At 41.9% G+C, this 60948-nt stretch overlaps 2 protein-coding genes across 6 annotated transcripts; both read left to right on the top strand.

The window, feature by feature from the left end:
- The first annotated feature begins 3189 nt into the window (after nucleotides 1-3189).
- LOC125901639 (alpha-amylase) lies at nucleotides 3190-33473 on the top strand. Of its 5 annotated transcripts, none has more exons than XM_049597393.1 (10): nucleotides 3190-3382; nucleotides 28409-28583; nucleotides 30013-30159; nucleotides 30614-30811; nucleotides 30938-31168; nucleotides 31661-31794; nucleotides 31961-32183; nucleotides 32279-32400; nucleotides 32536-32661; nucleotides 33225-33473. In XM_049597393.1, the coding sequence occupies exons 2-10, from the start codon at nucleotides 28416-28418 to the stop codon at nucleotides 33412-33414; spliced, it is 1539 nt and encodes a 512-aa protein (XP_049453350.1). In that variant the 5' UTR covers nucleotides 3190-3382; nucleotides 28409-28415; the 3' UTR covers nucleotides 33415-33473. The 5 variants fall into 5 exon arrangements, with proteins under 5 accessions (XP_049453350.1, XP_049453347.1, XP_049453348.1 ...); XM_049597390.1 differs by having other exon boundaries at nucleotides 3190-3463; XM_049597391.1 differs by lacking the exon at nucleotides 3190-3382 and adding an exon at nucleotides 27824-27889 and having other exon boundaries at nucleotides 28098-28583.
- Nucleotides 23979-42366, top strand: LOC125901641 (alpha-amylase-like). The gene is made up of 10 exons (XM_049597394.1): nucleotides 23979-27889; nucleotides 34983-35157; nucleotides 35614-35760; nucleotides 36208-36405; nucleotides 36593-36832; nucleotides 40496-40629; nucleotides 40855-41077; nucleotides 41173-41294; nucleotides 41430-41555; nucleotides 42123-42366. The coding sequence occupies exons 1-10, from the start codon at nucleotides 27645-27647 to the stop codon at nucleotides 42310-42312; spliced, it is 1800 nt and encodes a 599-aa protein (XP_049453351.1). The 5' UTR covers nucleotides 23979-27644; the 3' UTR covers nucleotides 42313-42366.
- The last annotated feature ends 18582 nt before the right edge of the window (nucleotides 42367-60948 follow it).

Below are 60948 nucleotides of genomic sequence, written 5' to 3'. Positions count from 1 at the left end.
GCAATTTGGAGATTATTAATAAGGAGTGCTGTGAAGTAATCATTTATTTGCTGTTCCTGCTGGCACTGAAAACCTGACCTGGCAATGTCACTCTGTTCGTGGGTCGGCCCACCACTTTGGTCTAGACTGAAATAACTCAACAGCTACTGGGTGGATTGCCATGAAGTTTTACAGACATTCATGTTTCCCGAAGGACTTATGCAATAACTTTGGTGATCTTTCAAATTTTCATCTCGCGCCACCATCAGGTCAACATTGTTATTTGTCCAATACTTTGGCATATACTTGCAAAAATAAAGACATTCTTTATGTTGAGTTTTGTTTAGTAATAATTGTAAATTCTAGCGTGCTAATATGCTAAACTACGATGGCAGCTCATAAGCAACAGCATGTTAGCATCATGGCATTAGCATTCGGTTCACAGTAATACTGTGCAGCCTTACAGAGCTGCTAGCGTGGCTGTAGACACTGACTGTAGTCCTCTTCATTTACCTAATATACTAGATAATCATCATTGTGACCACCTTTGCACATTAAACATGATTTGACCACTTTTATGTTTGTAAGTGAGTTGACATTTTTTGCCAAGTCACTCTACTACAGTGGTTCCCAACTGGTCTAGCCACTGGGTCCAGATGTCACCTTTGTCATTAGTTCAAGGTCCACACAAGCCCCTTTTACACTGCCACATTTTCTGCGAATGTTGGGCCATTTTGCTGGCAAGCTGCGAACATTTAGATACAGAGCCGGATTGGCGAGTTGATCCGAGGTGCCCAATTTTCCGCCTTGTAGGGTAGCCATATTGGCGGAACCCTTTAAGTTTAAAAAGACTGAGGCAGCCTTCCGCAGTGGGAGGGGCTGTTGATGACTTGTGGGAGGAGCTGTTGATGACGCTGCACGTGTGACCCCTGGCGGTAGATAAACAGGAAACAGCTGATAGCAGGAATTGGTGAGCAGCTAGTAGCAAGAGGGAAACGCAAACCTGACAGATACTGTAAAGATGAGCAACTGAGGAGACAAGGAATTGCGTGCCCTCCTTGTCCTCGCAAACGAAGAAGCCATTAACCGTCAGATGACTGGGACGGTGAAGGACAGGCCGACTTACAAGAGGAATGCCGAAGGGCTGACAAACCGCGGCTTCCCTCCCACATCACTGTTTACGTCACACGCTGAGCTACATGTTTGTTACTTGCTCACGCCCCCCATTGCCCTGAAAAAGGTGCATTCTGTATAAACAAAAGTAGGTAGGCAGCATTTTGCCGCACTCCCCGATTTTGTTTTTATACAGCCAATGCTGAAAGAAGACTGATTGGGCTTTCCTGCAAATCTGCACAATTCCTACCTAAAAGTGCTACAGTCTAATAATATTCAGCATCATACTTGCGATGCCATGTCATCAAGCTAGCTTGCCGTCTCTGTCAAGTAGCAATCCATTAGTCATTCACTCTACAGCAGGAAATGGCGCTGCAAAATAAAAGCTATGCACCAGAAATTCACTGTACTTCAAAATAAAATGCGTATTTTACAAACTTGACATGTTCGCGAGTCACTTGCGGTCCATCCAGAATCAACTTGTGACCCACTTCTGGACCGTGACCCACCAGTTGGCAACCACTGCTCTACTTCATGTTGAAAATATGTTGAATATGAATAAATAAAATAGAAAAAATGTCGGTCAAGGAATGACGTATTAAGAATTTAAATCTCAACTTGGCCTCCAAATTACACACCCTGGATTACATGTTTTTCTACTTACTCACATCTCAAAGCGCTGTCCAACTCAAGCTGTGTGAGGAAAATGTTGCAGATCAAGGATCAAATTGCTGAAATAATACTTGCACTCTTTACAATCCTGGCTCAGAGCTGTTCCTCTAATCTCACTGTTGCTGTAATCAGTTGATTAGTGTTCATTTAATCTTTGCTTATTTGTCTTCAGTGTGTCATACATGGATGTGGCTAATAAAGGCTATCTGGTGACAACGATAAAATGCTGTGAAAACAAGACAAAAAAAGATTCTCATTTGTTGCACTGACAGTTATTTGCAGCCAACAGACAATGTCACCGTACCTCACAGCAGAATGTGGCTAAAACACAAACCACATTGGCTTAATTCCTTGATGACGCTTGCGTGTGCTCCCATGGAAGACCAAAGACACCACTGTGGCAGCAGATATGGAAAAACAGATGAAGTAGATTATAGACTGCACTCATATCACCCCCAACACTGAGAATATGAATGGGCCATTTTGTTCCACTAGCAATGAGGCCCTGACTATATCTTGCATTGATGGCACTGTAACAATGCTTTGCTTGAGTGAAGTACCATAAAATTTGGTCGATGAGTAATTCTGGTAGATAGCCTGCATTGAATTGAGTCATCTCTGCAGCCTGGGGTTTTAATATATATTCCTTCCATCCTGATTTTTTTTACCAGGATTTAAACTGACAGTTACAGTGGAAAAGGTAAAAGCAGTAGCAGCAGCAGTAGCTTAACTATTTTCCATGTTCATCACCTCCCAGAGTGTATGGATTGGGTGATTTCCAACATTGTGGTTTGGGTTACAGTAACCACCAGCTGGATGGAGCGTTGTTTCCACGGTGCCTATGCGTCCCTCCACAGGCTTGTGCAACAAGCCAATCAAAAGCCATCAGTCTTAAACACAGATCTGGGGTGGAAGAGCAGGGGGTGGAGGGATCATATGAGTTTTCCATTAATTTATTCAAAGCATTTTTTTCCTTTCCTCTGAACATTGAACATTCAGTTGCTAATAGAAACAACATTACTTTTACATTATACCTAAGTATGATCCATCAGTTTATCTTGAACATGCAATGACTGAATCAAGTAGTGAACACAACACTGACATATTATCAATTTTGGAGTTGCAAATGTTTGCCAACATACTTGTTTGCAAACATTTGCCAACATACTTGTTTGCAAACATTTGCCTCTTCACACACCCAGACATAGACCAACATACCATTGCTGAGTCATGTTTTTGGCCAACTGACTGAAGTCCAATATTCACTCTCCTTTTGGGCCTTTTTATATATTTATAAATAATATTTATGGATTTTGTAATTTCTATCATTATTATTATTATTTGAAGGATAATCGTGCTCTCACTTTTAAAACTACAATTCCCATTATTATGAGTGTTTGGGGGACGTAAACAGGAAGTATAATGTTACCAGTCAGTCAGCTGTGAGCTTTAATTTAAGCTCCGTGTTTTAGCCTTTATTTTGACAAATTAGCACTATTAAAAGTATCCCGAATTAGATATTATCAGCTCATATTTGAACTGCACCAATGGACGTAGAGACAGCTATCACTATTTTACTTAAATATTGAAGAAAACTTAAAAACGTGGTTATTTTCAGGCAAGTTCTGATTTTACAAGGAGCGTTTTTTCTCTGATTTCTACTTGGATTTATTCGAATATAGTGGTATTCCCGGGAAGCGTAAGTCACACTGAGAATATGTGTGTCAGTCTGTGTGTTCACATTTCACTGGGTGTCCGAGAAGGTGTGCTACTTTGACGCAAATTGCAGCAATGGCGAACTACGTTTTTTAAGTTGTACCTTAATTGCCTCCATTAGCTGTGTGTCACATCCGGTGGCGCTGCTCCAGCTGCTTACCGTGTTGATAAGCGGGGCCAAATGTGCGGGATACACTACAATAGTGTGCCTAACTTTACGTTGTTTGTGTAGGACGATATTTACCTGTCCTTTTAAACTCACGTACGTGTTTCTTCTTCGTCTGGCCCCTTCAATTTCCCCGCGCCTCCTATGGAGGAGGAGCGCAGTGAAAACCTCTGCTCAACACCTAGGGAGCGTTCCATTACCCACACTACCATACTGTGAAGTAGGCCAGGATAAGATTTAGGGTGTGTTCCAAATAGCTTTCTTTTTCTTTTTACTTGTTGTAGGTACTGCAACTGACCATAGAAAGTACACTGTTGCATGCAGTATGCACACAACTGGGACATACTACTGTCTCATAACATTACACCCTGAACTTTGACCCCCTTGATTTGGCTTGGAGATACAACAAACACCACTTACAGAGTTGGCAAGAGATGGAGATCAAATTTGTTACACTGCAATGTATGTAGTTTAATTTTAAAGTTATAACTGCACAGATTGTAAATTCTAACATATTACATTTGCAACAATGAAATTACTCTGGTTCTCTGTCATTGTTATTTTTATGGTCTAGTTATGCCTTATTGTTGTTGGTGATATTTATGATTATTGTTCACTTAAACAATCAGTATTTCTATTATTACTATTTGACTGGTCACCAGTTACTTGAATGTGCCGTCATTGTGACGTCTGACAGCTGTCAATCAGCTGTCATCAGTCGATGTGAGGTATGGTCTGCTGCGCATAGCACTGTGGGTCAGAACGGCCAGAAAAGCATGCTGGCTTGCATACCGCGAAATCAGACCAGGTGTAGTAGAACATCCTGCTATTTTTTGCATACTGCATTTCACCTACAATGTACTGGGACATACTAAATCTTTTTCTGGCGTACTTTAGCATTATAGTATGGGATACACAGTATGACAAATGCAGTATGCCAACAATACCAGGATGTTCTGCCACATCCGGTCAGATTTTGCAGTATGCAAGCCAGCAAAAACTTATTATTATATTTTTGGGGGGCTATTCTGACCCACAATCCTCTGCACAGCTGAAGATTCGTCACATTGACCAAGCCACAAAAACATGATATCTTGACAACTCACTGACAGCTGTTTGACAGTTGATTGACGGATGACAGTGCATCCAACTGACTGATGACCAGTCAAATAGTAATTAAAGAATATTAATTGTTTAAGTGAACAAAATAATTGTAAATATTACAAACAGCAACAGGACATAACTATAAAAATAACAGTGTAATGCAGATGTAATTTTACCGTCACAGATATATGTTTGAATCTATAATTTGTGCAGTTATAACTTTAAAGTTTAACTGCAGACATTGCAAAGTAACAACAGCAGAGCTCTCCGGGTTGATCATCGTGTGTGACGTTTGTTTTATCTCCAAAGGAAGCAGATGTCAAAGCAAGAGGGTCAAAGTTCAGGATAATGTTATGAGAAAGCAGTATGTCCTGATTGTGTGCAATATACTATGTAAGGGCAGCTGCTGTACCTACTGAAAGTGATTTGGAAGGCACCTTATTAGCTACTAAATAGCACACTTTAATCACCAGCTGGACACTGACTTTGTCTGTGTATGCAGCCCACCCTTTGGTGCTGGGCAGGTAGTGTAAAGTTGGTTTAACAGAGCTTTTTTTTCTGACAACAGCTGTTAAACAGGTTAAAAACAAAGCTGATGAGAGTGAACAAACACTGTAAGCTGAAAGATTTAGAAGTGCTCTGTAGAGCTAAGAGGAACTGCAGAGCTGTGGGACAATTCTCTTAAAGTGTTGATTTTAGCCGCTTTTAAAAAATGTATTCATAACTTTACTTCAACCCATCTCAGCTGTATATAACTCCTCAAGCTCTGCTCTTAATAAGAGAGGTTGGCACCACCCAAAAGTCTTTTTTCTAGGTCCAACATCTGGTTGTCAAGGAATGCCAAATCCTGGCTGTAAGGAAAGGAAGCTGCTGGGTGGACCTGCAATAACATAAAAGACCATTATGAACATTTTTGAGTGACGTTGATCTATTGCCTTTTCCAGTGGAGGTCCTTACACGTCTTTGGGTAGAACTCAGACAGAGGTGGCAGAGCAGCTGGGTTTACATTCGCAGTAATGGCTGTCTTTTGGTCTCACATGCATAATGCCATAACAAGTCACTGACAAGTGATGCTGCAGCAAAACATCATGGGTGCTGCAGATCAGTGGTGAGATATTCAAGTGCTAAGTGTGTGATTGCATATGTATGTGTGGAGGCTGGGAGCGCATATGCATGCGTGTGCATTTTTGTGTGTATATCCGTGCATGCTCTCTGCCCGTGTGTGCATCAGCGTAAAGCCGATAGGGAGAGCAGCATGTCTGGAATCATTTAAACAGAGTGAGAACACATTCCCGCATGTGGAATCATTCCTCCCAATAGGAGTGTCATTGTTTCCAAAGACAGCTTTGCTTTCGCCATGAATCAGGTAGCATTTTTTCCTATATATTTCATTTTTCCTGTCAGCTATACAGGTCTTTACAAAAATGCTGGGAATGAATCCAGAAGGACTTTAGGACTGTTCTGATCTAAGAATTGTGATTGATGACCCTGTTTGTGGGGGAAAGAGATATACAGTAATGTGTTGGGTTTGTGCATTATGGAGAGATATTTTGATGGCACTTTTTGTGAAGAGTATGCAGAGTGCGGGACATACCGGAAACACAACAGCAGCACTGTAGTTCATCATCAGAGTGGATATAGATACATTTGAGGGTTATTAAAGAATGATAATGTCAACAAAACAAAAATGTGTTAGTCAGTTTCTCTTTGGATTCTCTGCCCTGCAACCCCAAGCCCTCTGGTCATTACTGAATCATGAAAAACAGGTCACAAATATAGTTGCATCCTTTTCTTTAATGGAGGCAATTTCCTAAAAGACACTGCATTTGTTGAGGACTGTTTTCAGCGCAGGATTAATTTACATTTGGTGCACTACTGAGTATTTAAAGGAGCAGGATGGTGTATGTGGGCATGGACTCAAAATAAACTACAGTGCCCATGTTTATCGTAATGAATGGACATGTCACCCAGTCCAAAGGTGTGGCTCACTGATGTGTGTATAATATATTTTGGACAACAATGGAGCTTCATGACACACAAGAATAAGCTATATCAGGCTTTGGTTCTGGTCTCGTCGTTTGATGTGTTGACAATAACAATAAATATAGAATATCGCCAGTTTATTATTATTATCCTTTAAGATGTGGGTATCCCAGTAAGAGTTCTCACTTGCAGATTATACAGACATAAAGCTACCAATTTTTTAATACTTCAAAATGCACTGATATCATAATCATAAAATACTTTCATGTTATTGCTACTATAAATGGTTTATCTTTAAGCCAACTGCTGAATGAAGCCAAAGAGCAGTAACTAATGTTCCTCACTTATGTCTCTGTTTTTTTTTTCCAGTCAACTGTACAGCAGGGCTGCAAATAACGATTATTTTCATTGTCGACTAATCTGTCGATTATTTCTTCGATTACTCGACTAATCATTTTATCGAAAAATGAGTTAAAATGTTGAAAAATGTCGGTCTGTTTCTCCCAAACCCCAAAATTATGTCATCTAATGTCTTGTTTTGTATTCACGCCAAAGGCTTTTAGTTCATCATCATGGGAGAGTGTGTAAAGCTGCCAATATTTGAACGTAAGTAGTCTGAGTGGGCGGAAGTTCGCTGCATAGATCAGCCTCTCATTGGGCGGAACGTGCCACCCGCTGAAGTCCCGCCCTACCACCTCCGGTTGTGTAGCAGTTTTCAACTGTTTTCAACACGTCCTTTACTAACTTTTGCGGTGTTTGATCTTGCGGGGATGTAGCCATTTTTCTGCCATGGTTCACGTCCTGTAGGTGATATTTTTGTGGGCATGTTACACCAAAACCTGTTTCCCCCCAGCAATATTTTTGCAAGCACACCGTTGCTGTGGCACCGCCCAGAACGATTGTGATTGGTTGAAAGAAATTCAAGCAGCCAGGGCGGGTTTTTTTCTCCAATATTAAAGTGAGAGTTGGTCCAGCCAGACCTTTCTTTTCTTGAGAAAGGTCTGGTGAGCGAGACTAGAACGTAAGAAGCTGCAGTAAGAGTATTTTGGGGTACTTTTATAGTACTTTTCTATGAAAAATGACTCAAACCGATTAGTCGACTACTAAAATAGTCACCGATTATTTTAATAGTCGATTAGTCATCGATTAGTCCACTAATCGTTGCAGCCCTACTGTACAGTCTACATATTAATCAAAGGTATTTATATTTATAGTTTCAGTAGCTGAAACTATAAAAAAATTTTTTTTAACAAAGTTCCTAAGTATAATCAATAAGATTGTATCTATTTGAGGGCCAGTGTAAGATAGCATGTGAAAACCAAACTGTGACCTGGTCCAGCGTTGGTCTGATTTCGGCACACCAGAGGATATAAGTCAGGCTGCGTCTGGTTGCCTGAGTGAGCTGAGACACGGGATGAATGATGCCCCAGAATTGGGTCAAATAAACTGGCCCAGTTCCAGCTGCCGACAATGCCACCACTGGGCTGTTATCAACAATGACCTGGCACGGTATCGGCCCGGACTCGGCACGCTGTAAGAAATAAGTCGGGCTGCATTTGGTTGCCCGACTCGGCTGAGACTCGGGATGAATGACACCAAGTATCAGGCTAAATAAACTGACCCGATTCAGACATCTGACATCGCCACCACAGGGTGTACACTAGTTGTCCTCAGTTAATCCCATGATATTAATTTAAGGTTAAAAAAAATCTGACTCCTCAAATGATTTCTCATGGAACCCAAAGCTAATTTGAAGCCTGACAGCTCCACTGTCACACCACTTTGTGGCCTCGTGTGTGAGAGCTGTAGTAAACGGGCAGTGACTCATACCAGTCTCAAATGTATGGCTCTGCTTGTTGCGGCACGGGCGGACAGCCACATAGTTGCCTGTGGTGAAGGCCTCTGCACAGGCAGCCCTGGAATAGAAGTTTATTACTGGCCACCAAGTCGAGCCCTGCTCACCAAATTGATACCTTGGAACAAATATAACGTAGAAAATCACATATATGCATAAACTGTGAAGCACACGCACACCCATGCACGGCTACACACATGAATGGAGATATACACACACATATACACATGCAGAAAGTTAAAGGCTATACTTTGAAAGTTCCTGTTTAGGTGTAAGTGGGTGAGAAATGTGGGCACATTGTTCAGTCTCCTAGAAAAGTTGCAGCAGTTCAGTGAAGAGAGAGAGCTAAAATAAGATGTGAGATTGAAGGTTTTCCTAAAGATTGAGGGGAAAAAGAAAAAGGTCCAACGAAAGAGACTCATGTGATATATGTGTGAAGGAATCTTCTACTTTATATGCTGACAGAATTGATCCTGGAGAAGCCATTCATGTGATCTGTTTTTCAGGAAGGAAAAGAATTCCAGGGTTTCATAGAAAGCTCATACTCCTTTGACAAATGTGACAAGTGGCCCCGTCAGCCTGCAATCATCTCTGTGTAATTGAAGACATGATGTCACATCAGTGCCTTTGGTGCAGCTAAACCACTGTTGCCCACATTTACCAATACTGGGTGGTTTTGTCAGACAAGCTCCAGTGTGTGCTACACACACTTAATAACGGTCTGGGCTTAGGTTTGGCTCCAGACGTTTGGCTGAATCCCGATCACACTCAATAAAGAAGGAAATACAACTGACTGACGGGCCGCTTTTATTGCCCCGTTCAGCACTTCAGACAGCACGGAAGTTATGATAATTAGAAATCTGATTTGCGATATACAGTCTGTAGAATTTAGCACAAACAACCCTGTAAACAGCCTTGAATGTAAATACTGGGCAATGTCTTAGCTCATATAAATGTTTCAATAAAGTTCTTTTGTGTTTTGGCTCGACCCATTGTAGTGTTGAGGAGGCTATAACACTGCCAGCATTGTATAGTTTGCCGCGAGGACTGCATGCGGAGAAATATTCAGATCTTTCACTTGAGTAAGTCGTGAATTCAGAGCGGCACAGTAGTGCAGTGATTAGCACTGTCACCTCACAGCAAGAGGGCCCTTCTGTGTCAAGTTTACATGTTCTCCCTGTGTCACCTTGGGTTTTCTCGGGGTACTTCAGCCTCCCACAGTCCAAAGACTTGCAGACTCATAAATGGTTACCTTTTCATCACCCTGTGATGGTCTGGCATCCTGTTCCCGCCTCTGGCCCAGTGTCAGCTAGGATAGGCTCCAGTGTCCCCACGACCCTGAAAAGGATAAGCGGTTATGGATAATGAATGAATAAATGAATGAAGAAGCAACATGTACTCAAAGTATTAATAGTAAAAATATAAATTACATGGATATATTGAGCCGTGTTGGGTTATCGGCTAATTAATCCCAACTGGTGGGTTTTGGGTCCATTCTGAATGGACCACAAATGACCTGCAAATGTGTCATGTTTGTTGAAAACACACTTCATTTTGAGGTACACCAAGTTTCCAGGACAGAGCTTTTATTTTGAAGTGCCATTTCCTGCTGTAGAGTGAGAGACTAACAGACAGCTACTTGAGAGAGACAGCAAACTATAGCTTGACGACATGGCTGAACGCAAGTATGAAGCTGAATGTATCAAACTGTGTGGAAAATTGACTCAGACACCCACTCAAAGTGATTTCTAATACCTTTGGTGATCCACTGACTTTCCATCGAGCACCATCATCAGATCAAACTTTAACTATGTGTGCATTTAGCTCATAGCTTCAGAGAGTCACTACCATGGTTGTTGACTCTTAGCCTTACAGTATCGGACAACAAATACAAACTTAAATTTAAAAGAAGGGGCTCTTTCTCCCCCCAGACATATATCAGCAGAATGGCAAAGGCTTTCAAACAGAGGGACAAAATAGACATTAAATACAATTGAATTTCTAAATTAATGATTGACTAATAAAAAAGACCATGGCCCGGCAGTTGTTTGTAAAGCCATACATCTTATTTATAAGACTAATCTGATGTTTTAACCTGTAAACATACAATGATTCCCCCTGACACGTAGTCAGTGGCATAAGGTAGTTACAATGGGCCCCAGTGCACACTGTTATGACGGGCCACAGTGTGCCCTAGTTACTAGTTATGAAGCACACACACACACACACACACACACACACACACACACACAGTGAGTTTTAGGCGTATATATATTTCAGCAACAGTCTGCCTTACTGCCTCTTTTATGTTATATCAGCTTGCAGATCTGCCCAGCTTGCCAGTCTGTAATTGGTATCGTCTCGTTACATAATTTAAGACTTCATTTTGGACAACATCAACATACATATTACCAAGCTATTATCATTACATATCTATATATGACAAAAACTACAAAAGAAAATAGAAAACTGTTAGTTTAACCCATTAATTCATTTATTCTCCCCAACTACTTATTCTGTTAGGGGTCGCAGAGGGACTGGAGCCTATCCCAGCTGACAGTGGGTGAGAGGCAGGGTACACCCTGGACAGGTCACCAGACTATCACAGGTCTGACATGTAGAGACAGACAACCATTCACACTCACATTCACACCTACGGGCAATTTAGAGTCACCAATTAAACCGCATGTCTTTGGACTGTGGGAGGAAGCTGGAGTACCTGGAGAAAACCTACACTCACACGGGGAGAACATGCAAACACCAACCCGGGGTTCGAATCCCCCATGCTGGGTTTGAAACAGGAACCCTCTGCACCACCATGCTGCCAGGTTAGTTTAACTAAATATTTTTTTTAATAGTTCAACTGTAGATTTTATAGTTTATGTAGATTAACCATATAATTTGTTACAGATTGATACTATTTTACAAAAGCAAAAACCATGACGGAGATGCCTTTTTGAGGACGTGTATAGAAAATCACACCATTTTTGATTTAATGTGAGTTCTTCTTTGAACATGGGCATATTTCCATGTCTCAGTCATGCCCCTCAACTCCATGGGCCCCACTGCAACCACGATGCTTGTCTATATTTACGCCCCTGCAAACAGTAGAGCAGCACAACATGGAAATACGTCAAAGTTGCACTTAATACAGTAACATAATTAATCACCTTCCACCACTGGAGGACTGTGTGTACAAAAACCAGAACACTCAAATGATAAAACTCATTAATCAAAAGATTTGCTGACTTACTGTAGAGTAAGTGTGAAAGTTGATTTGACTTGATAGAGAAATGGTACTGGAACCCCCTTTGTTGTGTTTTCTTTTTTCTTTTCCCATGGTATACTGAATGCCTTAATGATAACACATTACAGATTTCATGCCAGCAAAGCAAACTGAAATTGAAACTGAAATTGAAAATACATGAGAGAAAGGGGAAAAGGTATCTCTGGCAAAAGCTCTCTCCTCTGTAAAGCTTTTAAGTCAATAAACTTGCTGCCCACTTCCAGGCTGCACTGGTGGAGTCACTGGGCACATAAGTACTTACTTGCCCTCCCCCCAGCTTGACGAGGTGAGCTTAATTTGGAACCAGTGGGGTTTTCTAATTGTCAGGTTTGTTTGCAGAGCAATTTGGCTCTCATTCAGCAAGTCCTTAGAGAGTCCCCTAGTGTTGGAAACCTAAAACTACACTCACACTCCCTCAGCATGGTGTTGATGGTGTGTGACGATTCCCTCCAACTGCAGAGTGTTTTGGGATGAGCAGATAACAGACAGAAAATAGACACCATGGGACAGATTGGACGGGGTGAATCTCATTCAGCTGCAAACTCTCACAACTCTGGAGGTTTTAATTTAATTTGGCTCGAAGTGGATTTTTCCAAAATGCCTCATGGAAGTCCTCCAAAATTAACTTCCTGGATATTCTACAGGGCCTCTATGTCTACATCCATTCTCATACCCAAATGGTGCTCTGGCCAACTTCACGGTGGTGGTGTGTCTTTGTCAGTGTAAAATAGAAATATAGAAATCCATGTAGAAAATAGGAGAAAGAAAAGGTGCGCTAAGACAAGTGAGAGTCACAATTATCAGATATGAATATTACTTCATGACAGTATGTTAGTGCTGGTCAAACAGTGCGAGGAGAAATACTTGCAGTGATTGGCATCAGCAGTGGCTCCCAACTCAAGGGGTGGGACCCACACAAGGGGTCACAAGATCAATTTAAGGGGTTGTAGACGAAAGCAGAATATATCAGCTACACAAAGTGATGCTTATTTTTCCTCTTTTCCTTTCTTTTAACGTGTCAGCAGTTTACACACAGTATCTGTGCGCCTCACTTTCAGGCACACGTTTTTCCTCATGAAAAACTAGGTTAAATGTCTTACAATTTGGAAAAGGGATGTGCCTTATTACTCCACCCCCTTGTCTCTCCCTCTTCTCTTTCTCTTCCCCCTTCTTTCTCTCTCCGTCTCTGTCTCTCTGAGAAAGAGGCCATTGTTTCTTAATTAATTCACCATGTGTTTGGAGCACACATGACTGAAGGAGGTGCAACGCATGAAAGATTAATAGCTGACAATATCCCCCTCACAGGCCATCAATTAGGAGTTACAAGTATCTACACTTTGAAAACTTCCCGTTGTGTTCTGTGTGAAGACGCATATGAGTTGGTAATATATAGCCTATGTGTGGAGTTTAGTACTCAGTATTTGTGACTTAGACATAGGCTGAAAGGGGTTTAAGAGGTACAATAATCAAATATACAGCAACTTTCTGGCACTTAAACCCCCCCCCCCCAGACACATTTTAATGTGTGTACTTAGACTAATATCTTGTTTAACATGGCTTTCTCACATAGTAGTTAAAAAAAAATTGAAAAGGGGCTGGAAGCAGTCCTTCTACCTCATTGACAAAAGCTGGATCTGGCCTCCCCCACACCCACCACAGCAGCTTGCGGAAGGTTTTGCTTTCCACTTTCTCTAGAGCTGCTCATGCTAGGTTGACCAGTGAAAGAGCAGTGTGCATCAAGATGGCTAGCGTTAGCATTAGATGAAACATTCAGCCAGACATGTTTGAGCAGCAGTCAGACCGAGATTCAGGGTGCTTTCACATCTGCCCTGTTTGGTTCAGTTCATTCGAACTCAAGTTCATTTGGCTCCTAAGTGTGGTTCATTTGGCCAGGTGTGAACACAGCACGCACCAAAACAACCGGACTAAGACCTTCTTGAAGAGGTGGTCTCGGTTCGGTTACAAATTAACTCTGGTGCGGTTTGTTTGTGGTGAGAACGTATTCCGACCTTAATCAGAACCAACTGCAGTCGCATTACACATTGTTTGGGTTAAACAAGCATGAGCATATTACAGTCCTGGAGGATTATTAATGTGCACCTCCTCTTGTACTGCCTTAATATGCACATTCAGCACATCCAATGCATCAAAACACTGTTTTCTAGTCTGAGTTGCACCTCATTTTCAAACTGTATGGTTGCCTAAAATGAACAATGACAGCAGTATAGTACACAATGACCAGCGCTAAAATCAACCTGGGAGTTGTCCCTCCATTGTGACATTAGAAAGTGCCCCATTTATCTTGCAAGTGTACTCTTCTTCAATGTTTTGTTTACTTCCTGGATTTTTCCCACATGGAAATTCTGACTAATTGAGAGCAGCAAGCATTCGATCTGGTCCGCTTGTAAATGCTGCCATGAGAACACGAACCAACTTTAGGCAATTATGTAACTTTGTGTCAAAATTAGTCCCTGAATCTGACTGAAGCAAGTGAACTCTAGGTCTAAAAGCACCCTCAGACTCTGTTGTGCATCAAAATGGGCAACTAGCAGATGTATCAGAATGGTTAATGCAGTACGCATCTTTTATTTGTTTTTGTTGTTTGTTAGTTATCTTGTAGGCTACTGTAAGCGGCAGTGGCATACACAATGTTAAAGGTCTAGTGTGTAGCATTATTGCCATCTAGTGGTGAGGCTGCAGATTGCAAACAACTGAAACGTTTCACATGTACCAAGTGTAAAAGGAGAACCATGGTGGCCAACATGAACACGCAACTGTCCCTTTCTGGAGCTAGTGTTTGATTTGTTCATTCTGAGCTACTGTAGAAAAAGTATGATTCACCGGATATAGACTGTGGCTACAAGCCTGCCATTGGGCTGCTTATTCTCCCTGCTCTAGCACTGACACAGCGCTGTGGAGATAGGTCTAGCTAAGCCATAGAAATGGCAAACTGCATGGAAGAAGACTCGCTACAGATGTAGATATAAGCAGCTTATTCTAAGGTAATGAAAACACATTGATTCTTAGTTTAAGTTGATTATACACTATGTTACAAGTATTATATTACATTTCAGCCAATATATCCAATAAATCCTACACACTGGACCTTTGATGGTTGTAAAAACATACAATAATATGATGGAGGTTTTAGTCAATAGTGGAAGGAAGCTTCAGTGTCTGGTTTACATCAAAAAACAGCATACTCTGCCATGTTTGCTGTCAAAACTTTCATCATGCTAATGCAAACTCTGCTCTATGTACTGACAAGTTTACTCTGCGCTGGAGGTTTCAGGTGTCTTAGCCAGTGTTGTGTCAAAGTCTGCTCCACTTTAGATATGTGTTTCCTGTATTGGACAGCGATTGGCTTTCATATTAATGACATACCAAATCTAGCTTGCCAGGAGTACATTTGGATTTTAGATTTTAGAGAAATGCACAGATATGGCCTCCTTCAGCAGAGAAATGTGAAAGCGCCTGTCTAGCAACAAACCTTGCACAGATAGAAAGTAGTATAGTTTGCGTTTAAGGGGACAAATGACATTTTTGAATGGACTTTAAATGTATTGGCTAAGCCTGATTTTAAATGATAAAACCTACAAATTAAAACATGTAATGAACTTAAATTTATTTCCTTACAATCCCATAAATGTGTATTACAGCATGGTGGGTCAAGACTGACTGTAATTCTGTCAAAAATCATGAAGGTGAGATGAGCTTTATCTGCTGACCCACTTTCTCCCAGTCCACCACATATGTACTGTATGTGTGTGTGGGTCTGTGCCAGTGCCTCTCACAGAGGTAGTTCTTGGCTACTGTAATGGCAGTGAGTACAAAGAAGCAGCCAGCTGAAGACAGGAACTTGGACAGATCTGGCACATCTTGGGCTCTGCAGTTTATGACTGAAAACAAATAAAGTCAGCATAAAACAAACTATGTGCACCCTGCGCCGTTATACCAAAGCTCATTAGTGTGAGATCAGGTCGAGGTTTACAGCCAACCTCTCCCCTCTCTGTGCCAACTATACAAACCTGTGATTATTCCTCTGTAAGTATACGCCTGAGACCTACAGCACTGCGTCTTCTCCTTTAAAGACTTGTTGCTATTTTTTCTTGAGGGGAGAGGATAGGAGTGTTTAAAGAGATGATTTCAGTGCTGTAATGCTACCTCCTGTGCCACAGACAAACATCTGCCCCGCACATTGCTGCAGTTTAGCGAGGATGTTCATCATCTGGTGAGCGTTTCGGGCTGCCAGTTAAATCCCTTATATTTCCATTCACCAAAATATTTGATACTCTGACAGCAGTGGTCCCTCAGACTCACTTCATGTTTAGTGAACCCTGGTGTCTGTTGAAATGTCCAATCTAAGACAAACTAGAGATAACCGGCAGAGTGAGACTGAGGTGATATTGGAGGGACATGTTTGGGCGGATGTGGCCAGTGAGTTGAGGCAGGACTGCAGCACGTGTTTGATAAAAGCGAGGGTTTTACTGTGTTATTTGAAAGATGCCTGCCTGCTCTAACCCCCCTCACACACACACACATACACACACACACTGCACACTGAGCCTCCACTCATCTTCCTCCCCTCTCACTCTGGAGGAGCAGAGCCCTACGAAACAAAGGAAACTCTCTATATCTCAAAGCCAGCAGTGATATCATGGAAAAGGCTGACAGTCAGGTGTGGGAGAGAGTCAAAGGGATTACTGCTACTCTCAAGATTCACAGATTTTTTTTGCAAACATGATTTATCTCAAGCTCCTATTCATGAGGAATTCATTCGGAGCTTTCTACTTTAAATATTGTATAGACAGTTAAAATCAATAACCTAGTTTCACCACAACTTATTGCAGAGTGATTGCATTTCTCAGAAATATCATGAAATACTTGTTGAAGGAAATCACAGGAAGCGCTCCCTAAAGACCGTACAGCTGAAACTCTGCACCCTTCAGTTCTTTGTTATTGTAGTATAAAAGGTAACAAATGTCTAAGGAGGAGAAACTACAAACATTTCAGGAGCAGTCAGTACAGGGGAGCTCGGGAATTTTTCCTCACAGTAAAACTGTTGCTCAGCTTCTGACCATGAAAGCAAAGCTCTCATTTCCCGCTGACTACTGTGAAAGAGGATCATAAAATTGACTCCATCTGTAATTTTATGGTGAACTTTCCAGTCACCAGCAGCATAATGGCATTCCTTCTATTAAGTTATGTTAAAATTCACTTGAAGGCATGTATTGCATAGTATTAGTCTTTGGGATAGATTGAGCTTTTGTGGATAGATGTTTCATCTAAGTGTCTCTTTTTAAGTCTTGAACCAGGTTTGGCCATATCTGACAGTTAAGACAGTATGCAAACTAACCCAAATGGATGTTATCAGCCTATTAAATGGGTGTTATCTGTGGTTATAAGCCTCATAGACAAGGGTTAGTAGGGACCTGATTCACCTAATGGTAGGTTCAGGAGGTCATTAAATTTAATGGAAGTTACCAGTAGGTTCAGGCGCAAAAACGTCATGGTTAGGTTTAGAAATAGATGGTTTGTTAGGGTTGGGCATAAATTTTAGTTTCAAACTGGACTCCGATCCCTGATCTCCTGGGTGAAGGTCCTGTGTTTGACCCGTCCACCACCCTCTCTATATGTGGACTTTCTTACACATGGTAGCAGTGGAGGGGCCCCCTGATAGTGGTATCTTGTGACACAAGGCCAGGGGTCGGCAACCTGTCATATCAGAAGAGCCGTTTTTGGCCAAAAAGAAAAAAAAATCTGTCTCCAGCTGCACAACACATTTGAGCGTGATAATGAAGGAAACACAGCTGTTTCAGTCTAAATTAGCCTATCAACAAATGAGCAAATGAGAGTCACTTTAGGTCATTTTAAATGTTGAAATAACCATTACTCATTTCTGTTTCATTTTTCATCAAAGCCACAGGGAGCCACTGGACAGGGGCTTAGAGCCACATGTGGCCCCAGAGACAGGTTGTCTACCCCTGCACTACACAGCCTAAGGCATCCATTGGTACCAACCATGTCAGCATAGTTTGTCACGACAGGGGCAAATAATGCTTTCAGTTTTGGCGAGGAAACAAATGGCATGACAATTTTTAGAGGTCCCTTAATTTCTGGCATCAACATATCTGATGAAAATAGGTTCTATATACACATGAGTCTTCCTCAAACTTGATCTGGCTTGTTCCCTGGAAAAATGATTGTCCCTTACACTAACGGCAGCCTGTTTCCACTGCCCTCAATTGGTAAAACAAACAAACAAAAAAAATTGTTATTGCAGGTGTAAGTAATCAGACAGAAATTCCAAACATTTGTAGATTCCAGCCTCTCCAGTGTGAGATTTCACATTTTTTCTCACTCTCATATCATTTCTTTTTAATGCTCAGACCCAACTGGACAACACTTAGGACCATGGGAACTTAGATTTTAAGTATAACAGAAATAATCAGTTAATTAAGATTAAAAGGATTAATTAATGGCAAAACTCCAGGCTGTTCCAGACTCCCGCTGTCTGTCCTGCTTAAAGTGGTACCGTAAGACTTACTGACATGAGTAATTTGGGACACACTGTAATTTATATGGTCGGGATTACTGTCTACATGTGTCTCTTTAATGTCTCAAGTTAGAAGCATGTGTCTCTACAAGAACCTGTGAGTGTCTTCACAGGCTGGATGGGGAGCATGTGTGTGCGAGAAAGAGAGGCCGAGCGAGTGTCTGAATCCACGACTTGTCTAAAAATGTAAAGGTATTCGAATTTGTGTCTGCGAATGTGTGTGTGTGTCTTATTTGTCAGTGTGTGAGTGTGTGTGTGTGTATTAGCAAGTTTCAGAGTGTGAACCTCTCCTGGGGGACTTCCGCTGCTGCTGTTATTCTTTGCAGTGAGATGGAAAGCTTTTCCCAACATCTGCAGAACATATCATCATGGCAAAAAAAAAAAAAAAGGAGGATATTGGGCTGAAACTTTCCTTTGGAAGAGCTTGTGGATTTCACTTTATAGGACTTTTTCCTCCCTGGTATGCCTGGTTTAGCTAAGAAACCCTAAAGAAAGTTCCCAAAATGCGATTCATTACCTTAAAATAAAATGAAACAGTGGAGGGAAGAATGTGGTGACACACTTGTTAGTACACTTGATGGCATTACTGGGATCATTAAAAAACAGGCGAAGTTAGGGGCAGTAAATTTTTGCAGTACCCAGTGAAGCGACAAATGCTTTAAATCAGACTGTTACTGGACCATAAATGTGTTTAAAGTTTTCATTTGACACCTCTTCATCCAATATAGTGGTTTCCCTGAACCAGTATGACATTCAGAGTCTGGGCTGAGATTGTCTGCACACGGCTGTCACCTCCGACATCACAAGCAAACATGCAGGTGGCTAAACCAAAATGGCGGCAGCTAGCAGTGCTAACAATGCTAATGAAAGCACCAGCGCTGACAGAGATAACAATAGGTGTTTTCGGACCCAAGGAACGTTTTTCATAGATCTCAGAACATACTCCTAAAACCCTCCTTTTATTGTGTTTTCACCACAAGAACAAAGAGCAATCATAGCTCTTAGAATATGTTCTGATGGATTTTTTTTAGTTCCTTTTTTAGAATAGGTACTCTACCAGCATAAGTGGAACCTTGAGTGACACAAGTGTGCTGTGATTGGTCGGACACATAATCCAATGCAGCGCTGGCTACAGCTATTTTTAAAAACCCATTAGCCATGCAAACAACAAATGACACAAACGCGAACGCATTGGGAAGCATCGAGACGCGTTGGCCACCATGCTTGCATCTTAAAATGTGGAGAATTTTTTTGATACGCGATGCAGCGACACGTGTAATACCATGCGTTGCCAGTGGGGGTGATAATGCAAGCGATGTACTTGATATGATCCACTTTTTGTTATTCACAGAACAAGCAGGTATGAAATATGGTGGGTGAGGAGGAAAAACTTTGCGAACTCGTATGGGCACACCCCCATTTATATTGCAGTTCTTGTGCCCTGCACTCTAATAAAATAGCAATACTAGATAGCTACAGCAGTACCAGCTAGCCGGAATGTACCGATGACTATGCTACCCCCTATTGCGTGAGCGATGTATTACATTTCAAGTGTCGCCCGCGTCGCTTGCGTTCAATGTGTTGACTATGAAAGGAAGTGCGTTGCTCGCGTCGCTTGCGTCACTTGCTCAGGTTGCGTGTGTCAACTATGAAACGGCCCTTATGCTTCTGCGATGACGCATCCCGCCACAGTGGGTCAATGCCGCGTTATCAGCAGTAACTGCTGTATGAGCACTGTGCAGCGCCTTGGTGATGAGCTAGTGAGTGGGACATGACAAGACAGGAGCGACTCCAACGTATGCTCATACATGAACCTACATACAACGGTTCATATGCTATCCTACAAATTAGCTCCCCACAAATGATGCTATACATACTTGATGTAAAGTTGCGTATGTTAGGTTTAGGAAAAGAAGTGTGGTGACGAAATACCTTGACTCAAACGTCACTCAAAGTTCACACAGTTCCAAATTTCGGTCTCCTGCGGACAGTCCCGGAGGAAAAACTTGTGTTTTGTGACCCATCCACTACCCCAACCTTTCTTTACTCCTGTCAGTGCATTGGACACGTGATTGCAGCCTCCCCAAATCCGTGGGTAATACACGAATCCCTGGCTCATGATAACATGAGATATGTACAAATTTTGATACGTTACTTTTCATAGAAAAACATAACAGTGCTTTAGATCAGCCTGAGGACTCACATGCACTCACATGCACGCCATGCTGGCTTGGCTACCAAAACAAAGAACAGAGAAGCTCAGATTACAATACACATGGGGCGCGTGACTTCATTCCCAGCTCAGGAAACCATTATTCCACCGTATCTTTACCAAAAAAATAGTTTTTGGTTGCTGTATTAATGTTCAAAATCTCATATAACCTCTAAATACAACCCTGCTTGCTCTGTATCTGCAATATCATTTACACTAGTTCTATTTTAGGTCTGCACACTGTGTCATTGCTTTTATCCAGCATGCCATGTGCTATCTGTTCACCAACAGCTCTTAAACTTGAGCTGTCTGGCTGAATGAGCGACCTGAGGTGTAAGAAGATGAGGCACATACAGCTTCTTATCCTTCCACCAACTCCCTTTTTTTCCTTCATGGTTTCAACTCCCCCTTCTCTTTTTCCACTCACTCCCTCTGTGTTTTTCCTCATTTGCCCTGAACTACAGAAGTACCCCCATTCACCATCTCGTGCTCTCCCTCTCTCCTGTTATTTTCCCTCACTTGTCTTCAGCTAACACCACACACTCACCCCTCATTCTTTCCTCCTTCCTTCTCTCTCTTAGCCTGCTGACCCCATTCCTTCCCGTTTCTTTTCATCTCTCTCTCTCATTCCTCCTCACTTTCTCTTCCCCCTTGTCTACAGTCAACCCTCCAGCCTCCCCCCACCACTATGACTCCTCCACTTTCCCATGACAGAACCAGGGGGCGGGAATCAAATGACCAGTTTCTCTCCCCTCACCTGGTCTCAGAGCTCGAGCTGTGAAAGAAAGCTTTGTCCCCAAAACCCTTCATCGCCTCCGGAGGTATGTCCTGTGTTGTCCATACAGGAAAGGACTTTGGTCTGACTGTAATTTTTGGGGCCCATGGGAAAATGTGAGCAAGCCAGGGCCATAACTTTCTGACATCTCCCCTCACAAAGCATGATTCGTCATTAGGGTGAAAACTTCATGTGAGTAATCCAAAAGAAACCTTGAAGGTACTATAATTGATATTTTTATAATAACAACTTGTCAAATGACAATGTGAAAACAGAGAATTATTACCTGAATCTCTAGCCGCAACAGATCCTCACTCCGATACATACTGGTCATGGACTTTCCGCACCCGCGTGTCCCAGTGTGTTGGTTGTTGACGTTCTGGGACACCGTGTCAACTTCTGCTTGTTACATGCATTGTCTTCTTTCAAAATGCACTTCCATTTTCCCAGGAAAGTTACCATTTACATACAGTCTCTTTCAAAATAAACACACTGTATCAGTTCTAGGGAAGCATATTGCATTCACTTGACAAATAAAAAAAAGCCTTATTTTTCGTGGTAATTTTTTCTGTTTTTCTGAATAATATTTTCTGTTTTTCTGAGTAATTTTCTCCCTGTTTTTTGTGGTAATTTTTTTCTGTTTTTCGCTGTAATTTTTTTTCCTGAACGAGGAGACAAGATACTTCAAAATCTCATGAGAAGCTCCCACCTGGCACCTGCAAGTGACCCCTGCATCCATGGTGACTCCTGCTCATGGATGTATTTTGCATCTGTGCTCCTGCTCCTAGACAATTTCAACTACAGGATCAATAAGGGTAAGGCACGTAATTAGTTACACACAAGGTATGGTCTAGCTATGTTTTCGACTGCATCCTTCTAGTGTAGGCCTATCGCTCAATGTAACAGGTTAGGTTAGTAACAGATTCTAACAATGGTAGCTGACAAATGTGTATGGGCATGATTTCAGTTGTCAGGTAACGTTGTTACAACCTGTTACTAATCTAACCTGTTACATTGAGCGATAGGCCTACACTAGAAGGATGCAGTCGAAAACATAGCTAGATCATACCCTGTGTGTAACTAATTACGTGCCTTACCCTTATTGATCATCATGATCATCGTTTATTGGACCCATCCAACACCCCTTCTGCCCAACCCAGTCGGACTTTTGCCACCTTAACTTTCGTCCTTGTCCCGTCAAGTTTACCCCTGATGCCACTGGGTGCTGTTAAACTATAATGGCAATCAGCCGACTGACATTAAAGGGCACCTTTTTTTGTCAGTTTCTGATCCTGCGAGTAACTGCCCAAGCTTCTGCTCCTAGCTTCACTCAACTTAACTGTCATTGCTGACTCTTGTGGCTTTCGTAGTGTCGTTTCAGCCACAATAGGCAACTTTTTTTTCCTGGTGACCATACATGTAGTGGAGCATTAAGCAGCTAAAAAGTTAGGTATTTCCCACAAGAGTTTGTCAAGACCGAAAACAAATGTATGATAATATTGTTCTGAAACTTCTGGATGTACACATACAACTGTTTGCTAAAAGGTCCACTATCCATCAAGCGGCATCCTCCAGGGCTGAAGAAAGAAGCCGACACAGAAGTGCAGTTCTTTGAACAGCCACTTGAGGCTGGCTGAGCCTGTCAATCCCCATAGACCCTCATGTTAAAATGACCGACGTTACAGCAGAAATAAACGTTCACACCCTGGTACTATTGGTCTTTATAACTAATTTCCCTGTTCATGATAATTGAAAGGGGTTAATTTTTGTATAACTCACCTGTTTACATTTTATTAAGATATAACATTATGCATATTTAAAGGGTCGCTTGAGTGACGGGCTGTCTGTGAGGTGACGCAACAGTCTAAGAGTCTAAGAGTCAGCTCCACCCTCTCGTCTAAAAATGGTCACTTGTGGCTCCAAATAACCAAAATGACGACAGCTGAAAAACCAAACTTGAGGCTTCAGAACAGCAGTCCACAAACCAATGTCTGATGTCACAGTAGCTTTGTCCAGTATTTCAACTTGTTTCTGCTGCCCCCAAGTGGTCAAAAAAAAAAAAAAAAAAATTCAGATATTGCAGATGAAAAATATTGTTCCTATTTTGGCCCTGAAAGAGCCACAAAAAAATTAAAATGACAAAAAGAAAAACAAGACATTTCTTAATTACTAATGAACTTAGCTTTGATGTTACTGTTCAGATAAAGATTAACAAATAGAAAAGATTTGTGTACTGCTTTTGCCATGGCCTGTTACTACGGCTTCAAACAACACCAGAGAACAGGGCATTGCAACCTGAGAGCAAAACCTGCACTGTAAAATTAGATCTTTATCCCCTTAGTCCTTATGTGTCAACACTCACAGTCTACGCCGAGATGAGTTATTAGTGAGTGTTTCCACCACAAACGTGTCGGGGCCCCTTCACTTTTACATGCGGGTGACCCACAGACTCACTGGGAGGAGTGACCCAGAACGAAACCCAGTAAGGCAGGTCAGATGTCCGTTTGACACACTCTCCGCAGGGGGGACGGGAGGGGCAGGAGCTGGGTCAGATAGTAAGCAGGTGGGATGAGGCATGATGAAGCACACCAGGCTTTATTTACAAAAGCTGCAACACACACAAACCTGCAGTCAGTGTGGCATTTACTGCCTTTTTTTATGCAGTGCACCCACAGCGAAACAGACACATACATTTTTGTGGTGTTTGTTTTTTGGCAGTGAACCATCTTATTGCTGCTTTGCTGCTGTAATGCTCTCCTTATTGAGCAACAAGTAGGGACACAATCCATTACAGTCGTTACAGATTGTTTCAAAGACAAAACTAGTAGTTTATGATCATTTCTATAATGATTTCCCCAATTTTAATGCTTTATCACCAGCTAATTAATGCATTATGTATCATGCACAAATGTATCATGTGCACATATCAGTAAACACACGTTTGAGTAAAGTTACTTAAGGGAGAGACGATGTTAAAGGACACGAGGTTGGCACAAAATGAAATACAGAATGTACTGTACATACACGTGCTGGCTGTGTTTTAAATGAAGCAGTTTCCCTCAAGAACCATTGGGGGAGCTATTGTTATATGAAAGTGCATCCCATCATAACCATTATAACATGCTGCCCAGAGCTATCAGCAACATTAGAGTGGCAGTTATAATGTAACAGTGCCATGTGGTGGTACAAGCCTCTCAGGACAGCTAATATGACTCCACATTTAGACAGAATTTTAACTCTTGTGTGTTGTTGTAATCTCTTTTATTCCTTATTTTTGGAGTCAGACTGCTGTTTGTTTAAGAATACAAACAACAAATGAAAAATAAATCTTTTTTTCCCCTCTGACTTTAATGAATCCCAATATAAGTACTGTTTTTTACTTGCACATTTAATAAATGTGACAAAATTTGTAAATGACCACAGAGCATTGATATTACACCAAAGCATTTCATTATGTGAGCTATGCAAAAACACATAGTGTATTTACCAAAAGGTCAGATACACTTAGACAGGCAGATTAATGTTCATATGTTATTTTCATAGAAATAGGAAAATTAAGTGTCAGTATAATAAAACAGTGTAAAGTGTGTTTTTTGAGCGGAGGGCTGCAGTCAGTGGTCCTCAACCAGGCGTCCAGGGACCCCCAAGAGTCCTTAAGGGAGTTTCAGGAGTTCCCCAGAAAAATGGGCAATAGTTTATTTTCATGTTTTAATTCACCATATAAATGAGTCCAGTGTGGGCAGGAGTAACAACAGTGACTACTCTGATTTGATTTATTTATTTTGAACATTTCAAAAAATTAAATAAAATAGAAATACTGTAGAAAAAACCCTACAAAACAGAGACAAACGATAAATCATGAACAGACTTACAATGCAAAACATAAATTAACATTTCATGTCCAAAAAGGACAAGGGAGACGCAACATGCTTGTCCAGCCCTATCCCCTATCCCACTATACTAATCCATCACTAATCAAACTATTACATAAATACACTCTCCTCACCATTAATCAACCACACATTCACACCACTGCACTTCTTAATATCTGATAACCAATATTACCCCATTTATAAAACAAATACAAATAGAGAATGCTGACAACAGTTTCACCCTGAGTACGCTTTACATTCCCTTTAATCATCTCTGCCCCTTGTGGAGATACTGTCTTTGTGCCTCTTTTAAAACTGTCTGATATCTTTACTTCATTTCATTTCTTCACCCAGTGTGTTCCACAAGATCACCCCACAAACTGATACACACACACACACACACACACAGATACATACTTTCCAGAGTGGTGCAAAAACAACGTTTCAAATTTAGATACCTCTTAAGTTATACCCCGACTCTCTGTCCATTTTTTGTATGTTGCCAGGTAGGAAGTTACGTCTTGCTTGGTACATGACTTGAGCCCTTTTAAAATCCAACAGATCCATAAATTTCAGTTCATGTGACTTCAAAAACAGATTATTCTGACCTGAGCTTTCACTTCCTCCACAGTTATTTCCTCACCTGTAGCTGACAACAATAGAAATATGGTCTTGATCACATCTAACAACCAAAATCGTTTAAACTGGAAGGCCCTGAAGGGAAACCTTATTAAATGTGATCATAAGTGCTATATCGTAGACAACTGGACTTGCTTGTGTTTCTTGAAGATGTTTCACCTCTCTCCCAGAAGCTTCTTCAGTTCTAAATGACTGGTACGGAGTTGCAGGCTCTAAACCCCGTGTGGGTGTTGACCCTTGTCAAGCTCTTAGTTTCGGAGTCGTTAACGTCACAATGTGAGTCATTGACCCACCTGGCCACCATGTGAGTCGTTAGGGTCAGGTGGGACCAGGGGTGAATGGGTGTGAAGTCGTCTGGGAAGGGATCCCAAGACAGCATTGTAGGTGGGTGATAAGTGGTGTCGTAGGCCATCCCCTCTGTTTAACGATGGTCGGTCCAGTTTGAAGTAGATGGCAAATATGGCAAATATGTGCACGTTGCTGTCCACAAAGGACTGTCCCTTCTCCTTTAGATGTAAGTGGATCATGAGTCTTGACCTGAGGAGCTGGCTCTCCTGTGCTGTGCCATGCGCTTGTGAAGTGGTTTGTTTAGTTTCGCCAGTGTATAACTCTGTGCATTCCTGGCTGCACTGAACTGCATACACTACATTACTCTACTAATGTCTGGGTGTTCTGTCCTTTGGGTGGACAAGTTTCTGTCTCAGTGTGTTACCGGGTTTAAAGTCCACATGTGGTGTTTGAGATTGTCAGATACTCCTGCGACATAAGGGCCGACAATGTTGTTTCGTTTTTGTGTCCTTACCTCTCTGTCTGCTCTGGGTCTTTTTGAGGTGTTTACGAAGGCCCAGGTGGGGTAGCCAACTGACCTCATTAAATGTGGGTCTTTTACCTAATGTGTATCAATTCAGGGTAACATGAAAAAGGTTGAGAACCAATGGCCAAGTGTCTCAAGGACCCCAAATAAAACATAATAGTTAATATGTACACTCAGAAGCTTTCACTGACAATTGATCTGTCAGTACTCTACTGTATAAACTGTAAGGACATTTAAGTCATGTAGCATAAATGCTGCTATGAAAAGGGACAATGAGCATCCAGCAGTGTATGGTCACGTGTACTGTGAAGTACTGTACTTACAGTAAACAAGTAGAAAGGCAGTGATAGAAGAAGTACCGAGATATTTTAGCAACACCACACAAAAATACATTACGAGTTAAAGTCCTGCATTCAAAATCTTTCGTACTTGACCCTTAACCCACATACAGTAACGAAGCTTAGGGTCACATTTGAAGCCCATCATGGGAAAATGCTCATGTTTTGTCAGGGCTGGTTTAGTAAACTTTTTTGTACACTTATCTGACCTCCTGCCCTTTCTCACCCGAGCGCAGCTTATCTACGTTGGTTTGCCGTGATAAAAAGTGGATAATAACACGGTGATGTTACACAAGGACATGGCATGTTTTGTAACTGCTGCATCCGTAACCTTTGCGCGTGTGTGTGAGATCATGAAACCTTAATTCGAGGTCAAGAATACAGGCACATTTTTGCACACACAGTGATTGATACTTGAATAAAGATGATCATTTTTCATTAGATAAATACTGCTATTTGCCTCCTGGACACAGCTAAACTCACTGTTATCACTGTTATTCAACATTTAGGACTAAAAGCCAAATTTCATAAACACTAACACTTGACTAGCTATAAACTTAGCAAATGTCATGTCTCTATTTTCGACTTGTACCTATTTGCCCCATAATTCCCCAACAAACACATGTCATACAACAAAACTTCACACAGAACTTCCTCAGCGTTTTATTTGCTTTGCCCCACATTGATTTGGTTCAGAATCAAAGTTTGGTAGCTCAGGGAAAGTTTAAACTGTTGCAACATCTTGTGGTTATTGAACTGCATGAACAAATACTGAAGCGGGATGAATCTAACCTCTCTTGTTCTAAGAGGTAAGAGCTTTATTTTATTTTCTAATTTCTTTACATTTGAATCAGTGTAAGAATCAATGAATGTCATTAATCACTCAACATGGTATTATGGTAATGTTTAAAGTCAGGAAAGAATGGTTTTGTGGGCTAGTGTTACTGAATCATAGAAGTTTCTGACTCATGACAAAGCAAATGTGACTCTTGAGTTTCGGTTTGTTTTGACCTGCAGAGAAGATCAACTTCAGTGCATATCACCATCAGAAAATAAATCAAAGAACTTCGGGATCTTTGGCACATTTTCAGTCTCTTTCAGCTGCTTGTTTTTACATTTGGATAAAAACATGCACACCTCATGTTTCCAGCCTCTACGTGCCTAGAGTCTACTAGTTCCTAAACAACGGAGGGAGCCGTGAGAAAGAAGCACCTGTTTAACCCCCATGCTGATATTTGCCAGTCTCTCATTGGTCCAGCAGGGAGAGAAAATGAGCATAAATACTAACAGTGAGGCAGCAGGTGAGTGTGGTTTTCTCTCTCATTCAGGGAAAGCATGAAGTTGTTCATTCTGGTGGCTCTGTTCGGGCTCGGCCTCGCCCAGCACAACCCCCACACCAAGCATGGCAGGCAGGCCATCGTCCACCTGTTTGAGTGGCGCTGGGCGGACATCGCTGCAGAGTGTGAGCGCTTCTTGGGTCCAAATGGCTTTGGTGGAGTTCAGGTATGTATGGCTGAAGACAGGATAGTTTGCTAGTCTAGAGAAGCAGAATAATGTCTTCTTTTTTTCTATTCTGAGATAAGGTGTGTACAATCAGGCTGCATGTTTGGGATGCTCTAGGCACACAGGTGGCATATTTTTGACATATCCAAAAACGATGTCAACATAGCTATAGACATTTGTTATATTATATCAAATGGATCACATAAGTAAAATCAGGTGATTCCAGCTACACATACACAGAAAAGTTGCTTCTTGCTTTGAATTTCACTGTTGTTTTCTTCAGCCAGTTTCTGTGTATAAAGAATGGTTCATTTCAAACAATAAAACTTTCATTTAAATCAATAAAGAAAACCAACATTAGCAGGAGGTTGAGCATATTTTTGTTAAGGCTGATATAAAATATGAAATAAGAAGACTAATGTTGCCTTATGGCCTGTTAGAAGGATTCGACAGCCTCAATCAGTCTCTTCCCCTTCACTGAAATTTAAAGGGGTACTCCAGTCATTTATTACTTCACTTCCATAAAGTTGGAGGACTCACAAGAGTAAAACTCCAGAAATGAAACCATCAGAAACAGACATATTCTGAATTTTAGTATGGATCAAGCTCCAAAAAACAGCATTTCCCATAATGCTCCTCTGTAGTGTCTTTTATCCAGCTGCAATCCATTGTACTCAGATTGCAAAATTAAATTACTGAATTAAAAAAGTTATTCAAGTCAGAATTCCAAGGTGGAAACTTGGGCAAGATCCAGCTAGATCACCGACAAAGACACACTTGACGTCACAGCAACACAGCGGCACACACACTGAGCTGAGCAAAATGACATTTTCATCACTGATTTTACTTTTACATGTTCTGTTCAGTTATCTGCATCTCCAGCCACAAAACGAATGCTCACAACAACTACCGGCTGCAGTGGTCCACACTATTACACCCAGCACCCGTTTACACAGTTTTGAGCTGTTGAGTTATTTTAATGAGCAGACAAGCAAAACAGTGGACTTATTCAATTCGCCATCTCTCTTTCCAAATGGTGCTGCGGTAACTGATGTAGGTCCACTGTAGATGCTTGAGAAGCTCAGAGAGTGTTGACATACAAACATCAGTTTGCTGCGGGCATCCATGTTTTCCTGAGCAAATGCTCTGGGACACATCTTAATTAGAAGTTGGGAATACCGTGTCAGAAATATTGACTACTGACTTGCAATGGATTGCAGCATTAGCCCTCCCTGAAATAACCCTGATGATGTGATCTTGTTTTCACATGCTGAGTAGTCATCTGCATGATGATTAAACTGAAAGTCATGTGTACAGTCGCTGGACTGTACAGCATGTTGTTGGTATTAGAACCCAATGTAACAGTGATCTTCTGTCTGCAGACAATTCCTAAAAGTGATAATTACTGTAATGTGTTTCTGTTGCTCAGATCTCCCCTCCAAATGAGCACATTGTGCTGAACAGTCCCTGGAGGCCCTGGTGGCAGAGATACCAACCAACCGGCTACAACCTGTGCTCCAGATCCGGCAATGAGAACGAGCTGAGGGACATGATCACCAGATGCAACAACGTTGGGGTAAACTACAGTGATTTACTCAAAGACATTAGGAACAATGCCCTCCTGCGTTTGACAGCACCTCGTAAATCTACACCCTCGTATAAGACAACAAATTCTAAACAGATACATTGCATAACACTTCACGCTACATCCATCATAATCAAGCTGTTTAATAATTTAATAATTTTAGAACACAAGAAATTTTGAACACTGTAATGAATTAATGCCTCTGTCTTAAGGAATTATCATTCACACCTAGACATTTAGTTGGTGCTTTTATGTTAAAATGTTATGCTTCAGTTCCTGGCCCACCAACATCACAGTGACTCAACAGTGAGCAGCGCAGCTTTGACGTATTCCTGTAACCCGAGAATGAACTTAACTTGCCACAGGAAAGAAGTGAAAGTGAAGGTGGATAGAAGAGAGGTGTTGATAAGTTGTGTTGCACCTACAATCCTGTATCTACCCATAGGTCAACATCTATGTGGACGCTGTCATCAACCACATGTGCGGTGCCGGCGGTGGAGAGGGTACCCACTCCTCATGCGGAGGCTGGTTCAGTGCTAACAGGAAGGACTTCCCCAGTATCCCCTTCACCCACTGGGACTTCAATGACCACAAATGCAGGACTGGCAGTGGCAATATTGAGAACTACGGTGATCCCAATCAGGTGATGAATGTTACTCAAAAACACTCAATTCAAGGACCCATAAAAGGAACCGTTCCTATCACAATAACTCATTGTAAACAAGAAGAATCATTACATTGCGATCTAAATGCATACTTACTGCTCCAGGTGCGTGACTGTCGTCTGGTTGGTCTGCTTGACCTCGCCCTGGAGAAAGAGTACGTCCGGGGCAAGGTGGCTGACTTCATGAACAAGCTGATTGACATGGGTGTGGCTGGATTCAGAGTGGATGCCTGCAAACACATGTGGCCCGGTGACCTGTCTGCCATCTACGGTCGCCTGCATAACCTCAACACCAAGTGGTTCCCTGGTGGCGCCAGACCTTTCATCTTCCAGGAGGTAAGTTGTTTTGAAATGTTTATCTGAAGTTTACGTGATTTCCACAACTGTGTAACTGATAACGCAAAAAAAGCAGTCAGCAGAGCCGTGGGAAAATGAGCGCAGAAATCAAGATGACAAACACAAACATACACACCCTGGGAGCAGATGTTGATATCCAAGAGCACATTACTAGTTGACGAGCGGCTGTAAAATACGGGTAATATTGGTGCTAAATTTTTAAAAGGGTAAAGCTGAAAGTGTTCAACTCAAATAGCAAAGGCAGTAAGCTGCCAAAACAGTCTCCAAAAATAAGTGCGCTCTGTCTTCACTTACAACATGAATGTTTAACAGCAGAAATATGGTCCTTGTTACTGTTGAGTAAAAAAAAAATCTTACTCATTGAATTACTTTTTGTCATCCACAATATTTACTGATACAGTGCTGTTAATCCAAACCATATCTACTTTGAATAGTATGAATGATGTGGATTATGTGTTGATTTCCTCCAAGGTTATTGATTTGGGAGGCGAGCCCATCACATCTAAAGAGTACTTCCATCTGGGAAGGGTGACTGAGTTCAAATATGGTGCCAAACTGGGAACTGTCTTCAGAAAATGGAACGGCGAGAAGCTGTCTTACACCAAGTACGTGTACATCTGTCCGTGTGCCTGAATTATGATGTATTGGACATAATTTTGAACTTGCTAAATGTGACAAAATGAATTGATTAGAACTGGTAGAACATTTTGTCCAAACTCGGATGTTTTAGAGGTGAACTCCTCATTAGTAAAATCATATAATTGTGTGCAGGACCTGGGGAGAGGGATGGGGTTTCATGCCCAACGGCAATGCTCTCGTCTTTGTTGACAACCACGACAACCAGAGAGGCCACGGTGCCGGTGGTGCATCCATTGTCACCTTCTGGGACTCCAGGCTCTACAAGATGGCTGTCGGCTACATGCTGGCCCACCCTTACGGAGTAGCCAGAGTGATGTCTAGCTTCCGCTGGAACCGAAACATTGTCAATGGAAAGGTAGATTCTTCATTAAGAATTATGATAAAATGCAAGTTAAAGGTAGTATTTGCAACTATTTTTGTTAAACTCATTGATCCATCATTATTTTGTAGGATCAGAATGACTGGATGGGCCCTCCCAGCCATGGTGATGGATCCACCAAGCCCGTTCCCATCAACCCTGACCAGACCTGCGGAGACGGATGGGTGTGTGAGCACAGATGGCGTCAGATCAAGTGAGTCTTCAGAAAGACAAGAGACAGTAAACTGTTGACTGAACACACAGAACATTCACTTCTGCTTGGTCATATGGATGTGACAACTATGTACATCATTCTTTATGATTTTATTTTGTCATATCTCCCTTTTAGGAACATGGTTATTTTCCGCAATGTGGTCAATGGACAGCCTCACTCCAACTGGTGGGACAACCAGAGCAACCAGGTTGCCTTTGGCCGTGGTAATCGTGGATTCATTGTCTTCAACAATGATGACTGGTAAGGACCATGTACTCTGTACGGAGGCCCAGAGGGGCAAGTGACAAAAAACTTGGGGTGATGCATTCTCTGAGTCTGATTGAAACTGTTTTCTCTCCTGTGTTTATGACTTGAGAACAGATTAAAAAAAGGGTTGGCCAGGATAATCTTTCTGCACTCTGCACACACAATGCATGTACCTTGTGTCTAGCGTGTATGAAGAAACATGAATGCTTTAAGTCCCATATACAACATGGGGTAGTGGTACACTTCAGCCTCCTGTGGCCAAAATAAGTACTACAACAACAAACACTTCCACCTGTTCCCACTTGACAAAAAGTAACCCAGAAAAATGATCCTGGAAAAAGTTCTTTCCCCACCTGTTCTCCATAAACACAGAGAAAAAAAAATTCAGATCCAACTATGAAAAATGTCCAACAAATAATACAACATTATTATTTCTCTTGCCTTAATAGAAAATACAGCTAAATAAGAGGGAGATCCTCTCAGCTTCAGTAACACTGCAGTTTATTGTGACATTGTGGTGGTTTTACAAACAGCATGTACCTTGTCTTCACCTTCAGGAACCTGGATGTGACCCTGAACACTGGCATGCCCGGTGGCACCTACTGCGACGTCATTTCTGGCCAGAAAGAAGGAAGCAGGTGCACTGGTAAGCAGATCCATGTCGGAGGTGATGGCCGCGCCCACTTCAAGATCAGCAACAGAGATGAGGACCCCTTCGTTGCTATTCATGCTGAGTCCAAGCTGTAAAAACATCATGTACAACTTCAACAATAAATCTTATGTTCAGACTTGAATGATGAACTTGATTGTCATGAGCCAAATTATTTTTGCCATTGACTTTAAGTTTACTTTTAACTTGCAGATCAAAAGAAAGGAAAACCATACATTTCACAATGCTCAGAAAAAAACTGCACTGTTGCGTGTGTAAGCAAAACCAACTGGGATGTGACTTCTGCATAACTGTTTCTCTTTGAACTGACTGCAGTATCACATACATAGAAAACACCAAGGGCTAAGAAGTTTTGGTAATTTACTATTGAACGTATAACCTTAACATCCCTCTACAGTAACTCCCTACTGAGTAAATAAAATAAAAATTCAGCCTCTGCCACTGATGCATTCACACAGAGAAAGAACAAAATTAAACATCACAAATCCTGATAAAATTGTACAGGCCTGTTGAGCTATCAACTGTTCTCCCCATTCATAGCAGCTGTCATGTGTGAGAGGGGCTGCATCATTTGCAAAGTGTCAGTGCCTACATCTATATTTGCAAAATTAAGGGGCAACGGATGAATCACTGATATGCAGAAAATGTGTCCATCTGTTAGTCAAATCTGGTCAGAGCAGGCATGAAGAATGATATGATGATATTGTTTGACCATCAACTTTTCAAAAAGTATTGTTTCTCAGACTTCAAGTACCCTTTATAGTAGGGATGCACAGATGTGGATTTCTTCAACTGATACTGAAAACCGACAGGTCCGTGTTACATCTGGAGCATGAATTTAGTGCTGTCATTTCCAAATTTCAAAAGCAAAGAGTTATCAACATTGATTGCATATTATTTAGCCTTGAATATTTAACCTTAACAAAGACAATTCAGATGGAGTTTCACCACTGAATCAGACACCATGCTATCTGGGATACTTAAACACTCTGTATAGGGCAAGAATTCTTAGCTATACTTCCCTTTAGTATATCTCAATCAAAATATTAAGTACAAGTATAAGCAAAATATACTTTGACTTTTTTTATACTTGTCAGTCTAAGCCAAGTATTCATAAGTATACTCTTGGTAAGTTTATCTCTGATAAGTACATAAAAGTAAACTGAAAGTATACTCTTATTTTTTAGTTAAAAGGAAGTATACTAATCGCATACTTGAATAAACTTCTTTTTTGCAAGGGTAGTGTTACTATTGAATCATTGAAATTACCACCACATGACAAGGCAAATGTGATCCTTTGAACTTTGACTTTCAGTTTGTTTTGACCTGCAGAGAAGATCAACTGAATTGCATGTCACTGTCAGAACATAACGCTTTAGGATCTTTGGCATATTTCCAGTCTCTTTAAGCCACTTGTTTTTACATTTGGATAAAGATATTATGCACACCTCATGTTTCCAGCCTCTACGTGCCTAGAGTCTATTAATTTCTAAAAAAACAAAAGGGAGGAAGCCATGAGAAAGAAGCACCTGTTTAACCCCCATGCTGATATTTGCCAGTCTCTCATTGGTCCAGCAGGGAGAGAAAATGAGCATAAATACTAACAGTGAGGCAGCAGGTGAGTGTTGTTTTCTCGCTCATTCAGGGAAAGCATGAAGTTGTTCATTCTGGTGGCTCTGTTCGGGCTCGGCCTCGCCCAGCACAACCCCCACACCAAGCACGGCAGGACGGCCATCGTCCACCTGTTTGAGTGGCGCTGGGCGGACATCGCTGCAGAGTGTGAGCGCTTCTTGGGTCCAAATGGCTTTGTTGGAGTTCAGGTATGTATGGCTGAAGACAGCATAGTTTGCTAGGCTAGAGAAGCAGAATAATGTCTTCTTTTTTTCTATTCTGAGATAAGGCGTGTGCAATCAAGCTGTATGTTGAAGACGTCTAGGCACACAGGTGGCAAAAATGATAATGTCAACATAGCTATAGACAACATTCATGGTGTCACAAACTCTAAACCATTAAATGTAAAAGCCCGTAAGCGTGTGATATTTTTATTCTGAATTCTAACAAATAGATCACATAAGTAAAATCAGGTGATTTCAGCTACATGTACTCACATGCTGAGTAGCAGCCCTCGTGATGATTAACTTAAAGTTCATGTGTAAAATTGCTGTAGTGTGTATATCACATTGTTGATATATAGAACTCCATTTAACAGTGATTCCGTCCGCAGACAGCTCCTATGTTAAAAGTGATGTTTACTGTAATGTGTCTCTGTTGCTCAGATCTCCCCTCCAAATGAGCACATTGTGCTGAACAGTCCCTGGAGGCCCTGGTGGCAGAGATACCAACCAACCGGCTACAACCTGTGCTCCAGATCCGGCAATGAGAACGAGCTGAGGGACATGATCACCAGATGCAACAACGTTGGGGTAAACTACAGTGATTTACTCAAAGACATTAGGAACAATTCTGCGTTCCACAGCAAATCGTAAATCGACAGCCTCGTATAAGACAACAAATTATTTTTAGATACATTGCATAACACTTGATGCTACATCCATCATAATCAAACTGCTTAATAACAACAGACACCTGGCATTCATGAAATTGAACAATTTTATGTATTCATACCTCTGTCCTGAGAGATATTCATTCACACCTAGACATTTAGTTGGTGCTTTTATGTTAAAATGTTATGCTTCAGTTCCTGGCCCACCAACATCACAGTGACTCAACAGTGAGCAGCGCAGCTTTGACGTATTCCTGTAACCCGAGAATGAACTTAACATGCTATAGGAAAGAAGTGAAAGTGAAGGTGGATAGAGGAGAGGTGTTGATAAGTTGTGTTGCACCTACAATCCTGTATCTACCCATAGGTCAACATCTATGTGGACGCTGTCATCAATCACATGTGCAGAGCTGGCAGTGGAGAGGGTGCCCACTCCTCATGCGGAGGCTGGTTCAGTGCTAACAGGAAGGACTTCCCCAGTGTTCCCTTCTCTCATTGGGACTTCAATGACCACAAATGCAGGACTGGCAGTGGCAATATTGAGAACTATGGTGATGCCAATCAGGTAATGAATATTACTCAAAAACACTGATTTAATCATGTAATTTTTTGGTTTATTATTATTATTAAATTTTACAGTACTTTTTCATCCCATTCAAGGACCCATACAAAGAACCATTCCTATCACAAGAATGGATTTTGAACAAGAAGAATAATTAAACGGCGATCTAAATGCATACTTACTGTTCCAGGTGCGTGACTGTCGTCTGGTTGGTCTGCTTGACCTCGCCCTGGAGAAAGAGTACGTCCAGGGCAAGGTGGCTGACTTCATGAACAAGCTGATTGACATGGGTGTGGCTGGATTCAGAGTGGATGCCTGCAAACACATGTGGCCCGGTGACCTGTCTGCCATCTACGGTCGCCTGCATAACCTCAACACCAAGTGGTTCCCTGGTTGTTCCAGACCTTTCATCTTCCAGGAGTTGTTTTATGTTTTTTTTTCTTAAGTTTACTTGATTTCCACACAGAAATGCTAAAATATGTAATAAAGACAGAAGAAAAAAAATTGTCATATTGTAGCTACGCCCACTATTCCCATCATTCTGGACTGAGTAGCTTGCAGTTTGCTGTTTTTTGTTTCACAATGCAAATGTCATTTTTTTGTTATTGTCCATAGTGTGTCTGTTTATAGTTTGCACCATTAGTGAGTTGGCTATTATTTTCATTTGTTACATGTCAATAGAGATTGACGGTGTTCGTAACTACTTCTTGTTTTTGTTTTTTTAAAGGGTTTTTTTTTGGGGGGGGGGGGGGGTTTCCTTATCTGTTTTGAGGGCCCAAAGGACAGAGAGATGTCGTATGCTGTTAAGCCCTCTGAGGCAAATTGTTATTTGTGGTATTGGGCTTTATAAATAAAACTGATCGAATTGATTGATTGTCTGCTGTGAAATAGAGGGTGCCACATTGGTGTCAGAAGGGGCATTCTTTATGCGCAAGACAAAAAGAAGGAACCTGTATAAATAATATGGCAACAAAGAGAGACGGGAAATTCCAGATGATGGAAAACTTTATTCAAAGGATCTGTGAAGACTTACCTCATAGTAACCACTGTGCCATCCCTGTGTTGGGGAAGCAAGCCTACAGCGAGGCCTCAACTCCAGAAAGCGGAACAGCATCCCCAGATGGTGCCAGTGCTCCAAAGCTTCTTTACTTGGGTGCGGTGAGAACACTCCCTTTCATCATCCTGGAGGCTTGCTGGGAGTGGAAACTAACCATGCTACCCGACCCACTGTCACTGAGGAGGTCCAGCTGGAGCTCGCAGCGTCATCACCAGTGTTCCACCGCAACCACTGCAATGCCCCAAAGTTTATATTCAAGCTGCCACGGTGTGCCAGCACAGTGCCACCAGAGCCCTAAGTCACCAAGGTCAGGTGGGCAGCATGGCAAAATGGTTGGAGCACTGAGGAGACACCTGACCATATGGTCCTGGCCCAAGAAGGCAAGGTGCTTCAGGTATTACTGGACCAGATGCCAGTCCAGCAGCAGGACTATGTACCCTTGGCAGGGGCACTGGAGAGATGCTTTGGTCAACCTCGACAGACAGCATGCGTAACCAGTTGTTTCACTGGCGCCACAGAGAGGGCGAAATCCTGGGAGCATATGTTGCAGACTTCAATAGACAACATGGGTACCCCACCTTTGACCCAGCTGCATGCGAGGAACTAGCCCTGGACGCCTTCATACAGGGGCTCACACCAGAACAGCGGAAGGAGCATCTCCACATCCCAGCCCCAATAACCTTCAATGGGGCCCTGGAGGAGGCAGAGAGAGTGGAGGCAGTGCTGAGGCCACAACATCCAATAAGACACCAGGTGTGACAAGCTGAAATCAGTGATGAGGAGCCAGATGACATGAGAGGGACTGTCTGCCAGAGTATGTCGCTCCGCGTGTCAGCGTGGGTTTGGCTGTGCTACCATTGTGGGGAAGTAGGACACATAGCGAGAGACTGCCGTGCACTGGCTCCCTGCTGTCCCAGCTGGACACACAGTCAGGAAACTAGGAGGGGGTGGCACCGTAGGGAGACAATCCCCACCCAGGGCGATTGCCAGATTGGTTGACTGGGTCGTGCCCATGGACTTTTCCTCCTCTATTTCATTGATGGACAACCTTGCCGGGCCTTTCAGACACTGGTTCCGCCATTTCCACCTGGCAGTCCTGTGTTGACTACCAAAGACTGAACGCTGTGACCTGCAAGGACTCTTCCCCTCTTCTCTGCCTCGATGATGCCCTGGGCCACATTGCAGGATCACAGTGGTTCAGCTACCTTGCACTGCAGAGCAGCTGGAGTTGATGCCAGAGGCCAGGCATTTACCTTTGGCCAAGGTCTCTGGCAGTTCCGTGTGATGCCCTTCAGGCTCCGCAACACCCCTTCCACATTTGAGAGGCTGATGAAGATGGTGCTGGTTCAGAGCCCCTGAAGCTCAGATCCACCAAACTCTTTCTTGTCCTCTGTGAAGTGAAAGTTGTCACTATATACTGATGCATATATCATCACGTTGAATGTCCTTATCTCACCTCGGCATCTGATAGTTGTGTCTTTGACTGGTTTAACTTGCTGAACCAAAAGGCTGGATGAACTTTCAACTTGGCAAACATGGCCCCACCCAAAACAAAATGCTCCCAGTAAAAGTAATTCCTGTACATACCAGGATGTGATTGGATGAGTACTAACTACAGACATGACCAGTATTTATTGTATGACTAATAGCGCAAAAAAGCAGTCAACAGAGCTGTGGGAAAATGAGCGCAGAAATCAAGATGACAAACGCAAACATACACACCCTGGGAGCAGATGTTGATATCCAACAGCACATTACTAGTTGACAAGCGGCTGTAAAATACAGGTAATACTGATGCTACTTTATAAAAGGGTAAAGCTGAAGGTTTTAAACTCAAATAGCAAAGGTAGTAAACAGCCAAAATAAGTGTGCTCTGTCTTCACTTACAACATGAATGTTTAACAGGAGAAATATGGTTCTTGTTGCTGTTGAATAAAAAAAAAAAAATAAAAAAGTCTACTAATAGTAGTAGTATACTAATGGTATTACTTTTGGTCAATCCACCATATTCACTGATATGGTGCAGCTAATCCAAACCATCTCTACTTTGAATAGTATGGCCTAGTCGACACCCATTGGTAGATTTGTCACCTTCTACCTATGCCAATCCTCAATGCCTATGTACAGTTTTACATAGACTAACCACGTCAGTGAGTAGAAAAATGTGGGACAGACTGAATGACTGACTGACAGAATGACACACTGACAGTTTCCATGATTATGTACAGCATACCATACCGTGATTTAGTCATACCAAAAATTAGAAAAAAAAAAATTCGGCCACAGGGGGAGCCACAGCGATTGGTCGCATTTTAGCCATTTTTAAGCATTTTTCTGGCCACCTAGTTGCCAATTAGGGTTACATTTCTCCAGTCACCTTGAGGCCTGTTCACATATTTAGTACAAGTATCTTAAAAGTATCTAGTAAAAAAGTATCTTAGTAAAAATGTTCATATGCCTACAAAGTTGCGTGGTGATCGCTGAAACCCTTGAGATGTTATACACCTTTATGTGATGAGCCACGCCCTCCGCAATATTCATTGCCTTATAGAAGCTCAGTTTTAGTAAGTTTTCCAACTTTTGCCAAGAGGGAACTTTAGATATTGGTCCCTAGATTATGTTCACCCAGTTTCATGCAGATCGGTCAAACTTCCTAGGAAGAGATCGATTTTAAGTGTTTTTCAAAAAATTCAAAATGGCGGAAAATCTATATCATTGGAAGTTATGGGTTCTTGAGGCAAATTTGTTCCTCATGAGGAGAGGCATCTCTGTGCAAAGTTTCATGTCTCTCCGACATACGGGGCATGAGATATGCCCATTCAAAGTTTGCGATTTCAGTCGGTTGCTATAGCGCCCCCTTTGGCCAACTGATGTAATATTGCTTCATTCGCATTGTTCCATGACCCTCTACCACTGTGCCAAATTCCACATGGATTGACCAAGTCAGTGAGGAGAAATACGGGGAACAGAGACACAGACAGAGTTTTCGTCATTATATAGTAAGATGATGTGGCCTATGTGATGATTTCCCTTTAGGTTATTGATTTGGGAGGTGAGCCCATCACATCTAGTGAGTACTTCCATCTGGGAAGGGTGACTGAGTTCAAATATGGTGCCAAACTGGGAACTGTCTTCAGAAAATGGAACGGTGAGAAGCTGTCTTACACCAAGTACGTGTACATCTGTCCGTGTGCCTGAATTATGATGTATTAGAATATTTATTTAAGCATGAGATCAATCTCATTTTCTGCATGAATTGCTGAATTGGATATATAGTTTTTTTTAAGTGTTGATTGTGACAAAATGAATTGATTAGAACTGGTAGAACATTTTGTCCAAACTCGGATGTTTTAGAGGTGATCTCCTCATTAGTTAAGGTGTATACTTGTGTGCAGGAACTGGGGAGAGGGATGGGGTTTCATGCCCAACGGCAATGCTCTCGTCTTTGTTGACAACCACGACAACCAGAGAGGCCACGGTGCCGGTGGTGCATCCATTGTCACCTTCTGGGACTCCAGGCTCTACAAGATGGCTGTCGGCTACATGCTGGCCCACCCTTACGGAGTAGCCAGAGTGATGTCTAGCTTCCGCTGGAACCGAAACATTGTTAATGGAAAGGTAGATTCTTCATTAAGAATTATAATAAAATGCAAGTTAAAGATAGTATTTGGAACTATTTTTGTTAAACTCATTGATCCATCATTATTTTGTAGGATCAGAATGACTGGATGGGCCCTCCCAGCCATGGTGATGGATCCACCAAGCCCGTTCCCATCAACCCTGACCAGACCTGCGGAGACGGATGGGTGTGTGAGCACAGATGGCGTCAGATCAAGTGAGTCTTCAGAAAGACAAGAGACAGTAAACTGTTGACTGAACACACAGAACATTCACTTCTGCTTGGTCATATGGATGTGACAACTATGTACATCATTCTTTATGATTTTATTTTGTCATATCTCCCTTTTAGGAACATGGTTATTTTCCGCAATGTGGTCAATGGACAGCCTCACTCCAACTGGTGGGACAACCAGAGCAACCAGGTTGCCTTTGGCCGTGTGTATCGTGGATTCATTGTCTTCAACAATGATGACTGGTAAGGACCATGTACTCTGTACGGAGGCCCAGAGGGGCAAGTGACAAAAAACTTGGGGTGATGCATTCTCTGAGTCTGATTGAAACTGTTTTCTCTCCTGTGTTTATGACTTGAGAACAGATTAAAAAAAGGGTTGGCCAGGATAATCTTTCTGCACTCTGCACACACAATGCATGTACCTTGTGTCTAGCGTGTATGAAGAAACATGAATGCTTTAAGTCCCATATACAACATGGGGTAGTGGTACACTTCAGCCTCCTGTGGCCAAAATAAGTACTACAACAACAAACACTTCCACCTGTTCCCACTTGACAAAAAGTAACCCAGAAAAATGATCCTGGAAAAAGTTCTTTCCCCACCTGTTCACCACAAACACAGGGAAAAAAACAATTCAGATCCAACTATGAAAAACGTCCAACAAATAATACAACATTATTATTTCTCTTGCCTTAATAGAAAATACAGCTAAATAAGAGGGAGATCCTCTCAGCTTCAGTAACACTGCAGTTTATTGTGACATTGTGGTGGTTTTACAAACAGCACCTTGTACCTTGTCTTCACCTTCAGGAACCTGGATGTGACCCTGAACACTGGCATGCCCGGTGGCACCTACTGCGACGTCATTTCTGGCCAGAAAGAAGGAAGCAGGTGCACTGGTAAGCAGATCCATGTCGGAGGTGATGGCCACGCCCACTTCAAGATCAGCAACAGAGATGAGGACCCCTTCGTTGCTATTCATGCTGAGTCCAAGCTGTAAAAACATCATGTACAACTTCAGCAATAAATCTTATGTTCAGACTTGAATGATGAACTTGATTGTAATGAGCCAAATTATTTTTGCCATTGACTTTAAGTTTACTTTTAACTTGCAGATCAAAAGAAAGGAAAACCATACATTTCACAATGCTCAGAAAAAAACTGCACTGTTGCGTGTGTAAGCAAAACCAACTGGGATATGACTTCTGCATAACTGTTTCTCTTTGAACTGACTGCAGTATCACATACATAGGAAACACCAAGGGCTAAGAAGTTTTGGTAATTTACTATTGAACGCATAACCTTAACATCCCTCTACAGTAACTCCCTACTGAGTGAAAAAAATATAAAAATTCAGCCTCCGCCATTGATGCATTCACACAGAGAAAGAACAAAAATAAACATCACAAATCCTGATAAAATTGTACAGGCCTGTTGAGCTATCAACTGTTCTCCCCATTCATAGCAGCTGTCATGTGTGAGAGGGGCTGCATCATTTGCAAAGTGTCAGTGCCTACATCTATATTTGCAAAATTAAAGGGCAACATAGATGAATCACCGATATGCAGAAAATGTGTCCATCTGTTAGTCAAATCTGGTCAGAGCAGGCATGAAGAACTATATGAAAACAGTCAGTCAGTCAGTCCACTGTTTGACCATCAACTGTTCAAAAAGTAGTTCAAACTTCAAGTTTCCCTTAAAGGCCCTTGCAGTGACAACGGTTCTGCCGCCATTGTGGGAAGTTAATTGATATTTAAAAGGCTAATAAGCTGTGAGAAATTTTGAACACTGAAGGCCAGGGTAACAAGAGTTACAGTATAAAATCCAATAATGTTCAGAACAGTAATTTGCTTCTCAGACAATACTAATAAACCAAAGGTAGAGTCAGACTTACAGTAAATTGAAACGGTTTGCTAACTTCTGTCCCCTTTATCCAACAATGCTACCATAAGTAGGAAGCTAATTTGGCAGACATGCTATTGTTTGTAGCTTACAATAGCAGATACACACTGGAGTCTTTCTTACATCCACTGCAAAGTTGCACATAGCTCAGGGCAACTGTCATTGCTAGCGTTAGACCAACGCAGTTGTCATTTTCATGGGCAGCACCCACTTCCTGTAAGTGGCAAATGTACTTGCACCCATCTGTGTGCCCATGGGCGTGTCAGTTTTAAAATGAAATGTGTTCAGGGGCATTGTTGGTACATCGCTATTTTGAACCTGATCTGGCGTCAGTGATACAACACAGTTATCTTCCTGCCATTTAAAGAGTGCATTATTCAGATAGTAATATGCACCTACATAGGTGGGTTCACAACACTTGTACACTTCCGCTTGATGCACACAAACAGGGACGCACAGGTGGGTGGGAGGTGAAAGAAAATATATTTTTGTTGAGGAAAATCCTCCTTACATTCTTGAAAATGTGAACATAGCAGAGACGAGAGCAGAGCTGCAGAACTGCTGTCTGACCCCCATTAAGAGAGATGCTGTGTGAATTTATCCATGAGGAACAGCCTAACTTAATTATGTCAGAAGCTAAAAGTTTTGTTCTGTTTGTAACATCTATAAGTCAGTCCCCCCCAGGATCCCGCAGGCTTTTTTCAGGACTGTTGTGGCCTAAAATGCAGCTTTTCTAAAAAATTGCAATGAAAGGTGCGACGTTTTATGCATAATTGTTGAAGAGACATTGCATGAAATTGCGGGAGACAATGAAAATTGCAAAAAAGTTTGGTTTTTTTTTTTTGCTTTGTTTTGTAATACTCATTAAAAACACAGGGAACTTGTTCCAGGGGGAATACAACTGAACTCTGGTCTGAGTGTTTCCAGAAAGGCTCAGGATCACAAAATTCTAACAAAATATGCCTTATTTTTGGAATGCCCCCCAGATGTACTCTTTTTTTACAAAAGCAAAATCTTTCTGATTTACAGTTGAATGAACTGAATTTGAAAATATCTGTCAGTGGCTGCCAGACGTTCACATTCCGAAAAGTTAATTTCCCATCCTGGCACACACGTATTAACACACACGCACACAGCTTGTCACGCAACCACACCTCTCTAACTTTGCAATTATAATATGCTAACATTACTTCCAACTATGCATATTTGATCTAACTTAAGTGTTTCAGCACTTGCAACAGATTTGGATGCAATAGGCGCTGTTACGATGATTTGTCTGATCTTTGGTCTGCTAGTTACAGCTATTCTCCGAATATGTTTCACAGTAGAAAAGTGTTTGTCAATTGATGACTTTGGTTTGTGTACCACCCCAATATTGCACAGGGTGCAAAACAGTTTACCCTTGCTTTCATGAAGAACATCTGGGAATTGTTTTGCACAATCTTTAGCAGTAATTGTTGTTGGTATATGTGAGACTTTAGAATCGCACGTCTGCATCTTCATACCATAAACACGGGAGTCAATTCTGTGACGTACATCCATTGTAAGGAGATTGCTATGATTATGCAACTCACAGGAGCTGGTCAAAATTGCGTAAAAGTTGCTGTGATTGGACAAAACTGCATGGTCACGCAGAATTTACAGAGATTGGTTGAATTTGCGTTAATTGTTATGATCGCAACTTCGTACATTCCTGGAGGGACTGATAAGTTTATCACTATAGTTTTAAGTTTTGCTCCTTAAATGTTTCACAATATTTGCTGCAGTGACATTACTGTTTGTACTACACTACTCTCAGCAGAAAACAGCTAGCTTCTAAAGTTAATCTTGATCTTGATCTTCTCCAGTTTGCCAAATCATCAACCATGTAAATAGCTATGTGCCAGGTGCTCTCTAATTGAATCTTTGACTGGTTGAATTGATGTTTGCCCAGAACATACCTATGGTCATTTAAGGGACTAAATACAACCCCTTTTCCCCTTGCACCCTGCTTGCACCGCACTTTGCACCCAGATTATGTGCATTTTTTTGCATCAGCAAAAGTAGAGCCTGACCCACCCTAAATGCACTTTAGACCATGCACTATAGATGAGTTAAATAGAGCCTACTGATTATCCCATTCCTTACACCTTTGCGCTTATGCTTTAGCTTTCTAAAATCTAAAAACAAGGCTTCAGGCTCTAATGAGTATTCTTATCAGAGCCACATGCTGCTGTAATGATTGGAGTGATTTAGTGAATGGTCAGTTATGAAGAACAAAGAAATGGTTTAATTATTGAATTATGAGTGTTTCTTTTTCTTAAAAAAAAAAACCCCCTGCTTTTCAAAAGCTGTTTTATGTGACAGTTACACGGTCAGTGAGTTTCCTGAGCAAGACCTGCGATGCCTGCGAATGTCCTTCCCGCATTGTGTATTCTTCTCCTCCACTGGGACGACTCCATGCCATCACGCTGCAGCCACTTCAGTTTCACCTGAGTGCAACGCTGGCATCCATCATTAGGGCAGCGCTGGGGCCCAGAGGGCCAATGAGCCAACTCTCCATCCTTACTTCCTCACTCTCTCTCCCTCTCTGCCCATCTCCGTCACCCTCACTTTCTCCCTGTGTCCACCTTCCAAGCCCACCTACTGAGTTCCTGCCGTCAGCAGCTCTGGACCGGTGACAGTGGAGTGCCAGCCACCAGAGGTGAGACAGCAAAGGTGATGCCTGCCAGAACATTCAGCTCATCTCGGTTGTCATGGCAACATGACCCATGAGTAGAGAAAACCTGGGAAAGTCTTTAATGCCTCACGGAAAGGATAAGACATACGTAGCACTGACTCACGTGTACTCAGTGTAAACATGGACAGATTGTAATGCGTACTCAGATTACACAGATAGATGTGTTAGACCACTTCAGAGTCTCGATCAAGACATTCAGATTTGAATTCAACGCAAAGGTAATATATTGGTTATACTGTACACCTGCATTCTGCTCACCTCTGAGAGTATCTGAAGCTTTGCCGTTGTGTATTGCGGTCGAATTTACAGCACCGCGCGCCGGGGTGATGAATCTTTGTTCACAAAATGTGCGAGCAAGAAAGTCAAAGTGACAGAGAGTGCAGGAGAAAGATGGAAGGAGACCTTAGCGTTGGACTACCCTCAACATATTGCGACTGCTAAATTATTGACCCTCTCTCCATCTTTTGGTCCGGCAGCTGTGAGGGCCTGTACCTTCCGATTAGCTGCAGAGATGTCAGTGTAGCAGACCGGGGTCTTTGGTCCTGTCATCCTCACTGATGCTTTGTGACATGGCTGTCAACGGTGTCCCCATCCTGTTTCATATTTCATATGGTGCACCAGACCTGCCTGTCACATCACCCAAGGAGAAAGACAGTCATCAACTTAAAGACGAAGCAACTGAGTTTTTGGATCTATTCAGCTGTCTCTCACAGTGCTCCAAGAAAGTCAAAAAGACAGTGTAGGTGAGGTTCATGCAGTGCTCTGGTGAAGACGAGGACCAGGGGATTTTCAACATTTTCACACACAATAATTTTTCAAATCAATCCTAAATAGTTACCTTTATGTTGAGTAGTTTGAACAAAGAAAAAATGTTGGCTTAAGTGGGCATCATTTCACTCTAATGATGACAGCTGTCTGATTGGTGCCGACAGTTTACTTGATGCAGTAACTATGAACACAGCACATCATGATATCATTGAGCCAAGTGGTACCTGGTAACATTCAGCTTTACATCACATGGGGGCAGTAATGAAGCAAGAACTGTGAAACAGGAGCTTCTCCAAAACAGAATTAAAAAGGTCCACAAGACATTTTGCTCTCTGTGAAATTTATTTCCTCACTGCTTGAAATTCAACGCAGAATTATTCAAGATGCGAAAAGAATCCATGATTGATGTTTAATTCGAAGAATTGAGCATGAATTATATATACTGTCAATGACAGTATAAAAGAGGTGAATGATGTATGACCGTATTTCTCATACAAACTTAATACATGCAAAACTGCATAATGTTGTGCTGTCAGTGTTTGCTCCCAGCAGATACAGACCCTGCTTTCATTGTCCGTTAATGTGAGCAGCGCATTGTTTATTTGTATGTATGATATTAACATCAAATTGTTCAACTAATCATTGTGACATAGCGCAGAGAGGTATTGATCCCTGAGCACTCGACAGGAATCTTCACCCATTTTATGGTCACTGACGAGTCTTGTCAAGCTTCCAGCCTCCTCAGCTTAAAGCTGTCACTCCATATCTGTATGTAGTGACCTTCATAAAATGGCAACATGCTATAGCAACTTATATTTACAGATGGACTATTTATGCATCTGACTGAATATTTTTCATACTCTTATATCATGTAAGTGTTGACTTAGCCTCCTTATGTTGTTTATATTGTATTTATGTGTTTGTGCTGCCTTTGTTGGCAAGATCTTTCATAAAGAAGGGGGATTTTAATCTCAATGACTATATTTTTTCCTACAAATGAAAGTAAAATTAAATGAATGAGGATGTAATCACCAGTCCTGGTGAAACTACTTTAAAAGCTACCAATTGCTTCACACTAGAAGAAGCTGAACCAGAGCAAAGCTACCTTAGGGAGAAATCTAGTTTGGTTAACAAAAGCTTACTAATAAAAGTAATTCGGACTACCTCATTAAGAAATAAAAAGAAAGAAAAGATCAAACTGACAATGTATGTGTTACAAAATTATAACAAAATACAAGACAAAAAAGTGACATAAAATGCAACTCAGCTGAGTTTATTAAAAAAAAAAAAAGCCTATTTATTCACAGGTCATACATAACCCAAATAAATAAAATAGATAAAAATTAAAATACAATAAAATAAAATACCCCACTATTCATGGGAAAGTTTAAGGAATGCCAGCTTTGGTTTTGTACACGATGTCCATCAGTCAGACACCTGCCTTCCAGAAACTAGAGTCCAGATGGGGGCATTGCAACGAGCAGGAATACTAGCCACCTAACTTCTAAAACAGCATGCAATAAATCCTCTGAACATCTATTAATCCATCCATTTTCTAACCGCTTATCCTCTTGAGGGTTGCGGGGGGGCTGGAGCCTATCCCAGCTGACATTGGCCGAGAGGCGGGGTACACCCTGGACAGGTCACCAGACTATCACAGGGCTGACACATAGAGACAGACAACCATTCACACCTATGGACAATTTAGAGTCACCAATTAACCTGCATGTCTTTGGGAGGAAGCTGGAGTACCTGGAGAAAACCCACGCTGACACGGGGAGAACATGCAAACTCCGCACGAGGGCTCCCTCCTGGGATCAAACCCCGCAACCCTCTTGCTGTGAGGCGACAGTGCTAACCACCACACCACCGTGCCGCCCCACATCTGTTAATATGACTTATGACTAATTAACACCTAATATATTAAAGTTTAGTTTTACAGATTCTGTCTGACAAATGCATTTCCTGGGAATCCCTTAACAGTGATCAGGATGAAAGAAAAAGTGGGTGGGGCTGGTAAAAGGTGGTTTAATCACAGCACAGAAGTGGTGGTAAAAAAAAAAAAAAAAAAAAAAAAAAATAATAATAATAATTCACTTCCTTTTTTATGAGTTTCAGTATTTAATTACACAAAAAATGGCAAAACATAATATAAGAACTTGGCTCACTATGCAAATATAACTGTAGTTGAAATACCAGCAAGCTACTGCAAAATGTAATTAAACTACTAGTTAAATTACATGTAGTTCACTTCTTCCCAACACTGGTAATTATAAACCACAAGACAAATATTTGTAAGAAGTGTCAAACTGGCATATAATCATTTGCACACAGTGTATGTTGTATGTGATAAGCATATTCCTAAAAAAAAACAAAGCATCATACAAATACACTGATCCAAAATGAAAGTTTATCACACCCACATACAGTTAGATGCTGTATACTATAGTAATTCAGTCAAATTAATAGAATCAGCAGAGCCAAAATGGAATCTTTTCCCCTCAAACCACAGTTTCCAATTTAATCCTGTGACAGAGAATAGAAAATAGCATGAAATTGTGTTGATACATTAGTTCATTGGTCTGTGTCACAGTTACCCTTTTCCAACACCTTTGCTGTCCTTGCAGTGAGCTTATTCATATACCCCCCACCAACAGATTATACAGCGGCACACAGAGCAACGTGAAGGTTGGCCTTTTGTGTCCTCATACATTTCTCTGCTTTAGTCTTTAATGATATCATTGCCTGGCTAAGTCATCTTTTATAGCTGACACCCCACAGGGTGGCAAATATTTAGTCTATACATGTGTGTGTGAATGTGTGTGTGTGTGTGTGTGTGTGTGTGTGTGTGTGTGTGTGTGTGTGTGTGTGGTCTGTACCTCGGGCTGCCTAAATGTAGAGTGTGACAAGCCCTCCTTAGCCCTGAGTCTTATAACCAGACTTCTAATATGAAGCCAAAATACCACTATGTGAAACAGGCACCCAGCGCAACTTTGAAATTGATAATTGAGACAAACTCATTCAGTCGCGGCTCATTTAATATAATGAGCAAAGTGAGCTGTTCAATTTGCATACTGATAAGATGCCTCCATCAGGATACATAACCCCCTCTCACAGATATTCACTGTGGATATTACATTTAATCAGAGCAGGGATTTACTTTACAAACATAGTCAGAGGAGTGCAAACTAAGGCTTTCAATTAGGCCATTGCCAGGTCTTAATCACCCCAAAGACAAATTGGGCAGTGGGTCAACAGCTTTCTGAGTCATGTTGCCAATAGAAGTGCCTTAGATACGGGGTTTAACACAGATCGAAAAGATTGGAAACACAAAGCACATTCGGTCTTTGGAATTGTTCCAGAAAGAAATCCTGTCTATTTCAGCAGCATTTATATTTCATGTGTTGGCTTTGGGATCTTATGTGAGGACCCCTTTCAGCTGTCACCCTTGTGCTTTCTTTATTGATCCCTGTTATTGCTGTGGAAGTCCCCTGCTGCTTGTGTTTGCTCCCTCACTCTCTCTCCCCATTCCAGCAGATTCCAATTGCACAGGTGCTCTGCCTGGCTGTTTGTGCTGCACATGGCAGTAAAGCAGAGACCAAAACAGTGATGGCAGCAGAGCTGGCTGGTCTAAATCACATGTTTGTGCAGTGGCTACAAGCACTGCTGGAGGAATTGGACCAGGGACGCAGCCCACGGCCTGGTTCCAGAGCCCACAGGCCTGTGGAGCAAGACTTTCTGAAAGGGAGCAGATGGTGACATGAATAGTGCAGCAGGTCCCGTCCACCCCCGCCCATTGCCTCGCGTGCAGCACATTACCTCAACAAACGCTTCTCATAATTGATGTGTTGGAATGGCCCCATCATCACTGGATTTTGCCGAGTGGCAGAATCATCAAGGTCATTACTGCCTCTGACATACTTACTATACTGTAATGCAGGGTCTGGGACTTCTTCAAGAGGAGCGGACTTCTTGAAACTTCTGAATAGTGTATGCAGCACTTGGGTGGAAGTCGGAGGTTTTAAAATTGGCTACCGGAAAAACTGTAGGTGCAGTTCTCATTAGGGCTACATTTTTCCGTCACATTTTCTGTCCATATTATTTTCGTCTCTCGTGAGTGATTCAAAAACACTTTTCCCACCTAATTCCCTATCTGTCTACCAGGCGTTGTGGGTGGGGGGTGGGGGGCACAGAAACACTTTAATTATACATGGCAGCCCTGGGCAACACATAACATTAAAGTTGCATAGCTTGGTTTAGACAGAGTATGTCAAAATCTGTTTTGTGACCCAGCCAGCCCAGTGCTCTGCCACCATATTCCCAGTTTAATTTATAAAAACACGGAGATGAGCAGTTTTCTGTTAAAACCATTTGGAAATGATGAACCTTGAATCAATTCTTATATTCTCCACGTCAATATTTAACAGTCAACCTGATTAACAGTTACAACAACTGTGTGTGTAGGCTGTGCACCACTACTGTGCAGACTGCATATGTTCATGGGAAAAAAAGATGAAAACTGTGCTGTGTGTTGAAAGTAGCACAGACTGAAAAGGGATATCAGATAGAATGGTTTTTAATATAAAAATAATACTGACAACACAATTAGCAAAATGATCATTTTTCGCAGGTTGCGTTGCCATAATTGTAATGGTACAGCATGTTCAGCCTATTTTAATGCCTGATTGGTGTAAAAGTAATTCTACTGCATGCAGAATGTGAAACTAGTATTATTTGGATGGATTGCCATGCAAGGTGATACAGACACTCGTGCCTTTTTGTCCCCCTAAGGGTTCATTGTAATAACTTAAATGATACCGTAACTTTTCATGCAGTGCTACAATCAGTTTTTAAGTTTGTATTGTCCAATACTTGATTTATGAACAAACACTTGCAAAATTATCAGTAATGAACCCCAAGCCTCCTCTGTACTTTGTGTTTTGCGCAAATTACCAAATATTAGCATGTTAACATAACATCTAAATATCATGCATGTTAGCAATGTCACTGTGAGCATGATTGCTGACTCTTAATTCAGGCTGCGTAGAGCCAACTATGTCCACCTGCATGTTTGCTTGAAGCAATAGTTTGACATTTTGGAAATTTGCATAGTCAGATGAGATGATTTAGTGTCATGTCTGTACGGTGAATATGAAGCTGGAGCCAGCAGCTTAGCTCAGCTTCGCTTAGCCCCATGGAATCAGCGAAACCGTGCTGCTTTTATACTTAAGCTTTTGTACAAATTAAATGAAACATATCAGTATTCTGCCCTCAGTGTGTGTCTGTACACAAATTGACAGATAGTACACATGCATGAAGAGAAAGTCGGAGGCTGGAGTAAAGCGGAATGCCCTTTACTGTTGTTGTGATTCTCACCGAAAGATTTTTTGTAAAACTAAAATGATACGGAAAGATGGGACCAGTTTCTGGATGCTATTCACACAACATTATGCATAAAAGGGCATGAAATGATGCCAATGATGGCTACAAATTGATGCACAAATACCACATTTATTTACTTGTATGTAAACAATCTGTAAATATCTTGAAATGCTGTAAATACTGAACAACAATAAATAACAATAAATTTTACTTACAGGCGGTGCTTTCCAAGACACAACGGAGGAAGGAAGAAAAAGATAAGGTAGCTGTAACTGTAAGCTGACCACATGTCACAGCTGAAGCATTTTCCCAATTAAGTCTTTAAGGACACATTCACACTGGCACTATTTAATCTGCTTTTAACGAACCCTAGTCCGCTTCCACGGATAGTTCAGTTCGTTTGGAGTGGTGTGAACAGACCAAACGAGCAAACCCTGGTCCGCTTGAAAACTGGGGGTCTCGATAAGTGACGTAGAGCGCAGTGCATTTTTGGTAGATAAGAAAAACAAAGACAATAGCACACCAAGCCGGCTGAAGTGGATGGATTTCCGTTTTCGGTCCTGGTCAATCGATGAGCAGGGTTTTCTTCTTCCTCACGCTTTTTTTCTTCCTGGTCAGTGGTTGTTTCGGGCAATAGCGCCCCCAGACGAGCAGCTGTTGTAACTGCGTGACACTGTCCAGGCTGTTTGGTCTGCTTTAAAAAGTGCAGTGTGAAAGTGAACCGAACCAAATGAGGGTGTGAAATTTTTCTGCATTCCCCGCCCAACTGAACCGAGCCCCCGGACTATCCTGGTGTGAATGTGCCCTAAATGATCACCTAACTGTGTCATGGGAATCAAACAACCAATCAAAACAGCAGCGGCAAATAACATGAAGATAATAGTGAATTACTCAAAAAGAAAAATAAATACTGAAAATAAATGAGAGAACATGACAATTGCTATTGTGCGTTAGAGTTGCTGGAAAGCAGATGTTGTTATCTGTTAGGTTGGTTAGGCTAGCTGATTTCATCTGCTTCCAGTCTTTATGCTGAGCTAAGAGAAATGTTCCCTGGCTGTAGCTTCATATTTACTGTGCAGATATAACAGTGACATCTTCTCATTCTTGGCTAAAAAGCAAATAAATGTGGAACTGTTCCTTTAATAAACTCATTTTCACACCCTGCTTGGCCTTTAGTGTATAATTCCCTCCACCAGCCCATGTCCTCCTGAACTAGTTTGCTTTCTCCTCCTTTCTACGTGCAGGCTGCAGCATGTTGTGTTCATTGGTTACCATATTTGTTACGACTGCTGTTTACAGTAAGACTGTCCTTTGTGTACTGTATGTTTACCACGAAAATTGAATTAGCAAGCTTCCCTGCCAGCGTAGTTCATTGTAGGTTGTTGATAACTTGTCACTCACAATGCAGCACTCCCAAACAATGACCAGACGTGTACACCCAAGGGAAGATGTCACATTTCCCAGGGATATTAATGAGCTCCTCTGGATTTAAATCTGCATAAAGGAAAACAACAACAGGCAACCGGCCTCTCCAAGGTGAAACACAAGTGTTATTTTATTTATGCCTTAGCCATCTCCCACCTCCCTCCTTCTTTGTCTGCTCTCCCTGGGGAGCCAGGCCGCTGTGCCCCAGAAAGCTGACATGCCCTGGCTGAGGGGAGCGGGAGCAATGGGGGGAGATAGGCAGCTTCGTGGTCACCCAGACAGAGCCGGCACTGAACACATGCAGCAGTTCTCCTCCTCTGCACCAACACACACTTTCTCCGAGCACGCGCTTGACCTTCAGAGACAGAGAGAGGGTTTGGTGGGCAAGTGCAGACTGAGAAAAGAGTCAACTTTTTATTGGGGAGATTTAGGGCGGGGCAAAGGGCGTTACGAAGCTGGTGAATACATTTACGATTAAGGTGACTGAAATGGACAGGAGCTTAAATCTAGATTCTGCTGCTTTGTGCTTTAAGCGTAAATACAGTAAGTCATTTAAAAATAAATATCATTTCAATATATATATTATGGGATAAGTGACATGTCTTTTCCCCTCTTTCTGAGAGCTGCTCCCCTTTCTGCTGAAGATTGATTGGCTGAGAGCTAGATTGACATGTCAACGACAGCTGCCCGGCAAACTAACCCTGTTAGGTCAATGCACCCTGACAGCTAGCTGACACCCCAATTTCCTGATGAGCTGCCTGCTGTGTGCTGTCTTTTAAGGAAAGCTTAAGACATCTTCTCCACCACCCTCCCCGTTCCTCCTGCCTAATTTCTTTCCATCACTTGTCATCTGATTATGCGGTCGTTCACTTTGTTGTGTCAGCAGATGGAGAGGGGGTTAATGACTGAGGGCTGAGAGTGCCTCGGTACATGCCCGCCTCGCAGGACATGTAACTTCAGAGTAACTAATGGATTAAAAGAAGTGGGGGAGAGTGAGTGGTGCATGTATGTGCATGTGTGACTTTAAAAAGCCATTTGCAACCTGTTTACATGCATGTTTTCTGTTTTCAGAATACTGCATGCTTAGAGATGGATGATGTCTCAATGATGCACAAATCAACAAAATTGCAAATGTATGAAAAAAAAAATCTAATTGTATTTGCACTTGTTCAAACCCATTTTCAAATGTAAGTGGATTGTACACCAGTAGTATATAAAACAATATTATAATACATCTTCTGCCCTCACTATGTGTATAGAAACACAGCTACTGTGTGCAGTGAGCTACACACTCACTCCTGATAAAAGCTGCAGAGAGCAGTTGGCCTTTGAAGTTTTTTACTGAAAGCAAAATATTATTGGACAACAAATTCAATCAGAAAAAGATAGAACTAGAGACTATTTTGCGATGGATAACACCAGCAACACAGTGATTCATGACTTAAAGGAGCAGTGTGTACGCTGCAACCAGCTCAGACTTCTCCAGATTATGATTATGAGATATTTACCCTGAGCTAAATTGTCTGCGGAGGTCTCCTCCTCTCCAAAAGAAACAGACCTGGTGATGTGAACCAATAAAAACACAGAATAAAGTAGTTTCACATTATAAATAAATGTTTCTTAATCGCTGTTTAGCATGTTGGAGATGCCGTTAGCCTAGCATGTGGCTAATGTGTCTTCACTGTTTTTCTCTGATAACATAAGATCCAGACATTCAGGACCTGGTGATTCAAACGGGCAAAAACACTGAATAGAGCAGTTCACTTAAAAAAAAATTAAATAAATAAAGAGGGACTACTACCATGAAAGAACAACAGTTCTTATTTTCAGGTAATTACACACTAAAGAAAACATACTTATTATATTACATCCTACACACTGGACCTTTAAAACAAATGTGGGCCAGGTTATAAAGTGGGAGGGTCCAATGGCCCCTTCCTTACTCCATACCCGCCTTCTTCCACCTCCCTTAATCTGACTAGACCCTTCTTCAAACTCGGCCTTTATAGTGATCTCAACTGCACACCTGCATGGTTGTGACGCTATCCCTGTGATAAAATGTGTCCACAGTCAGACAGACAGAAAGACAGACGGATGACATTTTACCATTGTGATACACACTCACAGACTCACAGAGTCAAAGTAATACCAGGCCTGCCATCTAAGCTGGTAACAAGAGTTAGACTGAAGGTGCTGTGAAAATGAATGAGGACAGTGACAAAGCTGAATTCACAAAAGTATTGGCCAAACTTCAAATTAGCTGGATTGTTCATCATGCCAGAATGAACCAAAGGTCCACAAGAGGATAGTAAAATAAAATGAATATAAATATAGCAGCTGGATTGGTTAGCCTTTAATTAATCAAATTTAAAAAATATAATTATTCTACATAGCAAATATACAATTACAAAACAGCTTTGATTTGATTGTGAGCCTAATGGCTGAATACACAGATGGACGGACGGACGGACAGACGGACGGACGGACAGATGGACGGACGGACAGATGGACAGATAGATAGATAGATAGATAGATAGATAGATAGATAGATAGATAGATAGATAGATGAAAGGTTTTTTCCAGGTATTCCAGCTTCCTCCCACAGTCCAAAGACATGCAGGTTAAATGGTGAATCTAAATTGTCCGTAGGTGTGAATGTGAGTGTGAATGGTTGTCTGTCTCTATGTGTCAGCCCTGTGATAGTCTGGTGACCTGTCCAGGGTGTACCCTGCCTCTCGCCCAATGCCAGCTGGGATAGGCTCCAGCCCCCCGTGACCCCAAACATGATAAGCGGTTAGAGAATGGATGGATGGATAGATGGATAGTGTATATCGTATGTCCAAAGTTACTGGCAATAAGTAAGATGAGTCAATGTAATGTAATGGCACCCACACAGTAAACATCTAATAATGTTCATTTAATTTTCATGGTTTGATTATTCATAAATCCTCAGGTTTACACATTTAAAAAAGGCTCTCACCATATTTCATCAATCTATACCCCCCTGACTGATGGCCCAACTTAATTATGGATAAAGAAGTTTAATGTGTAAATACGCCGTCACTGGCTGTTGTAATTACAGTGTCTTTTTGACTTGTCTCTTGTTTAAATGAAGACCATAAGACAAAAGGCATTAGTATTCACAATGATGCTATTTTGCTGGAATTTTCACCGTTAGAAAAGTCCCACTGCAAAACAATATAACAGTTTCAGTAACTGTATTAATCCCAGGATAACATGATAATAGTTACTGTATGTGGCTCTGGTGTCAGGTAATAGACTCTTCTCACCTGACAAATAAGCCGAATCATCCCCCTTATCAGACATGATTTAATGAGTCAGCATAACAGCCTTTTTCCACCCCCTGATCTGATTATTAACACGCCACCCTGAACACGCAAACACTTCTGGGCCTTCCTTGTCTTCCCGGGAATGAATTCACTTCATGCCGTATAATGAGAGTCGGTATGGGGTCCATATGGTTACAGCAGGGTTGGGTAGGAGCGGAGATAGGGAGACAGGAAGGGGGTAATGCACGTTTTAATGAGATGTGAGTCTCTGTGGCACACCTGCACTCCAGCAATCTGTGAGGATTGCTCACTAGAGCCTAGAGAGGTATAAGGGCTCAGTAAAGTGCAATAGAAGAGCCTTAGAGTGCCTAAAATGCGGCACTGACTTCATCAACAACTGTGGTAAATGCATTAGCCTGGCTGATTAGGACAAGAGTCCTGATTTGCAGCACTGCTGGATTTTCCCTCTGTTGTCGATGAACAACACAGAAAGCTAATCAGGTATTACTTGTAATTCTTTTTAGCATGTGTTTGATGGTCATTTGGCTCTCTGTAGGTTGCCGTGCAGATTGGATATGGCCCCGAGTGGATTGTGACTCACAGCGTCTGCGACTCAGCCTATGTTATCTCTCTCTGTAGCAGCTAGTTGGGCATTTGCCCACCACATGGCTGACTCTGAGCGATTCATTTCTGCCATGTGCTCGCAGCTTGGCGTGGCTGCCTTTGTGCCGTCTGCGTCACATGACAATGATGTGATTGTGAGGGTGAGCCAGTGGTGATGATAGCCAGACTTCAGGTGCTGCATGGACCTGGAGGGGATGCTGCACAACGGTTTGGGTGGAAGTTTAATCTGCCCTGTAAATGTTAATGAAGTCATCTTTGTCCGATCAAAGGGAATAATTCATCCAATCAGTCAAGATGAGCACACACACATGGCGCGGCATTGTTTCTATAATTGTTTTGACCTTGACATAATGGAAAGAAAAGGATCAAAGTTCCTATGTGCCATGTGCACAATACAGTAGCTGTGGTAGCATTTATTGCCATTCAACACAGCTCTATGATTTCACATTGCCGCCCGACTGGGCTAAATTATCGTGGTTTGACTGGGAAATAGCTGCTCAAGGTCAAACTAAGACAAACAGCATGTTATCCTGAGCCAGAGGGGGACCGAGCCGACTGATCTCGCACAAGAAGACCACACCAAGACCACTGGGGGCCTATTAGGGGCTACAGATTGTAGGGCCTTGTCATGTATTCACTCTATTTATGCCTCTCAGTTGTCTTTTAAATAATGCATCTCTGTTTAAGCAGAGTCCTGCTTTTTTAAACACAGCACCTGGCGCGCTTTGGTATTCCGCAGTTTGCTCCCTCCTGGGGCACAGATTTTTATAAGGCTTTGTGAGGGGGCTTTGGTTCGGAGATGTGAGGGGAGAATATGACTGAACTGAGAGCTGCTGCATGACAATGACGTTAGTTGGAGGAATGGCTGGTTTGTGTTGTGTAGTAGCTGGAATGCACGATGCATAATGAAACAGGGGAGAAGAGAATAGAGAAATAAAAGCACAGCAATCTAGCAGTCATGAATCAATGAGGATTTCTGTCATTCTAAATATGGTGAAAAAACTTATCTCAACAATTGTCACACATGAAAATGCAAGCCTAAATATTCAGTAACATGATTTATTAACTGTCTTGTATTGCATCTTTTCATTCTTTAGGTGTTAATATCTTAGTGCAGTTGAGAATACGCCTACCAGCAGGAGGGCCAGGGCTTCTATATGTGTGTTTCTTCAAAATCTGGCTCTAGGTTTAAGTGCATGATTGTGATTCTTAGCACGTTTGTTTCCATTTCTTGTTTGTGTGTATTCTGAGTGGACTATTTTTTAAACTTGAAGTTAGCTACGTGTTGCAGATCTGAGTTCAAATGTATGCAGCTAATGAGGCCTCTCAAAGGCCTATTAGAGAAAGTGCTCTGGCCACTCTGATCCGGGTGGTTAGCACTCTTTCCCCAATGGACCTTTGATTCTGACCCAGTTTGTAGGAAAAGCATAATGAGCTGAATGCTACTAGGTTTATTCTCTCATTAGCTCTGACCTGTGCTCGACAGTAGTCTGTCGTCCTGTGCAATAGAATTCAAGCCTTGACTATTTATTCTCTGCTAAGTCACCACAGTTAAAGCTGCATTATGTTACTTCCACACAGCAGAGGTGACGGAGAATCTAATGTTGGTGTTTGTCCAGAGTTTCTCACCTGATCCTTGTAGTGTATTATTAAAATCAGTGAAACTGCAGTGAGTGTGTCTTTACCCTCAATAATATATAGCGATGGGCAGTAACTTGTCACCAAGTGGAAACCTCCAGGGCTGAAAAATAAAGCCAAAACATGCAGTTCCTCCAATGGCCACTTGAGGCTGGCTACAAAATAAAGTAAGCTCAGCGTGTGACATAAACAGTGATGTACTCTGAGGGAAGAGTCCATGTCATTGGTTCGACATCCCATTAGTCCGACTGTCCGCGGTGCTGAACGGCTCGCGGCGGACGTATGGTGCGCCGTGACTGGCTTGAGGCGGAGCAGGCTCACGGCTTATGTGTTTGTTACTTTCTTTTTCATTTTAACCCACACCATGATCTTTTCCTGACCCTAACCAAGTGGTTTTTGTGCCTAAACCTAACCAGACCTTAACCACAGGGCATCATGATGATTTCGGAATGGACTTCAGAACAATGAGTTTAATATGGTCGGAACAATGGGATGTCGAACCAATGGGCTGTCGAACCAATGGGCAGTTCCCTGAGGGAAGACGCGGCTGGTCAGTCCTTCGACAATTCTCTCATAAATCGGCCCATCCTTCACCGTTCTCGCCATTTGGTGGTAAATGGCCTCTTCGTTTGCGAGGGCAAGGAGGGTGCACAATTCCTTGTCTTCTCAGTTGCTCATCTTTACAGTGTCTGTCAGGTTTGCGTTTCCCTCTTGCTACTAGCTGCTCATTCCTGCTATTAGCTGTTTCCTGTCTTCAACAGCCCCTCCCATGGTGGAAGGCCGTCTCGTCCTTTTTAAACCAAAAAGGTTACGCCAATATGTTTACCCCTACACGGCGGAAAATTGGGCACCTCGGATCAACTCGCCAATCCAGCCAATATTAACTTCTGCCTGTTACATTGTCTGTTTTCAAAATACATTTTCATTTTCACAGGAAATGTACAGTTTGCATAAAGTCTCTTTCAAAATAAAAGCACGACATAGGTACAACACCACGAATTGATGTTTTTTTTTTGTTTTTTTTTTCTTTCCTGCAACAACAAACACACATGGCTACATTTGGCCAACATTCGCAGGTGGGTGGATTGAGGAAAAAAGAACAGGGTTTGGCTTGAAAATCTTACAGGAAGTGGACACCAGCCCCTCAGGTAAAAGCTGGTGGTTGTTGGACCCATCCATCACCCCTCCCACCCGCACTACTCAGACTTACTCTACCTTAACTTTCATTGTTGTCCCACCATGTTGCCTCCTGACGCCGCCTGGTACTGCTAAACATTGACAGCGACCGGCCACATCTCATGCCAGTGTGAAAGGACGGCTGTTTGGTTTCTGGCAAAGCCACTGACCAAACAGCAGTTTTCAACGACTTCAGAGTGAGACCGGGCTGTATCAATATATAACTTCAAAAGCATCATAACAAGGTAGTGGAAAGTTTACAGGTGGTAAGTGATGAACAGTTATTTGCTGGAAGGTGCTTGTTTGATGTTATAATGCACACCACTAATCAGTAACTCTGACAGTATCTTTGACATTGAAGCAAACAGTGGGGAGTTAATAATTAAAATTCCAAAAAAGAAACCTGCATTTCATGGTACTCTGATTCCAAGAATCAAAAGGAAACTTCCACACTTCTCCCTCCCAGTGATTCCCACAGCATTACTGTGATTGGTTATCAAATGCATGTCTTCTCAATCACAGAAGGCCGCACAGTGTGGGGGCGTCTCACTCTGCAGTGGAACAAAAGTCCTGAGACGGGCCTCGGATGGAAGTAGAGGTAATTAAACAGGTTTTACAGTCAGTCCATTTCACACTGCTGGAACATGAGGAACATTTTTTCCCTCAGACTTCAGACTAATGACAGACTGCAAGCTCACGGGCACTCAGGTCA

The sequence above is a fragment of the Epinephelus fuscoguttatus genome, linkage group LG15 (assembly GCF_011397635.1).
Source record: "Epinephelus fuscoguttatus linkage group LG15, E.fuscoguttatus.final_Chr_v1".
Lineage (NCBI taxonomy): Eukaryota > Metazoa > Chordata > Actinopteri > Perciformes > Serranidae > Epinephelus > Epinephelus fuscoguttatus.
The sequence above is the reverse complement of the archived record's forward strand: the minus strand, read 5'-3'. Positions and strand labels throughout refer to the sequence as shown.

What these genes read in the sequence shown, in the direction of transcription:
- LOC125901641 (XM_049597394.1), top strand. Translation starts at nt 27,645, where the DNA reads ATGTCATGTCTCTATTTTCGACTTGTACCTATTTGCCCCATAATTCCC. An exon ending in AACCTCTCTTGTTCTAAGAG is followed by an intron (nt 27,890 to 34,982) that starts GTAAGAGCTTTA and finishes TCGCTCATTCAG; the next exon opens with GGAAAGCATGAAGTTGTTCA. An exon ending in ACTATGGTGATGCCAATCAG is followed by an intron (nt 36,406 to 36,592) that starts GTAATGAATATT and finishes TTACTGTTCCAG; the next exon opens with GTGCGTGACTGTCGTCTGGT.
- LOC125901639 (XM_049597393.1), top strand. Translation starts at nt 28,416, where the DNA reads ATGAAGTTGTTCATTCTGGTGGCTCTGTTCGGGCTCGGCCTCGCCCAG. An exon ending in GACCTTTCATCTTCCAGGAG is followed by an intron (nt 31,169 to 31,660) that starts GTAAGTTGTTTT and finishes ATTTCCTCCAAG; the next exon opens with GTTATTGATTTGGGAGGCGA. An exon ending in CACAGATGGCGTCAGATCAA is followed by an intron (nt 32,401 to 32,535) that starts GTGAGTCTTCAG and finishes TCTCCCTTTTAG; the next exon opens with GAACATGGTTATTTTCCGCA.